Raw genomic sequence first — 71,030 nt, 5'->3', positions numbered from 1 at the left:
TCTCTCCAAAATCTCCTATAGGTGTTCAACTGGACTGAGATGTGGTGACTGCTAAGGCCACAGGATATGATTCACATTATTTTCACGCTCATCAAATCATTCAGTGAAACCCCATGTGCCCTATGATAGAGGCATTGTCTGTTTTCCCACTAATCTTTCAGGTTTTTCCTTGGATTTGTCATGTGTCTGCATTTGTCATATGAAGATGATATGACTCTAAAATGAATTCTCATGGTATCTTGGCTTCCTTAGGTTAATAGTTGAGTGTTACTGAGAAATTGTTTAAAAAAAATTGACTTAATTACATTTGAATTAAGTTAATTTAAATTTCATTCTGATGATCTTTCAGAGATGGGTCAGGTGACTCTTTGCTACAATATACTGTATGTTCTTCACTTCACCTTTCTGCCACTGCAGTACTCATGAGGTGAGCTGTCATGATATATGACTGCCTTATATGTTTCTATTTCCATAGGTTTCATTAGCTTCCATCTTGGACAGCATCTCTAAATGAAAAGGGGCCTGCCATCTAACAAGATTTTCTGATTAGATAAAGGTTTAATTCGGTCATATCATGAAAAATATGCTCAATCATACAATAGTAGCTCTGCAATACGAGCCTGATTTGAACCTGGCTGGGGGAGAGATCTAGAGCTCGTTCACATCTGTGACAAAAACCCCTTCTTTTAATGGTTTCAGGGAAACGGCATGTCATAAACTCTAAGTCTTAAACAGCAGCCACTCGTTTGTCCTTAGCCTTATTTTTGCAACTAAACGTTCATCTGGAGTAATCTGTCTGTGTGACTCCAATGAGTGTCAGTATGTGCTGTGGTTGACATTTACATGGCTGAGGAGGGAAAAATACTTAAAACAGAGTCATTAGTTAACAGTTTGCTGTGATTTATCGGGAATTAGATTTTCTGCTGCATCATGTCTGTTTAAATTTAGGACACTGGCACAAAAACAAAGCAACACAATTTGTGATTTTGTAGCATTTCGTATGTTCGACAACAACACACAGCATTTAAATATAGTTGGATAATTTAATAGTACAATGAATGAAGTAATGGGGATCATGTGAAGGGACGAGGTACAGTAGGGCTCCTGGTACTTCTCCTTATAAAACCCTTATATATATCTGCATATAGTATATTTATGTTGTTACATCACATTTATACAAACATACAGTAATACATATATTATAAATATTGATCTATTGTTTTTTTATCAATTGAATAATTCATTTCTATTTTATTGCAGTGTATTTCACTGCAGTATATTACTATATATTGTATCATATACAATTATATCTCTCACTATCTCACTTATGAAGACAATGCACTGTTGGTTACAATAAGTTTTCTGTACAAATATCACACAGATGCATAAAGCATCAAATGTTTATGTACACTGGCCTTTCTAATTTCACTTTATTAGATACTAGTACAGTTACTTACTGTCAAATACTCATTGTATCTGCATGTAGCTTTCTAAATGTGATTTATAATACTTTGGTTTTATTTTAAAATTAAATCAATATATTACTTTAAAAACTTTTAAAATGTGAAAAAATGCACAACAATTATTTAAGGAAATAATATAAAAGTTTAAGTACAAAGCAAAATAAGAATAATTTTAATAATTTTTGTTGTAACTATTTTCTTTATAATCATATCATTATATATTATATTACATATTATTTATATTATATTAGTATAAATATATCAATAAAAGTAAAACATTTTATCTAACCATAACTTCACTTTTGAATCTGGCAAATAAAGGGACCAGGTAATGACCTATCTTGTTGATAATGTTGAAGTCTCAGAAACTCATGTGAGGAATTTTAAAAAAGTGTTGGATAATGAAAAATAAAGCACCCTATTGCAGTGGCTCCAAACATAGGGGTCAGGGTCCCTAAAAGGGGTCACAAGATAAATCTCAGGAGTCGAGAAGATTCGCAAAATAAAGAGGCTTTCTTATTCTTTCACAACACAAAATAATGTTTTCTTCTTCAGATGATTCTTTAATCTTATCATTTTTGTGTGTGAATCACTGGATATTGTGTAGATCTTTTAAGGCCAGCTAAAGACTCAAGAAAAACACTGTATAAATATGAATAAAACAGTATAAAAAGCAAATGTCATAAGATAGACAATAATCAGGATTAGGTAACGAGATAAATTGTTTATCAAGGAATCCGGCTAATTGAAAGAGCAAATGTGTGTTCGTGGAAAACTGATGGAATTAAAAGAAACAAACAATTGGGGATCACACTGAGTTATACGCTTATCATCATATTTGATTTTCACAAGAAACTGACCGAGACTACACTAAATAAGTAATCTAAATATCACGTTCTTCCCAGTGAAAAAGAGAGCAGCAATTTAACTGCTAAAAAGACTAAATTTTTATTCAGCATAGTATTTAATGAGTGATCACTTCCTCATAGCAATCTCAAAAAGCAACTATACTTATATTATTATTGCTATATGCTATAAACACTAGGATACACTGATATTAATTATTATCAGGTTATTAAAAGTGTGAATAGTTGATTGATTAAAACTGGCTGATCACTGTCATCCAGTGGTGAAAGTGAGTAACTACAAAATTCTTCATCTATGTTGTAATTATCCTACAATGACAATTAATGATCATTTTTATCTGCCTTATACAGCTGGTACAGCCTTGTCCCAACTTTAACTGAATCATTATTATAATTTTGCCTCTAAAAACAATTAACTAGAAAAAATAATAGACAGCCAACAAAAGCAGGTTTCATGTTGGATTTAATATGTGGATTTTTATTCATATTTTTTCTGTAGGTTGTAACAAAAAAACTAATAAAATTATAACTGTGCAGTAGAACTAAAAATTAACCTGTAACTTCATTCTTTTTGCAATTTCTTTGTGACTATGGCTTTTGTTTGGAAAATGTTTATCAGGTTTTATTTTGAAAACGGAAACAGGAAATGCTAGTTTGTTACTGACAATAACTCAACCCGGAAGACTTAGTAAGCAAACGGTGTTTAAATTCAAAATAAGGAAACTGCAGATATTAACCCTCTGTCGTGAAGTAATGAGAAAGACAACGAAATATCTCACGTGAGGAACATGGACGACGAACAACGGCAACAACTTGGGGGGAACCCGGACTGGATGTCCTGTCTGCCTGAGGAGCTGCTGGACGTCCCGCTGTGGAACCTGGCTATACCAGGTAAAATAAACAGAGGGAACGTCGGGTAAACAGGGATATTCTGAACTGTCCAGATTATAAACACACAGATTCGTTTTAGTTTAGTTTTAACGTGTGTTCATATTTAATTTCCTTTAAATTTCCAAATACTTTTGTCCATGTACTTTTGGCCAAAAAGTATTTTATAAAGTATATGGACACTGATCTAACTGTCCCATGTTTCCAGGGAGCCATGATAGCATGTCTTTCTGTCTGGATGTGTCCTCTCCTGTGCTGAGATCACAGCCCTGCCTCCTCAGAGTCATTGACAGGCTGTTTCCCTGCTGGACTCGCCCTTGTATTTCCCGCTGGGCCACCACACAGGTAAAGGAGTCCAATTTGGGGGCCAGCAGAGGTGTAGCAGGCTCCTGAGCATACTCTCCAATGAGAGAATCTGGCATTTGCATCAGAACTGGAATTGCAATGAATTGAATTACATTTTTTGTGGAATAACTGTCAAGTTGTGCTTTCTTTCATCTTTCTGTATTAATAGTCTCTCACTTTCTCACTGTGCATGTGCAGCAATCAGTCCTCAGTGATCAGTGTGATCTCGGTATTCGGTTCTTGGACCTGCGGGTTGCCAGGAAGCCGGCTGGAGGCAGCAAATTGTTCTTCGCCCATGGCATCTACACTCTGATGACTGTCAAGGTGCATGAATTAAATCACGGGCCAGAAGCTGTGCTCTCATTTAAAGTGCAAACTTGATTTACAGCAGTTTTTAGTAACAACAATATTTGTCTGCATGCAGGAGGCTCTGGATGAACTGGCTATCTGGCTAGATGCTCATCCTAAAGAGATTGTAATCATTTCCTGCTCGCATTTTGAATTGCTGACTGACAGAGATCATGCCTGGCTTGTGGAGTACATCATCACGCTGTTCAGAAAAAAACTCTGCTCCTCACAGGTACAAAAAAATGAAGACAGAGAAAGGGAACTGATTTGTTAAGAATATTTTTGATTTAAGTCATCTCCAGTTTCTCAGATGAGGATGAGGATTTTGCTGTTTTTCTCAGTTTGTTTTATAAAGTTTAAAATTCTATTAATCAGAACTGATCTTAAACTAATACAGAGTTGATTTTAAAACTTTACTACTAGATTAAAAGACTCTGGATGGTTTAGCACCGTCATACTTCCATACTCTTATTTGTTACCTCAGATCGTCAAACACTACAGCATTAAATGTACCAAGTATGGAGAGGATGCCTTCCTTTAATATGGAAACAAACTGCGGAACAACCTGCCCATAAATATGTGAATGCAACTTACAGAAAGTGTAATTTTATTTCATTTTATCTCATTATTACCCTCTCTTATTGTATATTAATTTAATATTTTCATGCAACACACATGGAAAGTGCTATGCAAGTAAAGTTTATTATTATATTATTATTTCTAAAGTGTGCATGTATATGCAGGACACTCCCACTCTGCGTTCCTGTTGGTCCAGAAGTCAGCAGGTCATTGTTTCCTATGGAAACCAGCAGGTGGTGCTGCAGCACCCTGAGCTGTGGACTGGAGTACCTTACAGGTAAAATGTGCAGTGGTGCTGTTTAACCTGTGTAATGCTTCTAATTTAGAATTGCATATGATTCACACCATGTTTTTATTATTATGCGTCAAAATCAAGCAGAAGCCCAGTATTATCAAACATTATCACCATATTCCAGCTTCTGACATTGGCCCATTTAGGTGTATATATACTACCTTCCACAACAACACCTCATCTTTAAAGTTAAATCAAATAAAAATATAATTTAAATATTAACCTGACTGGCCTCATGCATGCACTCTGTCTCCAGCTATGCTGACAGCCCAGACCCAGAGAAGGTGATCGCTTACCTGGAGGAGCAGAAGAGCAGAGGAAGACCAGGTAAGGCAGCAGTAGAAGTAAAAGTAGCAGTTACACTATAACAGCACTTCATTACAAGTAAAAGTCCTGAATTCAAAATTTTATTTAGGTAGAAGTATTAAAGCCCTGTCAGTAATTTCACTCACTGGTGTACAGAGTTCTGGTTTTATGTTCATTAAACTGAACCTCTTCTCTCCCAGCTGGTTTTTACGTCAGCGGGCTGAACCTGACGGAGGACACTCCTTACGTCCTCCTCCATCCCCTCCAGACCATGAGGAAGATGACGCTGAAGGCTCTCTCGCTGCTGCTCAGCTGGACGAGTGAGCAGCGGCCAGGGCCTGAGGGTGGGGTCAACATCGTCTGCTGTGATTTTGTGGGCATCAGTCAGTTCTGCTCGCTTGTGATTGGCCTGAACTACAAACTGCTGGGCGGACCCAGGACACTCGCTACCCGTACTGTCTGCAGGACACTGGGAGATACCATTGACTGTTACCATAGCAACCGCTAGGGCTGTGACTGATATACCTACTTATTTTCCTCCTTTTCACTTGGAGATTTCATCCTGTTTACATTGGTGTGTCTGTGTCAAATTCAGTATTAAATATTAAATTTAAATATGATTAACTGTGAACACTGTCAGACATGACACACTAAATATGTCTCATCATGTGAATATTTTGTATTATTTTTGCATCCTCATACTTTTAACCTCACAATTTTTCTATTATTTCATTTCATGTTAATTAATATGTTGGCATTTGGAATATACACTTTCACACATGTAAATAAATACAAACAAATATTGTATGTTTGTATGTTTCATGATATTAATAATCATTCAGTGTCAGCAGTGAATAGAGAAAAGCTCTACTGTCTCAGAGGGACAGTCTGGCTTACAGATAGCAGTCAATAATAATAAATACAAAAAGAATGCAAATAATAAAAAGATCCATAAATACATACTGTAAGTGCAGTACAGAAGAGGAGTAGTTTTAGTTAAAAAATATAACAGGAAACTATCACAGAAAGCATGAAATTATTCTGCTGTGAAACTGATTTCACTTGCTTTACTAATTTTACTGTATTTAAATGAAATGTTGTATTATGTATGTATTAGATTTGGTTGGTAGATACTCAATATCAAATAGGAGCAAAAGAACATGATGAAGACATCCCTGATTTTAACTGAGCTCCCTGAGATATTAACATTTACCTTAAACAAAGGCTCTGATATTAAAATAAAAAAATATTGACAAACTATACACTTTAGGAGAGAACATGGATTTTCTTCATCATGTCTTGTGAGGGGAATTTTAGTGGGAGTTGATGGAGTTTTGAGAGTCTCCTGGTTGTGTTTCTTCCTCAAGGCAGAGTCCTTGATCTTGGGTTAGGGTTCTGAACTATTTGACACAACAGGGTTGATTCATGTAAATTAAGTTATTTTTCTGCCTTCAAATGAATTCAATGATGACATTGCTTTTCCCTGAGTCAAGACATTTTTGTCCATTTTCTCCATCTGTTTTTCTAACACAAGGACACTGATGACTCCAATGATAAGAACCCAAATCCAGGATAGAGAGGTTCAGTGAAAGCACAGTAGAAGGTGTAGAGGTGAACTGGTGAGTCAGATGAGACTCCATAGAAGGACAAAGTAGCAGGCCAGTCCAGAAACACCCCAACTCTGTTAGAGGCAGCTGAGTGTTTAGTGTGAAGAGCTGTCCTGATGTTATTGTGCCAGGCATAGTAACATTTATCCGTCAACTCCAAACTCCATGACTTCTCATTCCAACCGAGCCTGCTGCCGTCACGAGCCCCGCTCCGTCTGAGCCCTCTGTAAGTCACTCCGATATCAACCCCTCCTTCCCAGTCCACCTCCCAGTAACAGCGACCAGCCAGACCAGCTGTGCACAGCAGCTGGTAGCACCAGTCGAATCTGTCCGGGTGGTCGGGATACGGCTGCTTCTCTATCGCCAGCATCACTTTCCTGTTGTTCTCAGTCAGGAGGACGTTTTTGTGAGCTGTGTTTGGGTCCAATGTGAGTTCACAGACGTCTGAAGGTGGAAAGAAACAAAATATATGGAAGCAGGTTTTGACTGAAAGGATGTCACATTAGTGGATTACATATTCAGTTTACAGACTTACACTTTGCCAGACCAGATGTCAACCACTGAACACCATCATGATCCACACTGGATCAAAGAAAACAAAGTCAGATCAGCATGGAGACAATTATCCCTCAAAAATCCTTTCTTTTATTTTTCCCTCCATACCTGAGAATGTCCATCCTCCATTGTCGATCCTCCAGTGCAGCAGAAAGCAGCTTCACTCCTGAGTCTCCTGGATGATTGTAGCTCAGGTCCAGCTCTCTCAGATGGGAGGGGTTGGCCCTCAGAGCAGAGACCAAAGAGCTACAGCCTTCCTCTGTGATCAAGCAGCCTGACAACCTACACAAACACAAAACACAATGAAGGAGTTTTGTAAAAAATAATACGAGCTCTGATTAAAACGATTTTCTCTTTACATGTTGGTTTGAAAGTTGCTGCAGCTCAGGTGCTCCTGCAGGTTCTATAGACCTCACTCACCATCAACATTTTGATCTGTAACAGTAGGAAAAGCACAGGTGTGGATAACATTAACAACTGCTGCTTACCTGAATGTTTCCAGTCTACAGTGAGGACTCCTCAGTCCAGCTGAAAGCAGCTTCACTCCTGAGTCCTGCAGGTCGTTGTTACTCAGGTCTAGGTCTCTCAGACTGGACGACTTGGTGCTTAGAATTGATGAAACATCCTGACAGCATTTTTCTGTGAGCCTCGTCTGATTTAGCCTAAAAAATTAAAACATTTCCCTTTACATTTTCATTTTTTAGCTTCGAAGGGTTCAGAAAAACTACATTTTAGCGAGGATGAAAAAGTTCCAGAGCTCAAACATACTGTATGTTACGCTGGTTTGTCGTAATGCTAACTGCTAACTAGAGAGCTACTGCATTACAACTACTTTCAGCTTGCAGGTAAAAGTAAAAGCACAGCTTCTTTAACACATCACTTCACCAACTTAAACAATTACTAATACTACAAGCAATGAGCACATCATATATATATATATATATATATATAAATGTAAATATCCACAAAGATAAATCAAAAGTTTTACACTGTTTAACAGTAATTAAAGCAAGAAGAATAGAAAATTTTAACATATAAAATGGTGTCAATTGATGCAGAAAGCTCATGGTGTTACAATAAGATCTCACCTGAGTGTTTCCAGTGCACATTGCGCATTCCTCAGTGCAGCAGACAGCAGTTTGACTCCTGAGTCCTGCACATGGTTGTTATTCAGATCCAGCTCTCTCAAACTTGAGGACTGGGAGATGAGAACTGAGGCCAGAGCTTCACAGCTCCTCCCTGACAATTTACAGCCACTCAGCCTGAAGGATTTCAATCCGCAAACTTACAGATTGCATAAAAACTTGTAACAGAAAATACACCTTTTTTGGAGAAAATGCGAATATGCTTGCTTTTTTTTTGGCTGATTTGTTAGAAGCTGTTAGTAGTAATTTCAGAAGTATTCAGAGAAGTTGTTGTAGTGATGGTGTTAATGAGCAGCAGGAGTCAGGACGGCGCGGGAGGAGGTGATTGCGGAAAGTTTTGAAGACATCAATCTCAGAGTTTAGTGTGAGTTGTTGAAGCAAACAAAGTAAGTAAAATGTCCCTTTATAATTCATCCCCCATGCAGAATACCGTAGTTTGGTTTCAGCAAAGAGTGAAGAGTCAGGTGAGATAAAGACAACCCAAAAAAAATTATAAATCACACGAACCACTCTGTCAGAAACAATGGTAGATATTGTGTTTCTGCTTTGGGATAAGTGAGGGATATTAAGACCATATTTAATGAAGTCATGTCTACGATGTAACGAATAATACATTTGTGGATCCCCAGACAGAGAGAGACCAAGAAAGCAAATACATCAGGTCTACTGGTTTCATAAATAGGCCACAAATAGCTGTATCACACTTTACAAATTGCAAAATCCTGACCTGACACTCTCCAGTGAGCAGTGTGGACTTCGCAGTCCAGCGGAGAGCAGCATCACTCCTGAATCCTGCAGGTCGTTGTTACTGAGGTCTAGCTCCTTCAGACTGGAGGACTGGGAGCTGAGAACTGATGAGATCTCCTGGCAGCATTTCTCTGTGAGGTTGGTTTGATTTAACCTGACAAAGAAACATTTTTATACTATAACATTTAATAAGTTGCTCACTTGACAGTCACTGTTTCCAGCCAGGAAATACTCCAAAACCTTACGACATGTATCTAACCTGAGGGTTTGGAGTCCACAGTGTGGACTTGCCAGTCCAGCAAAAAGCAGTTTGACTCCTGAGTCCTGCAGGTCGTTGTTGCTCAGATCCAAGTCTCTCAGACTGGATGACTTGGAGCTGAAAACTGATGAGAACTCTTCACAGCATTTTTCTGTGAGCCTGGTTTGAATCAACCTGAAAAAACGACAAGATTTTTTCTTTATAGTTCAAGTATTTACAGATAATTACAGACAGAACCACTTCAGTCTCTATTTATGATGACCCACATGCACTATAATAGTAAGGATACCGTTTTAAACCAGAGTGTCAGAATGTGATCTTACCTTAGAGTTTCCAGTCTACAGGGCTGACCATCCTGTCCAGAGAAGAGCTTCACTCCTGAGTCCTGCAGGTCGTTGTTACTCAGGTCCAGCTCCCTCAGACTAGAGGAGCTGAGACTTGAAGCCAGAGTATCACGACTTCTCTCCGACAGATTACAGCCAATCAGCCTGATAAAGAATTTCAATCAGTCAAATCACACGTAAGTGTCACGCCACTGATTCATTAACAACCTGTGAAACATCCTTTATCCTGACCTGAGTTTTTCCAGTGCACAGTGTGGACTTTCCAATCCAACTGAGAGCAGCTCCACTCCAGAGTCCTGCAGGTCGTTATAACTCAAGTCCAGGTCTCTCAGACAAGAGGACTTGGTGCTGAGAACTGAAGATAACCCCTGACAGCATCTCTCAGTGAGGTTGCTTTGGTTCAGCCTGGCAACATGAAGAGACGATACACCATAATTTAACTAGATCAATGCATAAAACATGACCACAAATATTACACCACAGTATGATCGAACCTCAGCTTTTCTAGCCGACACTGTGGATCCTTCAGTCCCACAGAGAGCAACGTCATTCCCGAGTCCTTCAGATTGTTGTTAGTCAGGTCCAACTCTCTAAGACTAGAAGACTGGGAGCTGAGAACGGATGCCAGACCTTCCCCGCTTTTCTCCGACAGGTTACAGCCACCCAGCCTGAACAAACAACAAAAACATACTTATCATTTCATACTTCAATAATTTTAATCACCAGTAAATTCACAGGAACTAAATTACATTTGCATATGAAAGAAAAGAGCTTTCAGTGGTGAGTTTACATATGAAATATTTAACACATTTTAATGTATTAAATTTGTCTGATTTCCTCTTACAGAGACTTATTTGAAGCTTTGACCACTGGCAGCAGCCTCAGAAGACCCTCCTCTGAAGCAGAGTATTTCCTCAGGTCAAACACATCTAGTTCTTTCTCTGATGACAGCAAGATGAAGACCAGAGCTGACCACTGAGCAGGAGAGAGGCTGGCTGTGACGAGACTTCCTGAGCTTAGGTACTGCTGGATCTGCTCCACTAGAGAACGATCATTCAGCTCGTTCAGACAGTGGAACAGATTGATGCTTCTCTCTGCGGAGAGATTTTTCCTGATCATGCTCTTGATGTACTCCACTGTTCCCTGATTGGTGCGTGAGCTACATCCTGTCTGTGTCATCAGCCCTCCTAGAAGAGTCTGATTTGTCTGCAGTGACAGGCCCACGAGGAAGCGGAGGAACAGATCCAGGTGTCCATTTGGACTCTGTAAAGCCTTGTCCACAGCACTTTGGAAGAGATATGACAGTTTAGATTTGTCCCTTAAGAGATTAGACCACCAGGTTTTTGTTTGAGACAGCTGATTGATGCCGGAGTTAGTGAAAGTCAGAAAGACATAAAGAGCAGCCAGAAACTCTTGAATGCTTAGATGAACAAAACAGTACACCCTCTCCTCGTACAGCCCTCTCTCCTCTTTGAAGATCTGTGTGAACACTCCTGAGTACACTGAGGCTACTGTGATGTCGATGCCACACTCAGTCAGGTCTGATTCATAGAAGATCAGGTTTCCTTTCTGCAGCTGCTCAAAAGCCAGTTTTCCCAGAGACAAAACCATCTCCCTGCTCCCTGGGTTCCAGTGTGGATCTGCACCTGCTCCTACACGATACTTATTGCTCCACAATTTGGCTTGCACCACCAGGAAGTGGATGTACAGCTCAGTCAGGGTCTTGGGCAGCTCTCCTCCCTCTCTGGTCTTCAACACATCCTCCAGAACTGTAGCAGTGATCCAGCAGAAGACTGGGATGTGGCACATGATGTGGAGGCTTCGTGATGTCTTGATGTGGGAGATGATCCTGCTGGCCTGCTTCTCATCTCTGAACCTCTTCCTGAAGTACTCCTCCTTCTGTGGGTCAGTGAACCCTCTGACCTCTGTCACCATGTCAACACACTCAGGAGGGATCTGACTGGCTGCTGCAGGTCGTGTGGTTATCCAGAGGCGAGCAGAGGGAAGCAGTTTCCCCCTGATGAGGTTTGTCAGCAGCACGTCCACTGAGGTGGACTCTGTAACATTAGTCAGGATCTCAGTGTTGTGGAAGTCAAGAGGAAGTCGACACTCGTCCAGACCGTCAAAGATGAAGACGACCTGCAGCTGTTCAAACCTGCAGATGTTCAGACCTGCTTCTTTGGTTTCAGTAAAGAAGTGATGAAGAAGTTCCACCAAGCTGAACTTTTTCTCTTTCAGCACATTCAGCTCTCTGAAGGTGAATGGAAATGTGAACTGTATGTCCTGGTTGGCTTTGTCTTCAGCCCAGTCCAGAGTGAACTTCTGTGTTAAGACTGTTTTCCCAATGCCAGCCACTCCCTTTGTCATCACTGTCCTGCATGGTTGAGCTTTTCCTGGCAATGTTTGGAAGATTTCTTTACATCTGATGGTTGTTTCTGGTCTGGCTGGTTTCCTGGATGCTGTTTCAATCTGTCTGACCTCATGTTCATCATTGACCTCTCCGGTCCCTCCCTCTGTGATGTGAAGCTCTGTGTAGATCTGATTCAGAAGGGTTGGATTTCCTGTTTTACCAGTCCCCTCAAACACACACTGGAACTTCTCCTTTAAACTGGATTTGAGTCTACGCTGGCACGTGGCAGGAGATTCTGCATGAACAGAAAACATTAGTAAGTCGATGGTACAATAAATGTGAAGTGCATATAAAAGCATTTGCTAAAAACCATCCAAATTTTCCTCAAAATCAACAAAAGAAAATGTGAATTAATGCACTTTTCCATCCACTACAGTTATGCGAATATTAGGAGTTGAGTGCATCAACATGAAAAATTGGTGGCAGCGCCATTAAACTGACGAAGAGAAAAAGGGTGCAACAAGATGACCCTATTAAAAAGAACGCTTGTCAACAGTGAGTAGAAATTTACAGCCTCTATATCACCCCACACTGATGTGATGTTTTCATCTTTTCAGTGTCACTTCATGTACATCATGATTTATTCACCAAGACTGTTTCAATTGCAAAATGAAAATGCACATAAAAACAGGTTGTTGGAAATGCACTTTGTTCCATTTGGTTATAGCCTTAGCAGCATCTCCAGCTTCGGATCTGCAAACCACTTATTTCCCCTTTACATCATGTAACAGCTGTAACAATTCTCTTACTGCTCTGCAGAGAGTCAGCCAGTCTCTCCTCCTTCATTCTCCTCAGGAAGAACAGTGTGATTTTCAGGAACGCCTCCCTGCTGCTCCTCATAGCCTCCTCCTCATCACTCGTCATCACCTCGCCATCTAAACATGCTGAATTTAAAACCCTCTGCATCCTCTTCAGCTCGTTCTTCACAAAACTAACAATGTTCTGCTCAAGCAGCTAGAAAACAAGGAAATACAAATTCTCATTGCGTCATCTGTCACACAGTGAAAGCCTGATTGTCTATAGACATTGGAGAGCATTAGAACAAAAATGGTAGTTTATGATTGCTTCTAAATATGCTTGTACGTGTACACACCATAAATATGGAGTCCACATCTTTTTGATGTTGTAGGGCAGACTGACCACTGTGAACTTCTGATCTCTTCTGTTGTGGTCTGTGGAGGACAACCAACATACATAATATTACTTTTCATATTAGTTTACTTGTCATTTTATTGGAAAAAGAAATTATCAGTTACCGTGGATAGAGCACTGATCTATTTACTATTTACTGCATATTTACATGATAAAACACAAAAACACAACTAAGCTTTTTGTTGCATGCTCTGTCACTGAATTTGACCTATGCATTTTTCTTTCTAGAGTCTTTGGGCTGTAATTTTATTATTAATACATGTCTTGTTCTTTGCATTGTTGATACAGACTTGTTGACTTACTCTTTTTCAGAAGAGTGTCTTTGAAAAGCAAGTGGTGGCTCCATTGAATCTTTGCTCTTCATGGACACACAGCTGGGTACCGGAGAGTCTGGTCTCTTCTCCTGGATCCTAACAGAGACAAATAATTGACAAAGAAATGTAGATTCAACCTAAAAACTGCCCTGTTAATGCTAACATAGTATGCTGACTCACTCAGTTTCAGAAGAATGTCTTTGAAAAGCAAGAGGTGGCTCCATTGAACAGTTGCTCTTCATGGACACAGAGCTGGGGACAGGGGAGGGTGGTCTCTCCTGCTGCTGCTCTGGGCTTCAACAAAACACAGGGATTTTACTTTTAATAATCATTTCAGACAAGAAAAGAATCCAGGCCTTGAGATATCTGAAGATAATGTAAATGATATGGAAGATTACCAACTCAGGGTCCTGAAGAGAGTATTTTTTAACATTACTTTGTGACTCCAAAATCAAAATTTGTCTGAAAGAGGGGTATCAGGGACAGGATGAGTTCTTGAAGCAGTGTGCTAAAAAAAATGGCTGATCATTGTCATATTTTATGGGCTTGCCCTTTGAGCTTTTCACAATAAGAAGAGATTGCTAAATAGAAAAAGAAATTACTTGGAATAGAGGGTGGGTTGCTCTTTTGTCACATAATACCTGGGAAAAAAATCCAAGACAAACAAACCAACAAAAGACAACTGGATTGCAAGTGTCAACAAAATAAACTGTATGGAGAATTTGACCTTTACCTTAGATTAGGGTGGGATCCATGTAATGTAAAATACTGGAGAAAATGAACTGTACATACAGGTATGTGTAACTGCTGCTTACCTCTGAGCGTTGGTCCAGTCACATTCCCCATATGAAGAGGTTTTTGAGGGGAGGATCCCCTCATCTACCCCCCCAGGCAGATCCATAGTCAAGCTTACACCTTTAAGAACACACCAAAAACACTGGGTCAGTCAGACTCCTGTATCAAGTCTGCATAGTGGCAGAAAGAGACACACGCTTGCTTATTGTCTTATGTCTGTTTAAACTACAAACATGGCATATCTTGGACAAATCATGAGTAGTAATCATAAGAAAGTAGAAAGTACAACGGCAGCTAATTAAATCAAAATGACACATTAGTTACGCTGCTGCTGTGTTGTGTTGTGACAGGTGAAAAGTTTTTAATGTATTTAGTCTTTACTCTTTAGAATGGAACCTGACAACTGCTGATCCAGGATCAGTTTGAGATGCACCCCAGGGAAAATCTCATAGTAATCTAGATGGTGATTATCAATTTGAGATACATGGTACTTTAATTAAATGTATCTATTACCTACAACTTTATACTTCTCCACTACATTTCAGGATGACAGCTGTAGTTTAAATTAAAATTTTACACACAAACCTAATGATTATTTCATTTGTCTGTTTCATTATTTTATCATTTAAATGATGTACTCTCATCCATGAAACAACCAAGCTGTGAGTAAAGCAGTTTAGATTAACTTCATCATGATTAAGTACATTAAAGTGCTGCTAACATAGTTGAAAATAATCAACTTTTACTTTTTATAATTTAAGCATTTTGTTGGTAGAGGAGACCTGGGGATGGTTGTTACACTTTTGGCCTCTGCACATGTAAATAACTAAAATCATTTTTGTAATAGAGTCTACTACAAATTGCAATATTTTCAAATTCTCCAACTACATCACATAATTAATTAAAGCACTTTTAATGCACAAAAGACTCATCCGTTTTTGTTACCCACTGTCTTGGCATGCTGAGAAAAGGAGTAGTATAAATAACAGTTTTGAAAGGTGTAACCATCCCCACCCCTATCAGCCATTGTTTAGCTAGCTGTAGCAGCATGATGGTTTGAAATAAGCATATATGAAAGGCTTCATATTTTACCTAAGAGACTCTCTAATCTAATAGTTACATCATTCTAACATAAACAGTATTATTACTAATCAAAGTATAGACTTGGTCCATAAAAATACTTTCTTACCTGACAATCAATGTTTTGGATGGAAACTCTGTATAGTATACCCCTGATAGCTACTTATACTTAGCTGTTTTGAATACATGTAATGGATTATTTGTATATTGTAGAACTACAAGAGCACTTTAGCATCCTTTACCAGTACAACCACGTAATATATATGTAAAACATATATGTCTGACTGTTGCACCTCTAATAATAATGGGCAATAAAGCGCAAAAAAATAAATGAAAGTTACAGTACCTTTTCCATGGTCAAAAAACAACTGCGTCACACAGTGTTGTAACCAACTTCACTTCCCGAGACATTCAACAACAATAAATGACACAGAGCGAAGGCGCAACTGAACCACAGTTAGTTCCGCCCGAGTTTTGATTGATTGGACGACAGGCATTCCATGAGTGCTGGGACTTATAACTGCATATATCACTCCGCTTAACAGGTGTTCTATCAACCGTTAATTAGCGTTATATTAACGGTCATTGACGCCTGCTGATATTCAATACATCACTCCCTCTCGGTGCTATTGCATGAATACGGGTTGGAAATAACTTGTCAGGTCTTGTGTGATGCAGAGTCCAGTGATACACCCAACTGTTTCGACTTAAACTAGTTCTTGACGAAGGTGCCGCTGCCCTGATGTGACACTTGCAGGCAACTAGTCAGAATGTGTCCTGCCTTGACCCGAGGCTGAGGCGTCTTATTCCCCCTCATGGTAATTAAAACTGGTAAAAGATAAAGTAGAGCTTCTTTTTGGATGATTTCGGGATGTGTTAATCCTGCATGTGGTTAAAGCAAAGAGGGAGGTCTGCCTGAAAACAGAACTGAGGGCAACAAACTACACTTGTCTGCATTTTCAAAAGGAGGGGGAGCTGTGTATCAGAAAGGTAACTAGAAACCGTAATGTACAAATTACACTGATATTAATACTGTAAGCAGAGAAACCTGTAAAATATATAACTATAAAAAATTATTAGTTTTAATAGGGACATACTCAGAAGTGATTAGGCATTTTCTGTTTTAAGCATTTTCTCTTCTGTATTTTGAATTCCTTAAAATAACTAAACTAGCTTCCTCTTTCCATTCCTTCTTGCTGTCTCTTTCTTTTCTGCTATTTGCAAAATTAAAAAAACTGAACAGTGAGATGTGCAGTTTAGTTTTTCCACAGATTATTCTTCATGATTTTGGTGACCTCCTGACCTTTCCTCAAGTGTCATATCAGGTCAAAAATGTTCCTCCTTCCACTTTGGTTTGAGCAGACGGAGACCAGGATGGACAAGTGTTTAGTAGTTTAAGTGCATCTAAGTGAAATAAGTGTGGTTTGACTCATAACAGAGCTTTGCAAATTTCTATGCACTCACTGTCCTGCAGCTAATGATTGCTGAAAATAGGCTGCCGCTGCTAATACAACTCCATCTCTGCAATAATGAGGCACATCCGAGGAGGCAGGTGTCTAATGACGATAACAGTTGGAGGATCATCACAGAACAGGGCTGGAAAATAACACAAATCTCTCAAGAGACTCTGAGAGAGGGTAGACAGACAGTGAATTGCATTCCTCATATCATATTCAGTGAAATCTGAACAATCAGACATAATACAAACATTTTTAGATTTAGTGGTGACTTCCACTTCTTGAGGATATCATTTCTTCCACGGTCCATCTGGAATAAATATCTGTAAATCTTTTTTCTTTTTCTAATAATAAAGTAAGTAATTCATTGAAAGTTGAATGAATATCCATTGTTACAATTCAAACTGGAACTGCTAATAGAAAATTCGCAGTAAACACATTCGCAGTAAATACAGTAACTGACTCCATGGAGATTACACTTCCTGTTAAGACAAATAATAAAAACGTTACAAAATACATCTATATGAACTTTTGTCTGTTGAATATTGATATAGTTGTTCATTCCTGCAGCATTTGTCACTGTCTAATTCATAAAGGATACAGATATTTACACCGTGTTGAAACACATTTCTGGGAGGGTGGCTTGGTCGCTGTTATCTCAATTTTGCATCCTGCAGGGAATGACTTGTATTTCAGGAAGACAACTGTTGTTTTTGAGTTACATGACATGAACAATAGCAAGCTGGCTGCTGCCTCACACAGTGACATGTGGTCATGAGTCCTTATCCTTATCTGGACCATGGTAGTTAAGGAAGCTAAATGAAAACACTCCAGGAACAGACTACTAGGAAAACACTTCTGTAGGCACATGTCCAAAAAAGGCATCAGGATGTTGGACTTCTTCTAATGACCTCTGCGTGTCCTTGTCCTCTGAAATCTTTGCATTGCCCTGCACCGTCAAACATGTACAAAACTGTATTAGTTTGCCTTAAATTTGTGACATATGTATATTTTACATTTATATCTTTTATATTTCAAATCTTTCACTCTAGTTTCAGTTCAGCTGTAACAGCATGTCACATTGCATTTCACTACATATTGTTTATATATATGACAAACACGACCACTTGAAACTCCCTGTCAACTCAACTGGACTGAATATCAGCGACAGAAAAGGCTGTTTACATTGTAGAAAGTGACAGAATGAGTTTATGACCTGCTTAAAAGCCAACTGTGGCAATTCACTTTTTAATTAATAGGATAAATAATGCTGTAGTTATTTTATTGTCTACAGCAGGCAATAATACTCAAAACCATGTTACACTTACTGAGGTCAAATGAACTTAACGCCATTGTCCTCTTCACATGCAAATTAAGAATTCAAGGTGGTCATGTCAGTTTAATATTAATAAGTGTTCATCATGTGTTTAGTGTAGTAAATAAACTTGGTGAGTCATTACACAGTGGAATAACTTCCCTGTGGCAGTTAAAGATCATTAAGTGAGGTTAAAGGTCAGTGAGTTTTCTGTCTATCATGAGATCTGATATCCGCCAAACTCGTCCTCTACTGCCACCCTCAGGCAAGAAGAGAAGCCCCTCACAGTACAGTCAGTCTTAGTATCACGCTATGGAAATATTAAAGAGGAATCAAGCAGCATTTTATATGTGGTGTCAGCTTGACACCACGTTTCCCCACAACCATCAGCTGAGAACGTAACTGAAAATTTCCACACAGATTTATTCAATGAGCTGCAGCATTTGAGAAATGTTGCTCACATAACAAAATGGAGACAGATTACAATCTGCAGGGGTTAATACACATCTTACTGTATTAGTTATGACTCTGTTAGTACATGAAAATATCTTTCTAGCCTCCAGAAACTGACGAAGTGGAGACGCCAAGGAGCTAGCTGCAGTGCATTTACTGTACTGCTCTCATATAAGAAGCTAAATAATTAACAAGCTACAGTGCATAAACATTTATGGCTGAATCCTTTTCCGGATATCTGTACATTAATTTTATTTGTTTGCTTACTATGTGCACAAACTTTATATCAGTGGGAAACTTCTCCCTGATTTTTTTTCAGGATCACAACAACACATATTCAACATCTTTGTTTGTTTTTGCACATTTTCTGGATATATTTGGAAATGTTATTATCCTCTGTGAGAGCATTCACATCACACATTGTAGTTGAACTAGAAAAGAGCACAGTTTATAAAAAATAAATATCCCTTTGTTATTGCTAAAAATATCTTCCCATGTAAAACAAATGAAACGGTTATTACTCAAGTGCTGTGGGTTACAGAGAAAAGAAGTTAAGAACAACAACATACATTTCATATACAATGTTTATCTCACTGTTGGACGCTGAAATGTGTTGATGACTGCACTGTTTGAAGAGATAAACAATCGCTCCATAATCCCCTGCAGCAAATACTGAATATCAAAGTAAATGTCATATTTAAGCCACAGGAAACCTTGCTGAAATGATTTTTAACACTGATTTTCAGGTACTTGAGCTGTAAATTTCGCATGTTAATATTTTCATGACACAGTTTTTTGGTTAAATGCAGGCAGTAAACATGAAATGTGTATGTGTAGTTAAGACATCATTCAGTGGTGTATCCCCTCTCTGAGATATTACCATTATATTACACTCATAGTATAAACCTTTCTTAAAAATAAACACCCGGAGACCTTTAAGACACCCAGAAGGTCGTTTAGAAAAGAAAATGTCCAAAATCCTCAAAGACTCCTTTGCTTGTTCCATCTAGGAAGCTTTGCTCTTTTTGATCAATACAAAAATGTGTGTTTTTCTGTCTGAAAATGTAGAAATCAGTTGAGACAAATATAACTGATAATAAAACTAGTTACTTTTGTAATTTCAGGCTGCCATCTTTGTTTAGTTTCATCTTTGATTTGAAAGGAGTGGGAAATAGGTTAAAAATCCTTTTTATTGTGCATCAAACTGAACATTATTTCATCCAGATGGTGAGAAGAGTCTTTGAGGAGTCCAGAAATACCTTCAAATTAGATTAGTCTTGTTAAACCTTTTTAAAAAGCTCCTAGGTATTTATTTTTCAGAAACACTGAAGCTTAGTTCATGATTTGAATGTTTTGGTTATAAATAAGAGCTGTGTCCTTGTTATTTTGGATAATCGATCCACCACACTGTTGATGGGTTTGGAACTACTTTCTACCAGACAAATAGTCCCTATGAACCCTGTCAATTATCCAAATTAATCAGGACACTGTTTCTGAAAAAGAAAGTCGCTGTTAAATTCTATAAATTGAATTTTCAGTGCTGTGAAAACCACAGACAAGTCAATTCACCTCCACTGTTCTGGGGTCAAAGCAGGAATCAGAAATAAAAACATGGCTTCGCTAGCTAGCACCAAACATGCTAATTTCAATATACTAGCTGACACGTCACAAACACCAAAAAGTGTTGATGAAGCTGCACCTTTTGAAACACAGTCACCTTTTAAGGCTGCCAGAGTGTGTGTTACTGTAGGTCACCTGAGCTTAACTTAGGTTCAACATGTGGGATAATCCTGTATAGCACCATATAAGAGGGGCTAACAAACATAAACTAATTATTAATTAGAAAAAACTTATTTACAAAGCACCACGTACAGTGCAAAGACAGATAAGAGTGTGTGTGGACAAAAGCCTGGCTGAACGCTTTCAGATTTTCCTTTGTCCAGTGTGGTGTGTGTGTGTGTGTGTGTGTGTGTGTGTGTGTGTGTGTGTGTGTCTATCTCTTAGAGTGGCCGAGGCTGTTCTCGATGCACAGCACGGCGTAGGAGCTGGAGCAGCTGCTGGAGCTCTGCTGGAGCAGACTGCCGCTCTGCAGCGCCGACGCCATGCCGTTGAGCGCCCGGTCGCCCACACGCCACGTCTCGCAGAAGCCATCGACATGCTGCTGACCGGTGCTGGTCGACCCGTGCCACATCATCTTCTCTGGCCTGGGATGACACAGACACTTGATTACTTTGATTACAGCTTATTTCCAAAATATTAAAATACTGTCCTGGAATGAAGGTGTAATATTGTCTTATAGTCATTTACTGTATTTTGCTCACCATGTGCCGTCACTGAGAACATTCTTGCCATCAAAGGAGTAGATCGGCACGTTATCCTTCATTCTGCCATCATTGAAGATGGCGTCCCAGTTGTCAAACAGAACCTCATCCTGAGAGAGATGAGAAAACACAAGCAGCTCGAAAATCTGCTGACCAATAGATGTGCAATTAAGTTCCTTTCCTTCATTTAATGCTCTTCTGACTTGTGTGTTTTGAAATGAATAATCAAAACTACTGGAGTGTGACAGGTCCTTGTACATCCAAACAGGGATTCGAACTTGCATCGACAGCCTTTATTGGTACTCTACACTGTTCTCTTCAAGTGGAAGAGTCAAATAAAACCGGATTTCAGAACCTGATTTCCGAAAAAAATAAATTTCTCAAAATGTCAGACATTTCCTTTCAGTGGCTGGAAAGCCTCTGTTCAGTACCTTCAGGTTGAGTATTGGCAAATGGTCTCTGTCTGCCCTGCGGACGACGCTGTGGAGATCCTGGAGTCTGGCGGACAGGAAAGCCCGGAAAGTTCCCTTCATCCCGATGGCCTGAGCCTGGGTGAAGCACAGGAAGTCTGCACCGCGGATGCCTCTCATGGAGCCAGTCTGAGGGCTGTTCAGAGCGATCAGGTGGAGCTGTGGAAACACCAACATGCTCGGTAACATTATATACAGTACATCTGTGATTAAACCAAGTGCAGCTTCCATGTGAGTGTGATGGTTTAGAATTGGCCTCTCATACCCCTGGACCTGAAGTGTGATGGTGGACTGGAGTCTGGGGCACAGGAGGAGGTGGTCTTCGCTGAGGGGTGACTGGGTAGCGAGCAGCCGGGTATGTAGGGTGTTCCTGGGCCGTATCGACTGAATACCTACCGTCTGGTTGGTTTAGTCGGTCTGCATAACTTGGAAACCTTGGATCTGTTGGTGCTGGGTACCGTGGGTCCGGCTGATGCCGCGCGTCAGGGTGGTATCGTGGGTCAGGGTGGTATCGGGGATCCGGGTGGTATCGGGGATCCGGGTGGGTTGGGTATCTAGGATCAGGGTTTGACGGGTATCGGGGGTCTGCGTGTGTATGATGATGCATGTCAGGCTGTGACTCGGTGTCAGGTGGGCTTTGGGAGTCAGGGTTGGAGTGGTGGTCTGGAGTGAAGGGGATGACTGGTGGGGGCTCAACAGCTGCAACCTCATTACCCTGGAGATAATGTGCATGACATGGATTAAAACAATGTGAGCTGTGTGTTCTGGAGAAGAGAAAAAAAGTGCAACTACACTTACATCACCACTGGGCAAAGCAATGTAGCCCCCGAGCTGAAAGATAAAGAAGAGGCTGCATTAATACACAAAGAACTACACCAAGGCTGAGTTAGGATCATAATAAAGAAAAATGTTTACCTGGACCTGTCGAACTCCATCTCGGACCCGTAAGTAGAGATCTGTTTGGTCTAAAATGTAGACCAGAGAGCCCTCAGGTTGTCTTCTAGCGGTGGCTGTCATGGTATCATAAGACCTCAGCACTGTCACCTGCAAACACAAACACACAAGTTGATCGGGGGACGATATCTGTTTGATTCTGCTGATAACTGTGCAGCTTAAATGTGTAGACTGAAATATCTCAACAACTATTGGATAAATGGCCATTAAATGTTGTGCAGACATGTATGATCCCCAGAGGACGAATCCTAACGACTGTGGCGATCCCTTGACTTCTCCTCTAGCGCCACCAACAGGTTGACACTTGAGTAAAATATCTCAACATTCAACAGTCACATGGTCTACTGAAGGGTACCTGTATTTTTCCTTTGCTTCATTAGTCATGGGTATTTTTCCTTAGTGATTAATTATTAATTGATAATTGGTGTTGTTTATAATTAGACAGACGCTCATGAGTCAGCAAGTCCAGCAGATGTGTAGTAAGTCTTGGAGCTAATGAGGAAATAAAGCAGAAATATGACTGTGTCAAACGTCTTCTCACCCCAGAGGAGGATCCAGGTAGTCCAGGCACTCCAGGTGGTCCCGGTGGCCCAGGAATACTGATAGCTGTCATTTAAAGACAGGCACATGAGCTTGAATGAGACTAAACACAGACTTAATCTTGAGTATTTGGGCATGTTTATGATTAAGACTCACTCTGTGTGCCCCGGTGGGATCCAGTTATATAGGGTCCTGGAGGTCCAGGTGGCCCTGGTGGTCCAGGTTGCCCATCATAGCCTCTTCCTGGTGACCCAGGTGGCCCCTGAGGGCCTGGGGGTCCAACGATGGAGTCACCTTTAGGGCCCTGATGGGACAAGAACATTATAATTTAAGATGCAGCAAGTCAAATGGAGGCAATAAATCCTGATGTTGGATTATGCTTTTGATCTTACCGGGGGCCCAGGCACTCCTGGGGCTCCATGACTCCCTCCATAGCGGGGGTCATAATATCCTCCTCCCGGTTCTCCTTTCTCTCCTTTCAAGCCAGGACTTCCAACTTCACCCTTCAACTCATTCTGGACACAAATGTAAAAAGAGACCAACAAAAACCTTACTGACACTAATACTTTAACCATAAACTGTGATCCATACAATCAGAACTGTGTGGGAGGTCTAAAGTTGAGGATTACCTTTAAAGTGTAGATGTCATAGTTCGACCCAAGACCTGGATCAAAAAGGAAAGGCCTTGCTTTAAAATTGTCTCAATGCTGAAAATATAAAACTTTTACTTTAAGCTTTTTCAGCCTTTATGTGCAGGTTTTAGTGCTACCTGGAATCCCTGGTAGTCCACGGTCACCTTTCTCTCCTTTAACAGCTGTAAACGAAGGGAACAGCAGCAACAGATTAAGTTAAACACAAGCAGTTTTACCTTCACAGGAGAAGACATCTTTAAAAATATGTGCACTTGCTTTCCTGTTGAGGGTTAGAGAAGAAGTTTGATATCATTCTCATGTCTGTGTGTTGGATCTGCTGCTGGAGCCAGCAGCTGGTTAGCTTAGCTTAGCATAAAGAGTGGAAATAGGGGGAAACAGCTAGCCTGGTTGTGTCCAAAGGTACATCTGCCTAAAACTCATCAATTAACACATTATATCTTGTGTCTTTAATCCAAACAAAAAGTGTAAAAACTGATTCACCGTAACCCATCTCCTATCTTTATATGAGCTTAAAGAAGATGTTTCATCGATGGAGTCTGATCGCTAAACCTCTCTCTGTTGCTCTCCTTACTGAAACGAGAGTTGCATCAGTCTTGTCATCTAACTACTGGTAAGAAAGTGAGTAAGTATCATTCACAGTATGAGGGGATCTCACCGGGGTTATATCTGGAGTAATCGTCATATCCCTGAAAAGAAAACACATCCGTAAATAAATACCCCACCTCACTCCTCATCTCACAAGACACACAACTGCTGCAACACTACGGTAGAGATTTCATGTGTCGACTCACTCTGAGTCTGTCGATGGGAACAGGAGCTCCAGGAGGTCCAGGGGGGCCTGGTGGACCTGGGGGACCCTGGGACACAACAGATATTGATAGCTGTGAGTATATACTACACAAGCTGATTGAATTTAGGCTTTGATTACTTACTTAACATGGAAAAATAAACCAAAATCTGTGACACTCACAGGGTATCCATATTCGGATCCAGTGCCTGAATCTCCCTTCTCTCCTTTGACGCCGTTCAGCCCTGGCCGACCCTACAGCAAAACACACATTCACAACCATACTTACCATCTTAAACTGATTTGATATGAAGATGTAATTTGACATTTGCAGGAAACGTACTTACCGGTCGGCCCGGGAGCCCGATCTCTCCCTTCTGACCTTCAGGGCCATGTGAACCCTGGAGGGAATAAAAAAGGTTACACAGTTTTATTACACACATTATGTAATATCAGCAAAAACACTCAAAATATGGTATATATAAATCTGGTACGCACTGAGGGTCCCACAGGGCCGGGAGGTCCCATCTCACCCTGTAAACAAATACAAGCTGTAAACACTGATATTTTAGGCTTCAATCAGTAGAACTGTACTGTGGACGCTTCCATTCATGAAAAATAACAAGACAGAAAGAAAGAAATCATGTTAGATGTCATATAATTTGAGATGTGATTCAAAAAGGTTTTTACCGGCTGTCCTGCCAGGCCACCCAGGTACATGGGTCTGCCATCAGGCCCCATAATGACACCAGGCTCTCCTTTCTGTCCCTGAAGAAAAAAACATTTCAACATAAACATTTACAACCAACACTGGAAAAATATGATTGAAAAATGACTGCATCAAAGGAAAAAAGAATATGTGTGTTTGAACTACACTGTGCTGATTTTATTTTGAAAGGCCAAGATATCAACATTGTTTTCTGAGAAGCCAAACTTACATTAAATATGTCTAGCCTTAAAGTAAAGCCTTAAAGTTCTTACAATTTAATTTTTAACTGACAAAAAACTTATTTATATACTGTCTTGATAAATAAATAAGACTCGAAACCATACGATGTTTAACAAATTCATTGAGTTGAGATAATACGATATTTTTCATAGGAAAGATAAGAAAACATTAAAATCTTTATCTTGAAAAAAATATAAAATAAATAATATATATGTATATACAGTATATATATATAATATATCTTTACAGTATATAATGATGCAAAAATATGAATCTTTGATTGTGTAAAATGAGAAATTAATTGACTAAAATGTGGATTATCCTACTTTAGGTGCATATCCTGGAGGACCAGAATCTCCTTTGTCTCCTTTTGGTCCCACAGGCCCCTGGATCAAAATAAATAACACAAAACTGATTCCATTTTTGTGCATTAACTGGAACTTTCCTCGCTGAATATGTGATAATGACATCGATACGTACCGGGAATCCTGCCCGACCTGGAATACCTGGTCCCCCCTGCAGAAGAGCGAATAATAAGGCATTGAAGAAAAAAGATGAAATATTCTTTTCACGTGTTAAAAACTTCAGACTTTAGTTTAGTAAGGTCTGTAGTGAGATGGGTTAGAGGACCAAAGGGTGTGTCCACTCACCTGCCACCCTTCGCTCCAATATACGTCGTTATACTACAGCAAGACAAAGTTAGGTCAGTTAGTGTGGAGGTGAACAAACGATGACGCAAGCAGTGACTGTTAGTGAATATGAGCAACTCAAACACTAATTCAGCCTCAATCAGTGATTTAGTGAATCAGTAATTAAGTGGCAAGCTGTCGTGTGCAGGTTATTTTACTTCACATGGATCAGAGCGTCTTTCTCTCTGTGTTAATACCATGACCTCTGACTCACATCCCCTGTGTTCTGGTAGATGATCTGTCCTGGAGTTCCGGGAGGTCCTGGAGGTCCAGGTGGTCCACCGTCTCGCCCTGGAAGACCCTGCAACACAAACATAAAAAAAACATCCATAAGAAGAAATAAAAACCACAAACACATGGAGAATATTTCATATAAGTCTCTCAAGACAGGAAGAGATTTTCAATACAGCTTCAAAAATGAAAATATATTTGCATATTTATAACCTGTATGTATTGTATATTTTGTATAACTCACCATCTCTCCCTTCTCTCCTCTGTCTCCTTTTTGACCCTTGAAATTGAACATGACAGATTATGAGTGCCATGACAACAAACTATCAAAAAAGTTGAAAATACCTGAATTGTGTATTTCTATAAGAAGCAATTAAGCAACAAATCCCAGTTTATCCATCTACACACCGACTGTCCAGGGAATCCGTCAACGCCTGGGATCCCAGCTGGTCCTCTTGGTCCCTCCGCTCCCTTGTCTCCATGGCTACCTGGCAAACCAGGCTTACCCTGGGAATCATAATTGTGTGATATCACTACAGTCCCGTTCAGATTTTGACAGATAGATTTTCATCCTGGCAGCTTTTTACTTTGTTAAATTGACAAAATGAGACGTCAGACTTGTTTTTTGTGTTTTGTTTGTGCTGAGAAGAGGAGATGATGCCTGTGAGGTAAGGAGGTTTATCTTTTTCCTTTTGGTTTAATACATATATTTAAAATGGAAGTAGGCTTATTTAACTACTGTTATTCAAGTGCCGAACATAAGGAGATGGAGCGACAGTGAGACTAACAACACTAAGCCTTACAGACTCTGTAGTACTTACAGGTAGACCTGCGATACCAGCAGGACCCTGGAAGACACGACACAGGGAAACGTAGGTTAGTACATGTGCTGTGAAGACGAGGACAGGGAGGTCATGTATGGGTGAATGGCTACCTGTGGTCCAGGTGGGCCGCTGACTCCAGGCAAGCCATTGATCGACTCGTATCCATCATGGTCACCCTGTGAGGAGGACAGACATACAAATAGTCCAGGGTTTGTGTATCTTCATATGGTTTTTTTTCAATCAATTTGGTAAATATTTGGTATATTTTAAGGGTCATTTCCTTCCAGCCAAAAGCTACATTTTAAAGAATTTTGTGTCTTTATTTGGTGAAGCCAAAATTAATATTATTTTAACCATAAAATTCACATTACTTGTTTTAGGAAGATTTGTCACACACCTGATGATCCAGATTTTGAAGAAACCTCTACTCACATGTCCAACACGGTAAGGTGGTCCCGGTGGTCCTGGAGGTCCTGGAGGTCCAACTGGTCCCATGGGACCTGGAAGCCCTGCAAGCCCTGTCTGCCCTGGTTGACCCACCTGTCCTGGGTCACCCTGAGAACCCTGAGGTGGGCAGGAAAAGGTGTGGACGTTTTGAGTTAGAGAGAAATACCTGTGAGAATACCTGCAGCAGAAAGATGAAAAGGTGGCATGCGAGAGAGACACATGCAGAGAATACCGGAGGTTCAGCAGAGTTAAGAGATCTGTTCAAATTATTAGATACAGTGAGATGTTATACTTTGAAAAGCAAAAGCAAGCTGCTGGATATTTAATTCAACCATAGAAGAAAGGTCTTTGTCCTGTTAGGAACATGCAGTCTGAAGGATGCAGGTTAAATCAACAGGAACTGGAATCCCTCACAAGTCATTAGGTTGAAATAGAAACTGGTAAAAACTCAGGAAAGGGAAAGGAAACCACCAAAGCAGAGGCCCCCCAGTACCTGCGACCCGTTGGATGGAGTAAAGTAAGAGAACAGGCCGGTGAAAAAGTTGGAGCCTTGTGTGTCTCGCTAGAGGAGAGAGAGAATCTATCTGGATGCACCCGCCACAAATTCATCCTTGATTCATAACGTTCATGATTGTACAGACAAGTTTTAAAATTGAGACTGAACTCACCTTTTCTCCAGCTGCTCCTGGAAGCCCGAGCTCAGCGCAGTCACCCTGGAGCAAAAACAGATTCATACACTTAGTCACACGATATCTCAACAACAAGTAAATGGATTGAAAAGACGTTCATGGTTTCCAGAGGAATAATCCTGGTTAAACTGAAAGTGTAAAGTCAGGTCAACCTAAAGACGGGAAGCTTATACCTGCTCAAAAAAATAACACCACATGTTTTATTTGTAATCTGTGAGAAATATTCAGCAGGTTACATCCTCACCTTCTGTCCTCTGACTCCGGGTTGACCAGGTACACCAGGTGGACCTGGGGGGCCCTGAAACAGCAGACACAAAACGTAAACTCAAGTGTTTTTCACTTTTTCACAATCCTACGAAAATAAATAAGTAATAAGGAATATTTTAAGTCTGTAAGTAATCCACAGTCACACAAAATAAAAATACTCACTGGCAGACCAGGTACTCCATCTTGTCCAGGTGGTCCAGGGGGTCCAAAGGCTATGGGACCATTGGGACCCAGTGCCACTGAATTACCAGGGATCCCAGGAGGGCCCGGAGGACCTGGGACACCGGGAGGACCGCGGGGACCCTGGATAACAAATCAACCCAGTTAAATTTTAATGACATTAAATGTGGTTAAAAAAGCAGATTCAGATGCAGATCCAGATTCAGGATTCTCAGGCAGAAGTATTTATGGTAAACTTTGCACCAAGGAGAAAAAATGAGCAGCACAAAGGCAGCATGTTAATCAGTTCTTAACTAATTAATATTCATGTGTCTGGTGTCTCCCTCTAATTAACTCATCCTTGGCAAGAACTATGTTTGGGCAGTATTATCTAAGTTTATGCCTTTCTCTACATCCTTATCTGTAAGACCTTGGTTACCCCAGCAATGGAGGATAGAGGTGTCATAACAACAACCAAACAGTAACCCATTATCTAACACAGTGAAGGTCTCCACAAGCTGAACTGTGGGAAAGTGAGTGAGGCCTAGAAGAACCAGATGAACATTAAACATACCCGGATTTTGTCCAGGTCTGGGAATCCGGAGCCCTCCATGTCAACAAACGTCTATTGAAACAAACATTGAAGAAAACACAGTGAGAAACATATCTTGAAAACTGAAATAGTGAAAGAAAAGGAAGTGTGGACGTACTGGGCGATCACCAGTGCCAGGTCCGGGAGGTCCCGGTGGACCTGGGGGTCCTCTAGGTCCTGGTTGACCCTCTCCACGGTCGCCCTGCAAAGATCCAGAGGCCACACGTTATCACACTGAATGAAGCCTTGCGATATAATATATTACAATACTCCATCTTCATCCACTCTGTTATACACCTTTTGGCCTTTGGCACCAAGTGTTCCTGGATTTCCTGGGGGACCTTGTGGACCAGCTGGACCCTGAACATGGGAGTACAAGAACAAAATTATGTTTTTCAAATTATTCAGAAAGAAATATTTCACTTATTCAATAAAATACTTACAGCTTTTCCGTCCTCTCCTGGGTCACCCTGAAAGATAGACAGTCAGTGAGAAACATGAATCTAAAACACCATTCAACATGTCTGGAGATCAGGATTTATCTCTCCACTCACAGGCTCTCCATCAGCTCCTGGAGGTCCTTTGGCGCCGTCCAACCCTGGCGATCCTGGAGGTCCGGGGGGTCCAGCCACCTGCTGCACAACAGAGCCATCCCCGAGTCGGACCACCTCAGCTGCAGGGCCGGGAGGACCAGGGGGCCCGGGAGGCCCCTGAGCACCACTTTCTCCTTTATTTCCAGGGTATCCAAAGCCAGAACTTCCCTGGTGAAGACAGAGAAAAATAACTGTAACATTTACCAGCTCTATTGGAAAAGTTGTCTTTGTAGAATTTTTAGTTCGAGTTAAGATCAGGGTTTTAATCATTTTGATACAATGTCTGCTGGTCAGATTAGACACCTCCCCCTGTAACATGAACTACAGGCAAGTGCAGTTATTTCATTATACAATTTACTTATTTTAAAGGAAACAAATTACCCACAAACAGGAATATTATTCATACAACTCATTCACAAGTTCTTAAATTCCTGCACATGTGCTTTAACCAAGCAACCGTGGAAAAATAGGATTAATAAGCATCGTTAATACCTGCAGATCAGGCAGCATTCTCTGCTTTTACACCACAGATGTCTGTTAAAACACTTGGTTCAATTTATATGTTATAAGCATCACTCAGGGAACCCTGGAGGTTATGCAGACCAGATGATTTACCTCAGTCACATGTGGGATGTAGGTCTGGATAAATTGTTATTTGTTAAATTAACATAATGAACAATCATCGTTTAAGGACTGAATTCTTGTTTAATTGATGCAATTAAAAAAAATATACTAGTAACTACACAGCAGTGCAGCTTTATGCTCAGCTCAAGTAAGCTCGTGTTGGAAGTTGTCCCTACTTTTCTAGCCATTATAAAGCCATCAGTCATTAGTTTAGATTACATATGAAAGTCTCAAAATAATGAAACGCTTTTGCATTATATTACTGTATAAAAAGTCCCCTGTATTTTTTTTTATGTACTATTTAACTTATTTCCATTCTACTTTATTTTTTAATTTGCATTGCTCCTATACTAAGATAAGACTATTATTATTAAGACCAATCAAGTTCTAATAAAAACGTTTGAAAAATAATATTAGGATTTGTATTTCATTGAATTTTTAGAACAAACTATTTGCTTTAACTTCTTGTAAACACATGTAGAAAGATCTGAATCAGAGTGACAGTTTTGCTGTTTGTTTATTACGTCATACAGGCGATGAACAACACTGTAGTCCACAGGTTCAGACAGGCACAGTGAACATACCTTTGCACCTTTTTCACCCTGAAAAATACAAAAAGAAAAATTACTGTGTCAATCATACGTCACTCATGTGTGTAGCAGGTGATGTAGCTGAACGTCACAGTCATTTACCTTCTCTCCTCGTCCTCCGCCCTGAGAGGAGACACCAGAGCCAAAGCTGGACCCTGATTCTCCCTTTGGTCCTGCGGGGCCTTCGTCCCCCTTTGACCCTTTGTCTCCTCTGTCACCTTTCTCACCTTTAGCACCATTGGGACCTGAAGGACGTGTCACACGACGTGAGTGAGGAGCAACATCACTGAGCCAAGCTTCAGTTCACCATGCAGAGGTGCCACCACCATCACCATGACACTCAAACTCAAAACTATAAAATATAAAGAAGCACCTCTTCATGAAAGAGAATAAAGGGTCAAACAGCAACGATCACAATTAGACAGTGCAAAAGAAAACAAGTGCAAAAGCAAAACAAACACATCTGTAATGAAACAAACTGAGGAGATGGTGTTTTCTCATCAGACTCAGGTTGTACAGAAGGTTTGTCTTCCACCACCTGGTGGAGCTGATGATGTAGTGTGAAGCAGTGCAGCAGTGACCTCTGTCCAGCAGAGGGCGCTGCAGAATTTATAATTCATAATTCTCCATGTGACTGTGACTGGATCCACTCCATGTGTCCTATAGATGCAACGGAGGTGGACAACAATTCTATATGTATATTTCCATGTTCCTGTCAGTGATTTGTTTTGTTTTGTTTTCATAATTTGAATGTAGGAAGCTCCAAGTTCATAAAAATAAATAGACACTCCTATAAAGTATAACCCCCCTCTGTTTAAGTCTGTCAGTTCTTCTCTCTTCTCTCTAAACCATCACTGACAACTGAGACAACCTATAACATTTAACCCTTTGTGTTTGGTGGAGCCTTGCATTTACATTATATTCCTATGTTTAGTAAAGCCTGAAGAAGAGGAACCGGAGATTGTAGATTCATTAAGGAAAAGTGAGAATGATGAGTTATTTTATTAATTCATTGTTTGTTTGGTGTGAGTGTTCTGATAAGTATGTTGTATATAGTATATATTTACTGTATGTATATAGTGAACGTAGTTTTTCATTTCCAACTCTAGAAGGTAAGAGAACCCATCTTTGCTGTGATAATCTGATTAAACACATTTCATTTAGAAACATGCAACATATTAGCACAAAACTGAAACAATTAAAACTAGGAAACAAGGCAGGACCCACTTCATGGCCATCATCATGTCAGGTTTGTATTAAACAAAACAAATCTGCCATTTATCAAATTACCACAAACCAAATGCCAAAGGGGACAAAAACATACGGAGCAGGTTGCATTGAACTTTCTTGCAGGACAACTCATGTTCAATAGTTTTGATTAACCACAGACAAACCTCCACCAACATGCTCACAGCTCCATCAGCAGTGCTCATCCTACACTGCGATAGGATGGCCACATGTTGATTAATCCTAATCTCAATCTGCATCTCTGACAGCCATGATCAGAATCCTTTTGCCCCCCTGCGACCCACCTCTTGGGCCTGGTGATCCAGGCCGGCCGTAGTCCACCGATGGCTGCTGATACCTGACATCTGAAGTCAACACAAACACAACTTTATCTGCTGCTCAGTGGCTGCATGAGGCCTTCAAGTGTTGGCTCACAGAGCGGGGAATGTAGAGCCTCGTTAATGTCTGTCTGAATGATTTGTTAGAGGTGATGTAGGACTTTCTAATGTCTTAATCTACTCATGGGGGCTCTTTGAAGGAGATTTTTTTTTTAAGCCAAAATCCAGATTTCCTTTCACCTTGTGAGCAACTTCGACCTACTGGTCTACTTCTTTAATTTCCCCACTGGAGGGAGCTAAAGAGTTTCCAGTGGCACTCCTGAAACGCTGCAGCAAAACTCCCCCCACTCTCAGGTCCAGACAAGCACCTTTATGCACATACTTCTGGATAAAAGCAAAGATGTTTCCTTGGCTGCGGCTGCTGTATGATTAAAAACTTCCATTACAGCTTTCCGCACTGTGTTTACTGTGATCAACGTCTTGGCAGGCACACACTCAAGATTTACAGTTACAGGAGGTGATTCTAATGTTGTTAACAAAGACTTATTTTACCTGTTTCCTTCACTCTGGTTCCCTGTGAGGATGTGAGCGGGGGCTCAGGTACTGGACGGGAGGGGGCGGGGGTGGTCTGGAAAGTAGAATAGTAGAACAGCTGAAAACATCTGCAGGCACCGTCTCCTTGACTCATTTAGAAAAATCCAAACAATATTTTTTACACAGAAACTGCTTAATCTGCTTTATCTTTAGCTAATATTTGACATGCAACTAAATTGTATTTAACTGAAATTCATCAAAAAGCTGCATGTGACATTGCTGCAATGCATTGCTGTTTCAATTTTCTGAGCTGAGTGAAATAATAAGTCCTTTAGAGCTGCAGTAAAAAGTTTGTACATGTGCTTCTGATTAAGTTTAAAATGTTTAATGTGACAGTGAAGTTCTAAACCACACTGATTATTTCAAGGTCTAACAGCTGTAAAGGCAGATAATGCAGTTTATCAATTGTACAGTGACAAAAACTACACTGACTGGACAATTAATGAAGAAATAAAACATACAAATCCATTTTAATTCCACTTTTTGTGACAGGTTTTATATGAAACCCAGTCAAACTGTGATTAAAAATGTTTAACGTGATCCACACAAATACTACACAACATTATATCTGTGACTAAAGACCCTAGTATGGATCAAACTCCTAAAATCCTACAATTCCCAAAATGAAAATTCACCCATACCTCCTCCTAAATGCCACATCTGTCACACCCTAGCACCAGTTTTGGAGAGCTCCCTCCAGAGCCACAGAAGACATCATGTAACTGCAGCATTCCTCATGATGAGTAAACTGAGCTTCATGTGTGAAATCAGTGGAGTAACTCCGGTGAATCACCAACTCCAGTGAATCACCACAACAATTTTTTTTTTTCCAGTCACACTGCCCTTGGATTTCACTCCTGCACCATCATATCAAATGTTTGCAGGGGTCATGTGGAGGAGGTTTTAAATGTGAATGAAGTGAAGACAAACTGACCCTCACAGTGTGTCCCGTCTCTCTCCTCTCGCCGTCACCGCTACCAAAGTCTCCAGAGGCCTGAGAGACATGGAGAAAAAGGATGTTACACAAAAGTACTGCACACTTTGACAAAAATACTCAAACACTAACACTCACAGCGTCGGAGTCGTCTTCGTCATCACACAGGCGCTCAGCTGCCTGAGGGTCTCCCACCACTTTCAGCTCTGCCATCTCCCCCTAAAAAAACACACACACACACACACACACACACGCACGCACACACGCACGCACACACACACACACACACACACACACACGCACACGAAATGAATGCATTTTATTTCACTGTGATGACAATCAGTCATGAATTCAACTTCCTCTCAAACCTCCAAGGAGCTGGAAAATATGAGAGAAGTGACTCATGCAGAGGAGAGTATTGTCAGCTGCCTCTGCCACTCTGTCTTGAGATGAGCCTGGATTCTGGCTCTTAAACCTGATACAGGCAGTTTTGAGTCCAGGTGGACTTTATGAGGCTTGACAAGTGAATAGCTGATAACAGAGACCAGTTTGTGCCGATGGAAAACTTTTCTTTGGATGAATTAGTCAGAAAAAGTCAAAAGGATGCAGCTAAAAATGGGGCAGTTTAAACTTTGACATGAATTCAATCAATTTCTTGTCACATGTGGTCACCGAATGGGTGAAAGCTGAAGGTCAGAGGTCAAAGGTGAGAGAAGTCAAGTGATACATTTACAAGGAAGAGGAGGGTTAGGTCTGCCCTTCCTGCCGCCAGTGACCCAAAGACAAACCTGCCGTGAGATGCCACAGGGAGATATTAGAGAGAGATCCGATCACACCGAGAGGTCACGCTTCCATATAGAAGCACACACACACACGCACGCACACACGTACGCACGCACGCAACCACGCACGTATGCACGCACGCATGCACGCACGCTTGCACACAGACACACAGACACACCTGCTCTTTTAGCACACAGTGTATTATCCTGACATTTCCAGGTCCCGTGGGTGACATTCGGGGGAGGATTCATTGCTGTTTTTCATTCATTTCTGTCAGAAATGTGATGAACAAACATCTCTTCAGCACTTGAGCATTTCCTCTGCTGGTACCCTGGAGTTTATGGTCAGAAAATAAATTAACTTCTCTCCCAAAGTGCAGTGTCTAAAAACAAAGTACTGCAGTGTAAAAGTGATCGGTCATATTTAATGTAAGATCAGTGCAGTCTATCAGTTTGTATCAGACATGTTTCATTTAAAGTTTGACAGGTCTTGTTCCATTTCAAAGTATGTAGTTTAACTGGTGATCCATCACCAATATAAAACTAGACCAGAGGTTTTTAAAGTCTGACTGCGAGTTTTGCCCTGTTCTTACAGCTTACAGTTGTTTACATTTTGGCATTAAAAGTGTGGAGAATTATCTATTAGCAGTTCCTGTTTGCAGTGTTAATGTGGCTGTATGATCAGTTGTCACTGACTTATTTTATCAGTGAATTATTTTAATACTGAAGAAAACTTCAAAACCTGAAGATTCTCAAGCAAGTTCTGCAGTTGTAAAGACCATCTTTCTTTTTTTCTATGATTTCTAAGTAGGTTTACTTGCTGCTGTTGTAGTACAGGTATAAGTTTGAAAAATGTATTATCATCAAGGTAAAAACAACCCGTTGATATTTTTCAGGTGAATGTAAATCCACTTGTTTAGATTCAACACTTTATTTGTATATTTATCTTTAATTTCGACATTACCTGGAACTTGTCAGCATCGGCTCCTCCTGCCTGACCCACAAAGATCCCCGCCCCCGTGTCAAACTCCATGGGGTCCGGGGAGCGCTCAAACCGCACCACACGAGGCTCAGAGTCGCAGCCGAGGTAGAAGGTAACCTGCTCCTCAAACACAGACAGCGAGAACCGACTCCAGGTGTCCACCATGCTTGGCACGTCAAAGCTGACCGCCTCGTACGAAGCCTCAGAGTCGGGTTCGGTGTAGAAGAACTGCACCCTCTGACGGCCGGACTGCACCTCACTGAGCTTGACACCGATGTACATGAGCCTCTGCGGCCCGTCAGTGATGGAGAAGAGGACGGAGGCGGCGGGAGTGGAGGGCTTGATGTGAAAGAGGAGAGAGAAGTGGCGGTAGAAAGGGTTGGGGACGTGGACCAGAGCTGGCTGGCCCGACACCGCCGCAGGTGTGAAGACATAGGCGGTCTCCCCCCTCGGCCCGTAGGCCCTGGTGATGTCAGCTGGTGGAGGGTCTCCGATCAGCTGGAGCAAGGTGATGCCACTTTCCTCTGCAAGAGGAGACAGACAGGAAGTTAAGACTTAGAGTCTGAAGTGCAGATGTAAAAAAAAAAAAAAAAAAATATGGCAAATCCGACTAGGAAAGTCACTTTTTTCTAGATTTTGATTTTTTTTTTTTAGAATTTGATTTGTCACCAAAGCACAAAGAAGCAAAATCATTTTGATGTCTGTGTAAAAAAGGTTGTAGGAGCTGATGAGGAGCACTTGAAGGCAGCACAAGGTCCAAAGAGAGAGTCAGTCTGAAGCACAGAAATGATCAGCAAATCACAAGTTCTTTTGGTGTTACAGAGCACAACATCTGGATGGCCAGTCTATAGTAACACCCTGTACATCCCAGGAGGTACCGTATGTCTTTAATTGTGGTTAAATTAAGTTGTTTCTTTTGACTGAAGGACTGAAGCTTGAAGACAAAATACTGGTTAGGATTTGTTAATATTTAGTTAAAATGCAAATGTTTTGCAGATTGCTGCAGTTTGGGAATCTGCTTTAAATGAGTCATTGACTCAAACAGCTGAACCACGAGAAGTGGCTCTGGGACGACAACCAAACCACACTGATGATCCAGGCCAAATAGCAAACCACAGATTCAGTCAGTGACCGCTGCGTACGCTTACACTCTAACAGAAGTACTCGGTGCATTGTTGGAACCCCCTCCCTCCACACCTCTCAGTATTATACATGAAACTGTGTCAATTTCTGCATGTTTCTGAAGCAGAACATTCGACAGTGATGCCGCTTCATGCAGAGACCGGCCTGGTGTGAGAAAGGAAGCAGAGTTTCAACTTTTGTCTCTCGTTCTGTTTTTCATTCAACACCTTTTGTCACACTCCTCCTCAAACAGGAGCGGCATGGATGCCTTTGAGAGGAAAGAGTGCACTGTTACTGTTGTGTATTTGTGCATTTAGATGTGGTTGGAAACCACGTACAAACTGCATTTCTTCACTTTCCCTCAAATGACAAAAGAAAAAGAAAGTGCTCCACTGGAACAACTTCAACAGCATTCATGTTGTTTTATTTATGAAAATGACTTTTTAAATGCTGAAAGCACGAAAAAAATTCATCCAAACCCCATGCAAACATCCAATACCAGTGGTTTTCCAATTCTTGCTGTCCGCAGCATCTGTGCATAACTACAGTATAGTTAAGGTTAGGGAAAGATCGTGGTTATGGCAAATGAACTGTGATAAGAGGGGGTTGGAGTCAGACAACTTAAACATTTAGTCAATAATCAGGAAAGACTGTGGCTGTAGTTTAAAAGAAAAAGTCAGCAAATTCCTGCATGCATCCAATTACTGCACGTCGCTACATAAGGGGCACCCGGTAAATAGCAAGGTGCAGAATCATCCAATATGAACCTTAATTCCCATGATACTCTGGAGATATCTCAAAAGTATCTCGACAAGTAAAACCAAAACAACCTGCATGAATCAATGCCACTAGAGTTATGTAAGATCCGTTTTTGTTTGGTTGTGGGTGAACTGAGTCTTTAAATCAAACAACTGACTGATTGACTGGGTGGTTTAACTAATGCTGGACTCCAGTTATATAATGTTTCTACATTTATGCTACAGTGTGTGTGAAACTTGAGGATTCCGTCAAATTATTTCAGTTCCCATAGACTAAAATAACCCAGAGGGAAAAGGAGCAGCCGCCTCGAGACCCACGGTGATGTTCTCATAAATCGCCATCACAAGGGGGGGGGGGGGGGGGGGGAGTTTTGGCCTGGCGGACACTTCTGCACAGCGATCTCCTGAGGGCGGCCTGTCAACGCAGATTCATGAGAGGAGCTGACCACAACGCACAATCAGTGCATTAAAGGGTCACAGAGGTCCGTGGTCGCGGGGGTTTCCCCGAGTTTCTGAATGATGTGAAAGCATCAAACGCAGCTTGTTAAGTGTTCAGTCAAAGAGGGTAAAGGAAGGGGTAACTCAGAGAAAGCCAGCTTCACCGCAAGATAAAAAACTCATGACGGTGGCTTCATTATTGCCAAGTATCAAACAGCAAATAATTAGCTGCTAAACTCAATCTCATCTCTGGGTTAACACATTTTCCAGATTGAAACAAACACACTATGATATTAATAATATTTCCCAACCTTATACATGTTTTGTCTTTGGAGTGTGTTGTTCACCTTCTAGGAAAGTCACATTGTGTTGAGCAACACTCTGCCATGGAAAGTTATTTATGGGACAACCAGTTCATAACCAAGTGCACATCTGCGATCACCAGATCAACACTGGCAGGGAGTAATCCCCACACATGTTCTTACACACAAACACACAATCACACACACACACACACAGTCGCTGCTGCATGAATGGTGTGTGTTGTGTTGCCTCGACCTGCACGGCCACAGCTAAGCCTGGATCCTGAGGGATTTCGTCCAATTGGTGCTGGACCTGGGCGCGCCGGGTGGTCAACTTCCCACTGACAGCACCTGCTATTGGTTAATCTCACACTGACACAGCTGCTGCAGCTGTTGTACAGAATGGGTCAGATTATGTATGTGGAATTTATTTTTTTGATAATGATAAATGTTTCTAACTTTTATTCAAGGACGGCTTCTTGAACATTATTTTCTCAAGCCAAGTTCTGCTTTAATTTGACCCACATCTGGACGCCGTCCAGTCCGACCACTGGTCTCCCATTAAACAGCCATTCCGGCAGCAACAGTTGAGGCTCCCATGAACATGAGCAACGTCTGCCAACTATTCTTTCAGTCCAGTAACAGTGCGGTTACATTACAACCACACACACTTTTCTAATTTCTGTATCAGAGCTGCAATCTCTGTCTCAAAATTTAATCATGGTTTTCCTGTAAAACTAATTGCAAAGTAAAGCATGTACCAGAGGTTCCCAACCTGGGCGCTGCACACGGGGGGTCATAATACTAAACTTAGTGAGACCATTTATTTATTTTTAAGCTGTCCCGTAATCTTCATCATTTTATAACAAATCACTTGAACTCTTCAAATAAAATAAATAAACAGGTCACTTTTTGGCAAGTCGACGTGTCTCGGTTTTAAGAGTACTCCAACGATTCGACATGTTACTTCTATAGCATTATTGGACTCTCGATGAAATCGATGCAGCAGAACCAGAGATATCATCTCTCACTTCTGTCCAACTCAACACCCCCAGATTTCTTTTTATCACACAACTTATTTCACATGTGCAGCAGGACGGCAACACCTGTAAACAGACTTTGATGTGTAAAGTTTTATGGGGTCACAAGCTGAACAGGTTGGGGACCACTGCTGCTCTCAAAGAAAATCATGGTCTTCTAACTGTTATTATCTTTAGTTTATCATGTCATTTTCATCATCATTTTCTTTCCTTCCAAAAAAAGCAATATAATCACCACCTGCCGCCACTACAACATTAAAATGCTGCTTTGACATGAACGCCTCAGCAGTAATACGACTACATGGTTCGGGCTCCTTATTATACTTATACAGAATTGTGCATGAACGTGTTAAAAGAGTGTGATCATCATGTTTTTGGTGAACGCTGAACTGAATGTATCGGTGTGAGCGCGAAGAAGCAGCCAAGAAACATCAGAAGAAGAAGAACTGTGAGTTTAGGGCACCTAAAGTTTACATTGCATCTACAGTATCAGTTCCTTTACTGCACCTCTTCTCTTTCACTCATTGTAACAATACATGTATATAGAGCTGGATTCCATTTGTAATTCCTGCTTTATGACACACAGTTTAAGTGGTTTTTCTTGGCTTTAAAAGAAAATGTCTGTTATTCTATAGTAGTTTACAGTAATGATGGAGGTTAGGGATGGATGGATAGGAGGAGGAGGAACTTCTACTCGTTTTAAACGTCTGTATACCTTTGGTCACATTGTGCAATCTTACACTGACCATTAGAAGCTGCCTTCAAGTGCGTAATCAGCTGTTTCTTTAACTCCTGAGGACAAATGGAAGCTGGCACGATAGCCCAACATTGGAAACCATCATCATGTTCACCCAGATGTCTGCTGATGGCTTCCTGCCCTGCTTCTGTCTCCTCTCTGACTCCCTCTCTCCATTCTAACAGCAGCCATTGTATGGAGGAACAACATACAGCAATGTTTCACAGCCTTGACGACATGGGCAAGTAAAAATATGACCTCATGTATTCTGTTACAGAGGATTACTGCAGTGCCATGTCTGTATTTTCCAGCCCTGGAGAAGAAAAGATACTGCCAGTGAAGAGAGGCACAGACGGACAGATGGATGGACAGAGGCAGGGAGGAAGTGCGTGTCAGATGTCCATGGGAAAGTGGACCATGAGGGACTCTAGTAGGATGAAGGAAGACAGAGATTCAGTCCCAAAAGCCTGCACGGACTCAACATGCCAGTTAAAACAGGCTGAAATGTCATTGTGGAACTAATGGACTCCTACAGAGGTTTAGGGGGGTGAAGCGTCTCCCCTGGGGTAAGAGAAGCTGTTTCGCTGGAGGCTAAGCTAAACATTAAGACAAGAGGCCTAAAAAAAATGACAATTTCTTTTAAAATCTGCACTAGGGCAGATTTTATTTCAACAAGTACAAACACAACCATCTTATCGAGTTAAATCTGAACCCTTTAAGACCATGAGCACTGGCCCAAATCAAACTCTGAAAAAACATGGAAAATGCCTTTTTAATTTACCACAGCCCAAGGAAAGGTCTTGTTTTATTCAAGCTCAAAGATATTAAGAAGACTATCAGACACTATATGATGAATAAAAACAGCAAAATCTCACTGAGTTTGTTATAGTTCTACGTTTTCTACATGATTTTTAGGAGGAATATCAGTCTGACAGGAGATACATAACTCAATACAATAGATATAATACTAATACTAATAACACAATCTAAGTACTTGTATTTACAGTAAATTTATATCATATGTACAGTCTTCTTTAAGGATTTATTCATAACCTATTAAAACCCTGCTACTGACTGAGCAGTAAACGCTTTATTTCCTTGGTGTGGGAGCTTGAGCTTTTATTTAGAAGGAGGGTCGACTTTACTATCTGTCTCTGGCAGGTATGTTTTGTTGTATCCTAGTTTAAATCCTGAGCCAAATATTTTATTAAAAATGAATAAAATACATATAAAAGGACATCCCAATGTCACGGCATCTTTATGTTAATGTTTTAAAAGCATGCACAGGAACATAATCAGTTATGTAAGTGCCAAGGTCGCTGGTAACAGCTTTGTGAATATGAAGGAATCTACCTCTATACATTTTATATAATACATGTTTTACAGAGAAAAACAACACAAGAATCAGAAGTGACACAGGAACAAACAGTCTTCTCATAAAAAAGCCTGAAATTAAAGAAACTACAGTTATTTCAGTTGCACTGACCTGAAATGTCCCTCTGCACAAAATCAATGCCTACTCATTCCTCGTCTATAATTACACAAAAACACATGTGTGTTGTGTGAGCAATCTGAGTCTTTTTGTTTTGGTGCATGCAAAATGTTCAAGAACATTACACCATTATCAAAGTATGCCTCAACAAGAGCCTACTTTACCTCCATCTGAGAGCTGCAGCCCTTATTTGGAGAAGTAAGCGCTGTAATAACAAACCAATTAAAGTGTGAATCAGAAGTATTTAAACAGTTCAGACAGTCTGCACCTTAAAACAAGTTAAGAGCCTCTAAATCCTGAGTCTCTTTCATTCAACTATGAGCCCCAGTGGCTTCAACCATGACCCCCCCCCCCCCAGCTGTGGTTCTGCCCTCCTAGGATCTCACCAACTGGACTTCACACGTCTGAGAAGCAAAGTGGCATCAGTTAACACTTCAAACGGAGGCGACGCAGCTGCCACACACTCAGACTTTAATCCATGTTTAAATAAGCTGAGAGCTGAGAGCCAATTAATGCTGACTGATGGAGGATCAGTGACGAGCTCAGATCACATCAGATGGACTTCTTTCTTTTCTTAGAGCATCACTATCTGAAATTGTCTGGTTTCTTGGCTTCGGTCCAATTCAAATATCTCACCCAGAGAGCTGCAACAGGTACCACTGATTTTTCAGACACATCAGCAGCTTTGTTTTCCTTTTTAATACTTTATCTTCAACATCTTTTTTTCCAAACATGAAACCACCTCATAAAAATACTTTAAAGCTACAAACGTTTACCTTTGTGGACAGTTATCTTCTATATCTTCTGCTTTGCTGCAGCTTCACATATGAACTGCTGCAGTTCGTATGTTCAGGAGAAGATCACATAGAGACTTGACCCCATGAGCCAGTTTAACCAGTTTAACCCTGCAGAAACTGTTTATGCAAGTGAAGGACTTTGCATTAAAATAGTTGATTAAATTAGCTAAATATATTATATATACCTTTTGCATATTAATTCACATAACTGGGTAATTTACTGTAGAAATGAAAGCATTATACTGACAAATATGTTGCAGGTAAATTGCTGTAAAATCAAAAATAAATGCAGAATCTTCCTGTTTTTCCTAATTACAGAAAATATGAATTAATGTCATCAACAATAACTAGCTGGCAACCCAGCTGCCAGTGCTTTACTGCAACTTTTATATTTTTTTTATCCTGAATTTAAGTTTCTAGTCAAGCTGGACAAATACTGGATCCTACATTTACCATAATGCATTTCAATTCTCTTAGTGAAATGCTTCCTGTCTGGTATTAACGTGTTTGAGAATCTGCACCCTCTCTTTCTTTCTGTTATTAATGTGTGATTCAAAGCCCAAGCTGAGAAAACCCTGACGACATCACCAGGGTTATTTATTTCTCCACAGCCACAGAAGACATTAAGAAACTATTTTCACAAATGTATTAGTACAACTGATGTATAACAATCTGACCTTTTGTTTAAAATTGGTGGATTTTTGCTTTCTCTCATACTGTTTTCTACCATTGCTACTGTTGCTGCCAGAGCCACAACCAGCTCATCACCGACTGAAAAAAAACTTCATTTCAGGAAAACAGAGAGGACTCAGGGTCAATTTTAGACACTGGTTAATGATACATAATTGCTAATTGTGTTTTTGAGGAATACTGTGCACTGACTGTAAAGAGTGGGTAATTCCCCATTAGTATAAAAGTCTCTCTCACACTTTGTCCCACTCTCCATCTCTGCCCATCTTCTCATGCTCGGCCAAACACTCAATTACCACCCATCAAGTGTAGCTGGTTTTGGAGGGTGGAGACGAATGGCTGTGCCCTCTGACCCCTGGCAGAGACTTGAGCCGCCCCGTCTCATCCCGGTCACAAGGCTCTCTTGTTACCGAGAGCGACACCGTTGCCCTTTCTCCCAAACCGACCGCACAATCGCCACACTCTTTCTACGGAGCGGGCCATTTTCCCACCCACGGTCAATATCATAAATGCCATCCTTGGCCCTCCCTCCCAGCCACAGATGGCCCAATTGTTTCCCCTCGAGAATGCTAACACACCATTCGCCTCTAAATCCACACAGAATTCCACAACAGCTGATCAGAAATCGTGAAATATGATGACAAGGAAATAACCTAGGACAGAAGTGCATGACCGGCATGCAGGAGTAGGACGTTACGAGAGTAGCGGAGGGATTATTGGCCAACTGGACTGATGCTGTATGTGGGAAAGCACTGATTCTCTTGTCCAGCCAAGAGAACAGAGCGTAAAAGAAAGTGATAACTGGTAAATGCAACACATGGGACTAAAACATCTAACCTGGATTCCCTGAGAAGCTTACGGGACGTGAAACATCTCTTCCCTCCCTTTTCTTTTTTTTTCCTTTTTGTGTGGGTTAATGACTGAGGTAGCCTGCGCAGGTTTTTGGAAATTCACACCTAGTAAAAACGGCCTAATGACAAATGCAGTGACGTTTCACATCCTGTACTGCAGGTGCAGTGAATGTAAAAACTTAAAAAGCCAGTTTCACTACATCTGATAATAATAATAATAATAATAATAATAATAATAATAATAATAATAATAATAATAATAATAATAATAATAATAATTCATGGAAAAACAAAAAAAAAAAATCTTCACCACACTGCACTGTAGCTGTGAGACTCTATGGGGTAAAACATGACATATCTGTATGTTGGACTTTTCTACATTTTAGCTTTAAGTACAGTTTATGTCTGAGTTCAAAGGTTATCCAAACAACAACCCTACATGTGGCACATGTAAAGTAACAAACCTCTCTCCCACTTGAACCCAGAACATTTACATTAAATATTCCTGTGGGAAAAAGCATGATAAAGACGGTTTAATGCAGCAAAGTTTAAGCTGTTAACCCCCAAAAGACGACTCCATACTGTAAACTTTATGACGTCACTAAAAGGCTGGACAAGGGAGCACTTCCTGTCTTAAGGGAAATGTGGATACCATATGTATTTAATACACTTTTCTCAATATAAATGAGCCAGGAAGTGCTTGACAACATGTAGAGGCAATATAATATATCTAATATAATATATCATGTAAATGTTATGCATGATCAAAAGTAAGAAAAGGCTGCGACTGTTTCCACAGAACCTGTAACATTGCTGACCATTGCTGACTGAGCACAGAAAAACGATGCTTTTGCAGATGCAGTTTTGCACGAGCGCGACATGCACCCTGCGACAGGGACGTGAGCTTAGGTGTTGCGTCATGCACTGTCGTGCTGATGAACCTGCTTTGGACGTGCGGGGAACAGAGAGTGACACCACACAGCAGGGGCAGCAACAACTGCAATGACCATAACAAGTGTTTTTGCATGTTTTAACCCATTGAATGCTGATTGTTACTTTACGCTACTGGCAGATACCTGCTTGAGTTAAGGCTTTCATCACAGTGAACGTCATGTTTGCTTTTATTTTTTTGCTTTTATTATAACTTATTTCTGTGTGTGGCCTTCATTCTCCAATATGACTACTTTGACCTATGACTTATTTTTCTATATCTATTTAACATTTATAGTGCTGTAAGTATCACTGAAGTAAAGTATGTAAATGCTCAACCTGTTGTCTCTTTGTCTTCTCCTGCAGACGCTCGATTTACTGTGTTTACATCTTGTTTATAGATGCATTTCATATGAATTCTTAAAGCTTGTGGCAAGCAAGAAAAGAGACTTTTGTTCCCCGAGTTTGTCCTGAAGAGAGGACGAACTCACGGAAGGGGAGGAGGCACTGCCTTAAAGGCTTAAGTCAGGTATCGAAAGTCTCAGAAAACACGCTTGCAGTCTTGCTCAGCCAGATGTGCACTGATGTTGTTATTTTTGGTTGGGTATAAAGGTGAACACCTTGCCCGGAGGTGGATATATTTTGTATACCTCTGTATACACACCACTTAATCTCTGAATCTGCACTTACAAATGCAGCAACACACCAATAATGCCACTTTGACAACAATAAAAGCAGGTATGATGTTCACCATAATGGATAGAAGCCTTTCAATCATTTAAAACACTATAGTATGCTGTGAAAAATCATCAGCTGTAATGTCAATAATTTCTTTGCAAAGGGCAAAATCATGTTCAGAGTGAATCATGGGAAGGGAAAGATGATGTTAGATAGTGTTTTACCAAAGCACACACAAACACTGACACACACAGACCAACGCTGACAGGACATCGGATTCAAAATGTATCTCCACACAGGATACATTCTAACCCGCCGGGGTTACCTTTCTGGTTACTAAATGACACACATGCAGGATGCCCGTGCTCCTGCGCTCTCTCAGGCAGGAGGCGACACTCCACCGGGAGACGCCCGTTCTCCAGGGAAGCCCAGCAGCTGTCCCGCAGGACGTGGCAGAAGCTGCGACAGGGCAGGCGCAGGGGAGCAAGGGGCGAAGGGCACCCAGGCGCCAGCAGGAGGCAGAGGAACCACTCTGTGCCGTGGTGACACCCCACCCTAGTTAGCCACGCCCACTCCTTGAGGAACGCCCCCACCTCTTCCACAGATGTGTGGTTGAAAAAGTTGGGCAGCGTAAGAAACTTTGGCTGTTTGCCTGAGCAAATGGGCCAATCAGAGGGCGTGGGGAGACATGGCGGGTCAGACGCATTGATGTGAAGAGTCCCATTCATATTAAAAACATCGGAGGTTAAATTGATAGACAGGACTTTATCGCCTCTCAAGACCGTCACCAATTCTACATCTGACTCAAGATCAGCCATGGACCCTGATCCTGACCCAGATGCATTCTCTGCATTCACCCCAGACCCTTCCTCCACCCTCTCCCCTCTGAAACTGTCTGTATTACCCGTCTTGTTAGGGTTAGCGCTCTCCACCTTCTCTGTCAGGCCTCCATTAGTAGTCCCGGTGGTTGGGGTCGCGTCCCATGCCTCCACAAACTTACGGATTCCCGTGGCCATGTTGATGATTTCTTCCCCAACCCCGGACAAGTTGTCATCCTCCTCCTCATCCGTCTTCTTTGTGCCATTGGGTGTCGTGGTGGCACCTGTCGTTCCTGTTGCCGCTGTCTCTGTTGGGATTTCTGTGGTGGGTTCTGGATCTGAGAACCACAACCAGGCCTCCAAGCTCCCAGCGCAGAGAACCAAGAGAAGCACCCACGTCTGGATCTTCAACATGCTGCTGGCTCCTGCAACAGTCCTCAAAGTGTCTCAGGGTGCAGCAGCACTCCACACAGCCCTCTCACTGTTCCCCCAAAGCTCCACCTGTTAACCAGCCGCTCAACAGTCGGATCCAGGCTGCTCGAGGGTCACTGAGCATCCGCTGAGTGAAAGCAGAGACATAAGAACCCTACTCACACTCACAGACCCTCCCTCTAGAGCTCCCAGTGCATGGCTGCTACAAACTCCCCTCATAAAAAAAACAAAAAACACTTACACGCACAGGGGGGAGACCCAAGTGTGGGGGCAGGCTTGTTACACTGATGCTGGAAGTCATTGGTTACTCACAGTTGCCCCAACGCACACTTAAACTCCTCCCCTGTGTGAGTTGATGAGTGGCTCCCCTAAGAGCTTTTCTGCAGCATGGAGAAGGAGCCACAGTGACACACCCATCCTGCACAGAAATAACCTCAAGAAATATGGAGTTTTTAAATATGTTGTGACCATAATAAACAGGTTTTCTTCTCTTTTTGTTCAAAGTCTGAAATTCCAAGCTGCCATGCACATCGAAGTGGGCAGGAATCCCAAGAGTCCTTGAGCAAAACACTGAGCTGCAAAAAGCTCAGTCGACAGAAAGAGAAGCACAAAGTTCACAGCAGCGTTTTAGGCAAGAAATCCATAAAGAAGTGTCACAGTCTTTTCCTTTTCTGCAGGATGTTGTATCAACCCCTGACCATCCGGTGTAAGCACAGAAAAAACAAAATTCTCCAAACCCCTGTAGCACAGTCACTTAAAGGATTAGTCTGACAAAGTTGTTTTCTTGCTTTCCTTCTTGTTTTCTTTTCATGAGTTGATAAGAAGATCGATACCACGCTCGGTAGCTGCGTTACACATGGAGGTTTCTGTTCCAGTCTTTATGCAAGTCCATCACTGACAGAAAACTTTAGTTTACTTTAGTTTACTTCATTTCCCATTTCTCTGCTGTCATCCAGCAGCAGTGCCATCACTTCCCTCATGTACCAAACATCTTGTGATCACTGTTTCTTTCCATAGTAAATGACAAAACATTTATGTAATCTACAGTAGACCTTAGTTTACAATTACAAATATTACCATAAAGCTTTTTCTTGTTCCATATCTGAACATTTTTACAGAAGCATTATAAAAAAAATTGGAAAAACAACTTTTAATAACAGTTAAAGTCAATTTCAGCTGCTGATTAGTTGATAAAAAAGAATCATTTTGGTCACTTTCTAAGCAAAAATATAAAATATTTGTTTTTTTTTCCAGCTTCTCAAACGTAGGGTTTGATACTTATACTAATAATCAGCAGATGAATCAATAGTTGTAGCCCTATGGTTGTTCAGAGTGTGGGGGTTGGCGCAACACGAGTGTGCAAGATGAATCTAACAGCAAAATAAATAGAGAGAGAAAACACAGACTTATAATGTGTAGTTTTATCTCTCCAGGCAACTAAAAACTAACAACATGCACCTGAGCTGAGGGGTCACAAGCACACCTGCATTTGTATTAAAGGCTCACAATCAACAAAGGTTGGAAACCACTGGACTAATGGACACAGCAGCTGACAGGTCACCATGACACGGAGAGGATATCTGGTTAAAACTGACACTCGCATCAAGAAATGAGTTGTTTCAGAAAAGCACAAAAGGAAGTGGTGCTCAGTTACACAACGCTGCTGACACGTACGTCTGATTTATTGTTTCAAAGAGAGGAAAAACCAAAACAGCCACAAGTGATATTGTAGTGCTACAGACTCAACTTTCTGCTTCTCTTTGATGTGTTCTGTGGTGATTAATAGCTTAGTGCTAAAAGACAAAAGTAACACAAGTGTGAAAAGATGAAGTTGAGACGGAAGAAGAAGAGTGAGGGATGAATGAAAGACAGCAGCTGAGGACGAGAGGCAGCCAGGGAGGGCGGATCTGACTGGATCGATGTCTTATTAAGCTGTTCCCCCGCGGGAACCACTCCATTGCCTCATTGTATTAAATCCTCGGAAGATGTACCACATCCAGGTTCTCACAGATGGGCGATAAGGGGAGAAGGGATCTGGGCACACCCCTCTTCTCCCAGGCTGCTTCCTCCACATGGCCCTGAGTGCCCCCATCATCCAGCTACCCGCCTCATCTGCCAAGCTAGGACGTCCAGCTGTTACACATTCCAGTCCTCAGACCTCCCACACCCACGCTGCATGACATGTGGAGGATTGGAAACTGCCACTTCTTGATCATTTCTGCATTCGTACAACAACACTACTGCTGTCAGCGTATCTGCCTGGCTCACTGGGGAGTGTGTGAAAGTCAGCTGTCACAGATACAGCAAATGAGATTAAGAGTTTTGGCTCAGAGGTCAGAAATGACAAAACAGAGCTTTTCTTCTGAGCTTGATTCAGGCAAACTTTTTACATTTACCCCAAAACAAAGTCCCCTCTCAACAATTACATTTTCAGTTCAAGTAGAATCACCAAAACTGGACATTAATGAGTTTCAACTGGTATATATTGCAGTTCCACCTGCTCTATATTATATCGTACAGGTATTATAGGCAGATATGTTTAACTCTATTATATACTTAAATGATACATCCTCATTTAGTTATATATTTCGTACTAACAATATGAACCAAAATAACTGCAGGTGTCAAATACATTAAAAAGTAGAACATTTCTTTATGAAATGTGGTGGAGCAGAAGGAAATACAGTGGAACACACTGTAACAAATAACAAAAAAAAAAGCTCATGTGCCTCAGTCTTGCAGTAATTACCAAAAGCAATTAGAGAGCCTGTGTTTAGTGGGTAAAAAGCTAGATTTCCTGTGCAGGAGTGTTTCTTTTTTTGGTGAAGCTGATCCTGCCAAGAGATTTCTTTGTTTCCTCTATCACAATAGAAGAATAAAGTGGTGTAAATGTCAGAAACTGGTAGTTTATAAAGTTTATGTTGATATTTATGACATAAAAAAGCATTTTCTTACCAATATATACTAATATAGAGCAAAAATATAAAAGAAAACATCTTTTGTTTTTACAGATCTGGACAGACTTTTTCCTTCACACATGATCTTCCTATATGTTGTGCTCATGTTCAACACACTAGTCAATACATCTGCACAAATGCCCTGCAGACTCTCCCACATGCATGTCCACCCTCCCTCCATGTTTCCAGCACTTTTCATCACTATTAGCTGTCAGCTACTCTGACCTGCACAGGGCCACGAGCAGGGTAAGTAAACACACCACAGCATTATGCTTCAGTGAGTCACTGAATGTCAGTTTATGAAGCCACCTGGTGCTTTCCATGTGGAGTACTATGCACTCACATATACGCATACACATGCAATTATATACAGTACATTCCAGCGGCATCTCGCGTACTACAGCTGTATATAAAAGCTCTAGTGGGGACGTGTCTGCTTACAGAAAATAGTTCCTCCTGAAGCAGTTAGATGCCAGCAGTTTGTGACTTTTACTGCATTTTTCACTTTCTCTCAACCTGCTTCTGCCCCAATAAGTGAGTGTTTAAATTTCTCAGAATGCCTTTCAATAACCCCTGGAAAATGTGTATGGCCTGAACATGTTGATTTTATTTTGGAAGGAAACCCTCGGGACGTTTTCTGTTCCTTTTTGAAATTATTATTATTTCCAGAAAAAGCCTCTACCGACAGCATGCACTACATTTAAATGAACAATTAAAGGTTTTGGGGAACACTGGCTTTCTAATGTAACATGGTGGTCCTCGAACGGGGATTTTGTACCTTCAGGCAGAAGATAAGATAAACTAACCGCCTCCTGGCTGCAGCTTAATATTTACTCTACAGACATATTAAACTTCTCATTTAACTCTCAGCGAAGATGTGAATAAACTTATTTTCCAAAAACTTTTTCTTCATTTTTTCCCTTAACTGGAGCTAAAGGGGTCTTGTCCAAACCATAAAAAACAGCCCTACTTACAGGGATGTCCAAATACTTTTGGCCGTGCATAGATGGAGAAATTGATAGATTTTGGAAGAGGTTTAAGTCTTAACACTGAGGGAGAGAAAAAAAAGAGGTACATTTAGAGGAGTGTATAAATTACAGCTGTGCTAAATTACCAGACTAAATCCCCCCAACCTCAACTAATCGCCATGGCAACAAGATCCCTCCTGACCTGTGAGACTGTCAGGAGACTCGTGTTAGAGAGATTAGTTGAGTATTTCTTGTGTTTGAAAAGATTAAATGTCCATGTTTGGGATTGTGTCTCCGTCTGACACATAGACTGTAAATAAAAAGGTCTGACAGTGAGGAGGAAGCACAGAGTTCATACCTGTCACCAGCACATACTCACACTGTGATTAGTTGCATTTACATCTGTACAACTGCATCACGGTGACAGTAACTGCACAGACCACCAACTTAAAGGTGAACATACTTTTATAGCTGTAGTTGTTGGTAACAAGACCAAAACACACCGAAATGCTCAATAAATTGGCTGTGAGACAAAGTGTCCAAATAGTTTTGGCCATGTAGTAACTTGCAGTACCTCCATGAACCAGCAGATGGCAGCAGCACAGAGGCCACAGGGGTCAGATCTACTGTAAGTGACTGTATTTATCACTGGTTTCAATTGTGAATACAGGAAAGCTGATGTTTAGTTTTCAAGTTTTAATTATTTCTTATTCTCTCACCAGGAATTCAAAAGTTAATAAAATCTGCATGCATTTTCCTACCATCAACTCTTTGATTTCATTGCCTCTGTATACTGTAAGCTATGGTTATCCGTGTTTTCTTGCAGCTGGAAACAACATGTGGATGTGCAGAGGCAAAATGTGACTGAAAATCAGCGTAAACTGACGCACTCTTTATTTTAAATGTGAAATTCTACAAGAACCGAAAACCATGAATTGCTTTAATCTAATCCTGACACCACAAGTGAAGTATTTTCATACACAAACACAGAATGGAAATGAAAATTCATCAACAAGCACACAAAATGTGCAAAAACCTTTTTGGAAAAATCCTTCTAACTCCTGTTTTAGTCATTGTGTTTATGCAATGAGTCAAAAAAGTGCCAATAATGTATGCACTTTACAAACTAAAAACCTCACTGTCGACTGAGCTAAAACCTGCACTTCCTGGTTCCTGCTGCGCTGACACAGTGGATAGAAGAAGTTTGTGGTGCAGTGAAGATGCCACAATAAATAAACAAACACATAAATAAAGATAAAATGCTGCCACCTGTGTTTAAATGTGATGTCACAGTTGATGTCTCACAGTATTACAACCTAGAGATCTTCCTGTCAGCTCTGTAAATCACTGACTGCTCCAGTTATCAAATTACTCAAATTCTTCAAAGCGAAGAAGCAAGAAAAAAAAAAAAGAAAGAAAAAAAAAAAAGAAAGAAAAAAAAAAAAGAAAGAAAAAAAAGTTCCCCGTGGGGCATCTTGGCAGAAGCTCTGCAGAAATCAACACCCATGACACTCCACTCTCCACCCTCCTCCTCCTACTCAGTCCTTACACCCTGTGGTATGTCGAAGTGGGATTCTGGCATGGACAAAAGCGGGGCATTTCCAGACAAGAGGGTGTGAGACGGTTCACGTCTGTCCCTTATCAAGCGTCAATGCTCAATTCATTGAGCAACACGGGAGCTTGAAGACAAGACAGTCGGCTCCTTGTGTGGAGAATCCTTATCGCTGAATGAGGACGTTTGTTGCTGTAGTAAAAAAGAAGTAATGGGGTGTGTTGCGGTGAATCTGGTGGCTTCTTTTCAATGTGAGAAAAAGTTGTTCCAGCAAGAGATGAACAGACGCCTCCTCAAATTAAATGATTGACAGGAGACAATTAAAAGCAATTATGGAGGTTTTTAAGTGATTATAGGTAATTTTAGTTCTGTGTTGACAAAATCAAAATGGTTTAACAGACGCGATCCTGACACAGCCATCTTTTCTCAGCCCCTCAGTTGATCTCACCTGTCAGAGGTGCATGTTTTCAGCATAAGCCTGAAGAAACGTGACATTCAAGTCAAGTGCAAAGGCTTCGTAACTTGAGGCCACGGTGCTGCGGGAAAGGTTGAATTCCTGCAGCCCAGATTCTGTACTCGAGGGCAAGTACTGTTAATAACCCCAGTAATGCTCACAGTGAGTCATGAAAGGGCAAACCGCACAGTCTTGCCCAAAACCCACAGAGACTCATACAGAGCGTCTACTGCAAGGGCGAACAAAAGAAAGTTAACAGCTCGACATTTCGCAAAAACCTGACGAAAGCTGCATCAGGCCATAATATCACATTTCAAGCATCCTGCAAAAGACAAGAGATTTACTATTCCAAATGAGTAAAACGCTTCAGATCTTCTTATGGATCAACACTTCAAAATAAAACACAGGAGAAGTAGAAAATATGGAGCTTTAAAGGACATGTCTGTCTAAAAGCAATAGCCATGTGCCCACATGTCTCCTGCTGTAATCATTCTGTTACTGTTCCAGTGTCAGTGATGGGAGACAAAGCAGTGTTAAGCTGCAGTGAAGGGATAGTACCAAAAAGTGGAAATTTTTCCTATGAAAACATCTGACTCAAACTGCTGAGGCTTCAGAGAAAAATCTCTGAAATACATTTTTGCCCTCACGAACAGGAGGAACAATTGCAATGTGCAAAATTATGCTCGTCGTACGAAACATGTTCAAGATCAACAGCTCTCATCACCTTCCCTTGCATCCCTGATCCAACCTGAACCTGGAATGCAGAGCACAACAAAACAACCACAAACCAACTTCATGCTCAAGTGAAGCTCAGTCATCGACCTCTGCCTGGTGAATCTGCATGTCCGTAAAGCTTAAACAACAACGTGAGGACCGGCCTCTGAGCGCTGTCTTTGTCCATGCCACTTCTTGGCTGATTCACAGCAGCGTGAATCAGTCTGGAGAGGTTCGTGGCCTCTGTCTTGGCAGCCAGCCCCACCCCTCTGGATGATATGGGCACGGAGCCCGTTTGGCCTCCATGATTAAAAGCCCTTCCTCCTCATGTCACTCTCTCCATGCTTTTCGAGACTGATGGGACGTGCCGTGCAAAACATGTCCTGGCCTAAATGGAAAAGATGACAATGGAGCTCCATGAGAGTCACCCCTGGTTCGGGTTGAGGGCAGTTCAGCCGGCACTCAGTCAGGACTCACTGTGAGGTAGCTAGAGATTAGAGCGCCACTAAAAACAAGCTGCTGATTAATGTCTTTTCTTTTGATATCGTGGCCTGTGCTTGTGCATTCAGATACTTAAGGTCTTTTATATGAAACTAGCTTCAGACTGACACTTTGACTTAAGCTGCTAACAATCAGCTCTTTGGCCTGCACAGACCTGTGGTGTTATATCACATATTTTTACTGTGACAGTTGGACATAGTTGCCAACAACTCCTCTCTGTTTTTTACATTTAAAGTAGCCTGCAACATTAAAATCTTACTCTTTAAATGTTCATTAAAACTCCTGCACACTGTACTGGTTTGTTAATTATTTCTGTCTCAGCTATTTTGTCAACCAATGAATCATGAATTCAAGCAAAATTTTGATGGTTCTAGCTTCTCAAGTGTGATAAGTTGCTGCTTTTCCTGACTTACATTGTATTAAATTGAAAATCTTTTGGTTTTGGACCATTGTTCAGACAGAACAAGATACTTGATGATGATGTATTGATGGCTAGACAAATGGGATTTGCTGTTTTTTGATGTTTAAGAGACCTAAAGATGAATGAAAACAATCTGGAGTTGCTACACTTGAAATAACCAGAACAACTTCTTTGTTTCTTGCATTAAAAATAACCACCAACATTACAGATTTACTGTTTAGTTCTCACTGGGGTAAATCTCTTTGGCACAGGAAGGCATTTGTTGTAGGTTTTGTAAACAGACGCAGTTTGTTAGGATTAAATATATGAATATTTGTAAAAGGAAAACATGGCCCTCTTATCACCAAAGGAGTCATTACCTTCAGGAAGAACAACAGTCTTGGGTTTCTGTGTATGTTTCTAGTATGTCATTATCCACAGAGGCTGACAATGAGTGAGGAGGAGTTAAATATCTCACCTCACAAGACATGTAGCAGGTTTAATCTGAATCTGTGGTCTTACGGTTACAGGAGCTCCAACCAGAAGTCTGATCCTGATTCCTGATTTAGAAATGAAAGCAGAAATCAAGCTGAATCTATAGATGCTATTTGTGGAAACCAGCAGATTAGATCTTAAAGAGGCGAGCAGGTGCGAGAATCAAACCACAGCCGCCGTCATCACCACCTGAAAGCCAGCAGCTCCGCAGCTGGGAAAACAAAGAGCAGAGAGCACCTTCTGACCGGCCACTTTAGATTCACATCAGATAGGCTGCATAGAAAGATGGAAGATGGAAAGCAAAACATCCTCTCACCCTTCAGCATGAGATCACTCCTACACCTCCACACTTCCGCTGTCACCTTCAAATAGGTGGCAGCAGGTGGAAAACACCCACAGCTGTCTTTATGGGGCTTTTAAAGTCCTCTATAGGACGGCTTCATTATCAACATGCTTTGATGTTTCATTTGTTACAGTCTGCAGGTCTGGTCAGTCTGAAGGGGCTCAGCTGAGGCAGGGATGCTGACTCTGCGTCGCTCACAGGATAAAAGCTGTAATCACAGATAAAAGTGGGAGTGAACCGCATCCTCGAGGCCATGTCGGAAACAGGGAGAAGTTTGTGTTAATAAGCCAAGTCTGTGGGAGGCAGACTGCTGCTGTTTATTCAACCTGAGGATACCTTAGTCTCTGCTGAGTAAATATGGTTCTTTGAGGAATGACAAAATCAAGGTTAATGTAGCAGACACAATGCAGGGTTCATTTTACCCAATTTCATCCCCTTTTTGGGCTCAATAATCCCCCCTACAAGGGAAGACTAGAGAAAAATCCATCAAGTGCATTTACATTTGTGCAACAGAGCTGTATTATTTCTTATCTCCAACCCCATGAATCATCTAATAAACCCCCAGATTTACCTCGAGTACAGTATATTTTGCTGATAACATTTCTATACTTTTACTTAAGTCAGATTTTTTTTAATGCAGGATTTTGAATTGTAATGGAGTATTTAACTGTGTTGTATTGTAAAGGATCTGAATACTGCCTCAACTTCTAGTTTAGTTGCCTTCAAATAATGTAAAGTAACAGTACAGTGAAAAGGATATATCCTAAGATTGATTTAATAATACTAATACTAACTGACTGTTTGGGGTCTACCATGTGTGTTCCTTAAAAAATGTGTGTGATTAGTTTCCAATATTTCTTTGGACAGACATTAAATACTTTTTACAATCTATAAAAGGTTGGTTGACTGTCAAAACCCCAAACGACAAAGTTTGAAAACAAAAGCCTAATAATTTACCCATTCTGTCAGCAACTAAGTCATTTTACTATATTTTGAACCAGAAACTACCCAAAATCTAATCAAGCAGGTGTCTTTTGCAACATATCAGTTATGTGATGGTCATAATTTTGTGTAAAATTACAAAAATAAGGTCCTAAGGCAGAAAATTGGTAAAAAAGAAACAAGTGTTGTAATAAGAACAGGGCTGGGAACTAACTAAAACACCACCTACTTCCTGTCCGGAAAAAATCTCTTTGATGCTTCTATGGCGGTGACAAAAGTGTCCAGTCTCCATTCATTTCACCCGCCCATCCTTCTCTAGACTTGCAATTTAAAACCTTTCATCTGAAGGAGTGATGCTCCAGAGGAGTCCATTTTCTGTCTGGGTCAGGTCACGTTATAAACAATGAGTAATAAAAGAAGTATAAAAAATTATATATATATATATATATATGGTCAAGATAAGTTAAAATATCTTTAGATAATCAAGCAATCAACATAAGTCGAGATAAGAAGCAATTAAATAAAATCAAGTCAAGATAAGATCAATGAAGATAAACCAATTTACGATAAATGAAGATAAGATTAGATAAGATTTTAATGACCCATGAGAGAAGAATTAAATAACATGGAGCATGTTCAATGTCTTTCTTATTACAAGAGATAGCCTACACTATGGGTATAGTTGGATGTATGTCACATATGTGTCATGTTATATCCAAAGCAGCTGATCCAGACATGTTTTCTAGCCAAACCCAAACAATGAGTCATCATCACGTCTTAACTACAACATGCAGATTTAAACCGTAATTAGTGGTTTAGCTGAGAAGAAACCACCGTGTGATGTTTTCATAAATTACATTCCAAGTCACCACAGTGACTTAAAGTAATCGTCTGCTTTGTTTTTACCTAAATAAATGTCTGCTTTGCTTCTCTCTCAACCCCAATTGATAACAATCAAACAGTGGTTTAAACCTTGATCCATCTTGTGGAAAACTGCTGTATTTGATGTTCTCTGCAGCTGTTTGTGGATAAAAATTTACAGCCGTACAGGAAATAAGGTGTGCCATATAGGACTGCAACTAATGATTATTTCATTATCAATTCATCTGTAACCTTATAGTCTATTAAATGGCAGCAATAGTGCAAAATACCCATTATTATGTCTTCAAATTGTTTGTTTTGTGAGACTAACAGCCTAAAACCCAAAGATAACCAATTTTAAATGATATAAAACCGAGAAGACTCACATATGTGAAGCTTTTTGCTTGTTAAATTACTTCCTTAAATCCTTGTTGGGATAACATTAACTTCATTGATCTTAAGAAGGGAAATTATGAGATTAAGAGATTAATTTTCAGTTTGGCTTGCAGCTACAATACATTTATATACACAGGTTAAATTTCCACACTGAAACAGACTATAGCATTAGACACATGGTTACATTAAATAGGCTTGTGGCATCAACAGCTGAAAATAAGAGCCAACAGATTTCCCCATAAAACGCAGCGTAGACATTATTGATGGCAGAAATGTGCCTCGTGTTCAGACAGGCTCAACCAGCTGTGCGTTCAGGAAAGAAAGTGTAAAATCATGTGAAACAAACAGCCTGAAATTCTCCCTCTGGTCTAATTACGCCATGAGATCCCCTGTGTTACATTCCCCTTACATCCTGCATGTACACCATGCAGTCATGTGTAATGCTATTACAGCACATAGGTTTTATTTTCCCCATTCGTTGTCTGCTTTGATGAAATATAGGACCATATATTATGGAAACAGGGATGTTTGGCCACCCAGGAGGAACGTCTGCTGCTTGTGTTGCAGCGTCATGTCAGAAAGGACTTAACACATAAACACACAGTAAATCTGAACGGTGTTACATCTGTTCAACGTAGAGAGAGAAAACAAAGAGGAAGTAAATTCTGAAGAGGAAAAATCCACCCTCACATCCTCCGACACTGTTAGACAGTAAATTATAAATGTATGATGCTCAATGTTTGACAGCAGTTTTGCAGTTTCCTTATTTGGAGGATTCAGTTAGCTGTTAGCTTAGACATGGAGTCTATTAACCAGCTCTGAGCCCAAGAAAAGTCCAACACAAACACCGATGAAGGACAAAAACAGAAAAAAGTTTTATCTCTTGAAGCACGTCTGACCAAATGTGACCTACGTTTGGAGACAAACCAGGGTCAACATCAGCAGGACATTCTCTGCCAGCTGGAGAGTCACATATCATCTATATAGTCTCAAATATAGATATAGTTAAACATCTATCGACATGATCAGTCTTGAGCATGTCATGTCACTGTTTTGGCTGACGCCCACGTAGCTTGCACGTACCTACGGAGTGAGAGAGCATGCACTGCACAAGGGTTTTCTGAACGTGACATACAGAACCTTTAAAAAGGTAAAAATTTAACCAGTCAATGACACTTTTACAAAACTGACTGAAAGCAATCAAAAAATATTTGTAGAGTGACAGCTGCGTCGATTTTAGTGTTGCTGTTTTACAGACTTGTGAAGCTACTGTGGGTGTAAACTGGGGATCACTGGTATCACTTTTATGGCATGACTGTTGAACATCAGTGAAACATGACGAATGCAGATATAAATCTTCATTCTACAGATCTGAGACACTGAAGCTAAAATCTGATGTTCATGTGGATTGACTGCAAGAAAAAGTTTCTTCTTCTGCACTGCAATTTTTTTCCAGTCAACAGAAACAAGAAAAATCTAAAGGAAAAGGAGTTTTATACACATAATGTACAAGACTAAATACTTTGTCGGAGCATTTCTGCATTTGTGTAGACATGCCTGAATGTCAGCATATTGTTTGTGTATTTTGTGTAGAGTGTGTGAGTGTGTCTGTGTGTGTCTGCAGCCAGAAGAGGAGGGAAAGCACAGCCAGGTAAAGTTAGGCGTGTGTCTGTTTCTCTGGGAGGCACAGACGAGCCCTGAAGGGAAAATCTGAGCAAAACGCAAATCACTACCCTCAACACACACACACACACACACACACACACAACACACAACACACAACACACAACACACTCACACTCACACTCACACACGCAGACACTCAACATGCTGTGATGCACTGCTAAATGTAATAATTATGATAAAACACCAGCGTACACACGTGTACAAAATCATGGATTATGATATCAGGCACGCGGTCAGGGGGCCCCTGGAGTCAATCAGACGTCAAAAAAGAGACCCAATATGACCACAAAGAGACAAAATGAATTGTAAGAGACACAAATTGACCACAAAGAGACACAAGACGACTACAAAGAAAGGCAAAATGTCTCTAGAGTGAGACAAAGTAACCACAAATGACTAAAAAAAACACTTTTTGCATTTCTGTTGGTTTTTCTGCATCTTGTTCACTGTGGTGCTCCTATGTTTATGCGGGGGGGGGCGGGATTGTCTCCATCCATGTACAAAATGAAGCTCAGCCACAACACAACACCACTAAAAGGCAGCAAATACAAGAAATGCAAAATAATCTAATTAAAAAAAACAAAAAACATCTGTGATCATTATTTCATCTTCCCCCAGTGGATGAAGAACAGGTCTGTGCATGACAGCATGAATACAGATGCTACACCCTCCTGTTTTAAACGGACTTCTGCAAACCCAACAAAAGCTGAATCAGACAGTAAAGTACAGTACAGCCTCTGACAGTGGAGGAGATGCTGCTATGAAGCTATTCATAACTCCCAATAGACAAGCCCAGACATTCATGCCAACCACAACCTCATTCCAGCCAGAAAAACCAAGCTTTGAGATCATGTGTCAGCACATAACCAGCTCATTATTCAGAGAAATTCAACAGAAGTGGAGGAAAATGTCAGAATTTACATTTCAAATTAAAGTACAGGGGTTTCCCTAGGGTGAAGTAAGCTGTGGAGCCAATCAAAAAAAATCAGCTGCAGGTGTTTTACAGCATTTTAGAACATGTTTACAGCAGTTTTACAATATTTTCAGCACTTTTCTGGTAATATTTCTGTAGGAACTGAAGGTGTTGTTGGGATAATTTATTTAAGACACAACTCTATATAAACATGACATATAGTATAAATTAAGCATGTAGCATTCATTTACCTCTTCGTTGTGATTTTATCTGTGCGACTACCAACAGCAGGATGACGCAGGTCCGCAAACTCATCATGGACCACCTGTCACGTCGACGCATCCTCGAAAGTGGTTGTTATTTAAGTTTTTGAGCGAAGAAAAAAGGAAATAAAATCCCGTCAAAGGGTCTAAGGAGGAGCTTTCATGTCCAGCAGCTTCCGGTGAAAAAATAAACCAAAGTGAGGACAGTTTCACCGGCCTCCTGCCTACCTGAGGAGGATGTGTGCACCTTCACGCACAGCAGCGTACAGAGGCGACCTGAGTCGCGGGAGAGAGTCACACAACGACTTCCTGCATGAGTTTTTCAAAGTAAAAGCTCCGCCGGTAAACATTTTCTTCACTAAATTCAAATGGACCTTGCTGAGGCAAATATTTCACTTTTTACTCCGCTATATTTATCTGATAACTGTAGTTACTAGTTACGTTGCAGATTCAGATTAAAAATATAAAATGTAAACTGATAAATGATGATTATAAATTAAGGAACAATTTTGATTATCCCAATAACAAAGAATATACTTTTATTTTGAAAGCAGCTACTTCTCCTATTACTTGCATCGTCCTTCGATTAACTTAAAGTGCAGCCTTAAGGCTTGAAGACCACATTTCATGTTTTTGAGGTCTGAACCTTCTCTACTCTTCCCCTCAGGCTGAAAAAAGATGTTAAATTGACTAGGTCTATAACTAATCAATATTTAGTAGCTGACAAAACTACAAAAGAAAAGTGTGCTTGCTAATAGCTGGAAAATTACATTTCAGTACATTTCAAAAGGGACTAAAAGGCTTCAAATCAACCAAAAGCTTTTTATCATGCAGCAGGAAAGTGGCCCATACTGGGAACCAAACCAGGAACTGTCTGATTACAGTGTAAATTATACATCATGGGAAATGACGGCCTTTATTCAGACAATTAAAGTCCAAGAAGTGAAACCTGTAGCTGTTAGATTTTACACTAGAAGACACAGCAGGAGCAATTGGACCTGAGTGATATTCAATAAGTGTAAACAGTGTTTAAATTAAAGGAGAGTCTGAAAGTTAAAAAAGGAAAATGGTTTCAGCCCAGTTTCAAAACATTACCTCCTGTGGATTTTTACATTTGGGCAGCAAATGTAGGCAGGCCCTGCAGAGAGTTTTGATACTGGAAACCTAAAGTCTTAACCGTCCTCTAACAGTAAAACTGTAAAAATTTCAGGATCTGGATGAAATAAGTTTTCCTTGTGTCTGACTGAGTCTCTGCTCAGACATGTTGGCTCCAGTGTGCCACCTGTCTGTGGTCCTGACTGAAAACTGCATTCCTTAAAGAGAGAAAGGCTTCACATAATGACAGATGCTCTGTAACTACCTACAAATAACACACACACTGAGAGGTCGCACATCCATGTTTTCCCTTTTATTGAAAGCTGCACAATCTTTCTGCATCAAAACAAGACAAAGTCGGAGCTTTAATCATGAGGATTTCAACCTTCAGTGAAGGCGAGAAGCTGCTGCTGCTCATCGCTCAGTGGGCAGGAGGAAAGTTAGTGTCAGTGCAGTGTGATAGGGTTTGTCAGAACATGTCCTCCCCGAGTCCTGAACCATACAACTGGATAGAAGAATCCCTCTGACACTTCTCTCGCTCATTTCAGCGTCGATCCTGTCTGCACATGTAAAGCTAAGTCCACTTTTCACTGTGATTTCACCACCGCTGCTCTGTCATCTCTGCGCCATCGGCTGTATTCTCTCTCAGGGCATGTGTTGTTGTAACGACCCCACCACCTTCCTCCTCCTCCTTTTTCACACACTTCAAATTTAAATTCCATCCATCTTCTCTCATGCCCTCAGCTGTCAAAGCTCAGGAAGAGTCATCCTGAAGGTAGCACTTATGTTGTGACCTCTAAATGAGTGCAACACTCGCAAATGTCTGTCATTTTACTCTGAACACACAATATGAGCTTGTTCCTCTCGCTAACCTGCACGGAGAAGACTATGAGGCTGTGTGTCTCTTTCACGCTTGCTCCTAATAAATCACTCTGTAGTCAGCTACCTGGACAGAGGTGGAAGAAGTCTTCATATTCTTATTAGAAGTTCAGACGTTTTTGCCGAAAGTATCAAAATAAAAGGCCTTATTACGCAGAAAACAGTCCCTGCGTTGCCTCATCCACCCACTCCCAAACCATATACATTCATTTAATTTCCAAGAAGGTGCTGGAAGCCAAAAAACAGCTATGAAATGATGATATCAAGATATAAATTATTTACTAAATCTATGAAATGTCAGGAGATGATGAAGCACACCTTTCCAGTGCAAGGTGACAACTTCATATTACTTGTTCTGTTCAGCCAGCAATCCAAAATATATTTTATATATATATATAAAACAAATATATATAAAACAATATATACACAATTTACATCTCACAGCACGTGAAGCATAGCAGCTGATTTCACAGTGCAAACACACACGACAGCCGCCATGGGCGAATCCTGTCAGTGAGAAGCAACTTGTTATATGATAGACTCCTGAGTGATGCTGTGACAATGAACCATGGGACACGTGTTCTGTAGCTGTGGTGTCACTTTTGTCATGTTATAAGCTGAGATACATTTGAACAGCCTCTTATTGTCCTTGTAACTAAATCCAAAACCACAGTCGAGTCATCAAGCCTCAAAAACATGAGATAATATTTCAAATATAGCTGTGAGCGCTGATGTGGAAGTGGTTCAGACATACACAATTAATCAAAGAATTCAAAATTGAATAAAATCTAAGGTACATACTGTTTAGAATGAGTATGTAGTGTGAATTTGGGGCACAGCTTGAGTGATTGTCAAAGTCTGGCCTCTTTTCAAACAGGAAGTTGGAAACAGGTCAACAATTCAAATAAAAACTATTTATTCTATCTATTACATATAAGTTATATAAATATATAAAACAAGCTTTATGAGCGCATCACCTCAGGATGTGAGAAATTGTTCACACTGAGTGAAGACCTGACCTCTGGTGGACTGATAGGGAATGGTCGGGCACAGGCAGTACAGGAAAGCAAAGACAAACAAAACATCAAAAACACAATCTAAAACTTAATGCACTTCAAAAGCAGATTTCATAAACAAAAGCTTAAGTTATTCTCTTCCACTGACCCATACAGCCTCCCTTGAGACAGTTTAAACAGTGTTCCTTCCTTTTGGAATGTTAGCAGCTTAAAATGCTGTAAAGTTCTGAGTATTTGGCAAATATTGCTAAAACTAATTCAGTCCACAACAGTTTCCATTTGAAAATCATTTCCTTCCTTTGTGCTACTTGTAGGAACATGAGCTAAGTATGAAACACAAGGATGCATGCCAATACAGTAACAAAGGCTGTGCTGATAAATACTCATTTTAGTTTGGCACATCTTGAAGCACCTGTCGCATCTTTTGCATGGAGTTCACCTGCCTACAGCAGTTGGTGCTGTGATGAAACCCCTGAGAGTCTTTGGTGTACTCATGTAGGGAGTACTTCAGCTTTGGTCCTCATCCTGTGGCCCTGTTGTCTGCTCATCCACCGGTCGGTCCTGGTTTGATGTTTCTTGGTCCCTTGACACTGACATCGCTGACGTCTCTGCCAAATGACAGAATAAAAGTCACATCCAAACAATCAGTGATAATCATAATCCTATTATATTCGATTATATTACATTAGTACAGTGGTAAAAGTCCAAATAGTCTTTTTGTTACGTAAGTTTAACTCACCAGTGTCCGGGGGCGTAACAGATGTTGGGTCCTGGGCAGATTCTTGGACTTCTGAAATCAGAGTCAAATGATACAGTAAAAGAATAGTCACCATCACAATGCATCTTCTATGGTGATGATTATTTTTAATATTGACTAATTGTTTTGTCTCTAAAATGTGTGAAAAATGTCCCAGTGATGTCTGCAAATGTCTCCTTTTGTCCAACCAACAGCCCAAAGATATTTAGTTTACTATGATGTACGACAAAGACAAGCATCAAATTCTCACATATGAGAAGCTGCAACCTGTAAATGTTTGGTATTCTTTGCTTAAAAAATAACTAAAAGAATTATTTGATTATTAAAAATACACGCAGATTAATTTTCTGCATAATCTGCCGCTAACAGCTCAGTTCACAGTAAAGTTTACATGCTGTAAACGGGCCTCATGTTGTACCATCATAGTATCTTTCCTGTTGGATATAATATTCCACTCACCAGTTTCAGTGCTGGTTTCTTGGGACACAACAGATGCTGGGTCCTGGTTGGATGTGTCTTGGACCGCTGGAACAGTTGTTGACCTCTCTGTCAAATGTTACAAGAATCATCAGGACCACAATGCTTCTGTCACAGGTCCTTATAACGTCTCTGGATTTACTGTCATGGCTCTGTTTGGTATTAATCATATTTAACTCACCTGTTACATTGTTGGCATCTTGAGACACAGCAGGTGTCAGATGCTGGTTTGGTGTTTGCTGGTTATCTTGTGGATCCACCAGTCGGTCCTGGTTTGATGTTTCTTGGTCACTTGACACTGACTTCGCTGATGTCTCTGCCAAATGATAAAATAATCAGTGAGAAAAACACACATGGTTCTTGTTCAGATGCTGAGTACAAACAACTTGGAACTGTGAATTCTGTCTCTATTAACAATCCCTTTAAAATTCCTATTATATTCCATTATATTATATTAGTACAGAGTTTAAAATTCAAATTGCCTTTTCATCATGTAAGGACCTATCTGGGTTTTAATATTGTACTTTTGGCAACATGTCCTATTTTGTATGATCAAGTTGAACTCACCAGTGTCCTGAGCGGTTTCTGGGGACATAACAGATGTTGGGTCCTGGGCAGATGTTTCTTGGACCTCTGAAAAGGTTGTTGGTGATAAAAGAATTGTTACAGTCACAAAACATCTGCCACATGGTGAGAGGTATATCTTAAAGGTTGTAGATGAAATTATCTCAAGTAGTACAGTTTACATGATGTAAATTTGGTGAAACAGGCCTCATGTTGTACCATCATAGTATTTTTCCTCTTGGATATATTAACATTTCACTCACCGGTTTCATTGCTGGTTTCTGGGGACACAACAGATGCTGGGTCCTGGTTGGATGTGTCTTGGACCGCTGGAACCGTTGTTGACCTCTCTGTCAAATGTTGAAAGAGTAATCAGGACCACAATGCTTCTATCACACTCTAAAAATCTCATTTTATAATCTGGGTTTATTTAGGACCACAGTCCTTCTTATAACGTCTCTGATTTTCACTGTCATGATTCTGACCATCATTTCATATTGGTATTAATAATGTTTTACTCACCTGTTATATTGTTGGTATCTTGCTGGTTATCTTGTGGATCTGCTGCCTGATCACCCACCAGTTGGTCCTGGTTGGCTGTTACTTGGCCATTTGTTATCATTGTCACTCTCTCTGTTCAAGAACAAAGAAATGCCACGACCATAATACATCTGACACAGTCTAAACTCCTGTTTACTGCTGTTAAAGCAGTGCATGAAAAACTTCTTAAAATTAAATCAAATTTAAAAAAGAACAATTTCATCAATTTATTAAAAACAGAAAAACAGAAAATGATTTTATAATCGCCATATTTTAAACAGATTTAAGATTAGAAATCTGTAAAATTATCTTCAGTGATTACAAAGGAAGCAGTTTCTTACCTTCACACGTCCATTCAACATCTCTTCCTGTATCAAAAATGAAAAAGTGTCTGTTACCTCAGTGAAATACATCATTAATAACAATGCTTTGTTTTGTTATTCTGGTATATTTGGTAGTAAATGGAAGGTTATGAACACACCCTGTTGTGAATGTACATGGAACATGCCTCGTCTTGATCCTGTCATTGTTTCAGTATTTACAGTTTCAAGATGGTGGCAGATAAAAAAAAAAAACAGGAAGACAGGAAATGTTGAGTCACATTTCAAAACTTGTGTAACATTTGTATGAGTAATAAGTCAAGTGTTGTGTCCTCGGCTGAAACTGCTCTTTTGCTCTTTTTTAAAATGTATTTTTAAAAATGTTTAATATCCCTGTTTCTCGCTTCTGTCTTGTCTTTTCTATTTGTATGAAGTGTGCTGTATAGATAAAGTTTTTAGATTATTATTTTTAATTATTACATTTCCCACAATGCTTTGGAGGATGTAAACAAAGTATGATGTTGTCGTGGATTCAGTGAGTTAGCTGTTGACTAACTTCATCAGCTGTGCTACTGCAAGCTGCTAGGTGCATTTTTTCAGCTGCTGACACCTACATGCGTATTAAGCTTCAGCTGATAATGACTGGCATCCTTTCTCTACCTTTGCTTGCGTGAACTCATTGATCAACTGTTATTAAACATTAGTAAATATGTTTATGATGATAATGCCGCAATACATATTTAATGCAGTGATATAAAGACAATTCTTCATGGTTTCTAACCTCTTATTCTGTAAATGACAAACACGATACACAGAATCAAAGCAGCTATTGGGAGCAAGATGAATATCCAATTCCGACTGCCTGCAAAGAAACAAAGAAACAAAACAAAGAAACAAATAAAACAACCAGTGTCAGCTGATCTGTATGTGATAATGCAATCTGAGGTGTCCCAGTGAGCTGCTCATATTATATCAACTATGAAAGAAAACATTAAGATGCACTGTGATATTTAATGAGCTGTTAAAGTAGATGTTTGCTGGTGTGACAACTCACTGGAGTTGATGGGTTTGAATGGGTTTGGGGCTTGATCACTGCTTCTAGAGCTGACAGGGTTTTTCAGCATACAGCTGAACCAAGGCTCCTTCTCCTCCTAGACATTGAGTGAAAACCACACCAGACATAAACATTCAATCTTAACTAGGTTACCTGGTGCCTTTGTCTTGGTTCAGTATGTCCACATTATTATTATCACTAGGATGCAAAGACAGTTATATGAACAAATGTGAAATAAGGCATGTTTCCATCCACCACACCATTATCCAGTTTATACCTTTGTTATAATATACTCTTTATGTGTGGTTGAGTTCCGTGTCACATCGCCTGACTTCCACGAATAGGTGATTGGTTCAGCGTGTGTGGTGATGCCTTCACAGATGAGTGTACAGGAGGTCATCTCTTGGTCACAGTGTGTGGAGACAGTGGGTTTAGGGACAGGAGCTCAAAGAAAAAGGAACAAACAGAGAGAGATGTAATTTGAACTCAGAGGGAAAATATATAATATAATAATATAATATGTCGTGGCCAGACTTCTAGGAGAACTCCTCCACTTACAGATAACCAGGAGCTGAGTCGTCCTGGTGGTGACTTTGTCGTTGATCTCTGATGTGTAGCTGCCACTTTCCATTTGAGTCACTCCTGTGATTGTCAGCGCTCCAGTTGAAATATTTAGGTGAGTGCGATCTAAGGATATGCACAGAGACGGTCAGATTTATCTTAACTTTAGTTGTCTTTTGTTTTCCAGGGGAGCAACTGACTCCCAATGTTTGTCACTAAACACCTGGCAGCTGAGAAATCTGCACTTTGAAACAGTGAAAGTGTACTCGAAGAATCACATCAACATTTTGACACAAGGTAGACATTTCTAATGATCTATAACAATAAAAGTGCCGTTTTGAATTCCCTTAAATTAAAACATAATGAAAGACATACACAGTTTCATTAATTTTACTGATTAATTATCATGTAATTAGGGTTTTCAATATTTGGGGATTATATGCAGTTTAAGTAAAATTTATTTACGTACCTTTAAACTGTCGGTAAGGGTAAATTTGGTTATCAATCAACTCGACTGCGATGTCATATCCATGTTTCCATGTCATGGTCTTGATGGAATCCTTCACAGGACCCGGTGAGAGGACAGTTGTGTTACCTACTTCCACATATATAATATCTGCAAAATAACATAAAGACAAGGGGCCATTTAGTCAATTAATTGATCACTAGAAAATGAATCAGGAATATTTTTGTTAATGGATTAAGTTTTTTAGCAAATCCTCAAACAACATTCTCTTATTCCAGCTTTCAAACTTGGGAAGATTTGCAGCTTTTCTCTGTTTTACATCATTATAAACTGAACATCTCCATGGGTTTTGGACTGCTGGTGACTCTAGCAGGCATTTTATAAGCAAAACAATTCACTGAGGAAATAATCAGAAGATTAATCGATAATGAAATAAAGCAGTAGTTGCAGCCCTAAATGTAAAATCACACATTTAGTTCTTTAAATGTACTTTTTTTCCCTCTTACCTGACAATTTTACTTAAGTACAGTAGCCAGGTTAATGTAGGAATGAATTATAAACCTTTTCTGAAAGGATTCAAATAGTTTATTCATATTAATAATTATAGTATCTTCACAGTTAATCTCTATGAATGTATGTATGAATAGTAGGCCAGGGTGTGGTCACGAGTTAAAAAATGGGAAAAAAAAAACTGTAACAAAAATATATATATTTATATATAGTGTAAAAACATATAAAACATAAAAACATGCACAGATAGGCCACATCTTTTACAACTTTCTAGACATATATGCCTAGATAAAGCAAAATTAGCATTGCGCTAAACTTACCTGAGTTAGCTTCCACTGTATTCAGTAGCTGAATGGCAATGAATAAACTGCATCTTCTAAATAAATACATCCTCCTCTAAATAAATACAAACCACAAAGCGATGTGCAAAACAATAATTATTATTGTTGTTGACCCCTAGAAACTTTGCAAAGTCGATTGAGACCGACGATAAACCGAAAGCAAAAGTAAATAAACGGAAACGGAAGAAACTGAGGGAAGTACGAAATACGCTGCGTCACACAATGCGTCACACACGCATTTAGGTTGATATAAGAGAAGTGCAGTGCGTACGGGTGTTACATTGTTGTTACATGTTCCATTTAATGGACACAAAAGTGGAATCTTCTCACCAAACTCTTGTAAGGAAAGGTATAAAGTAAAAAAAACACAATAAAATGCTTCTTAGACTCAGTATCAATAATCTAATGATCAACTGTAATAATATTTCACTGACTGGTAATTTTTTGCTTTATTATTTTAGAGCAATGGTTCCCAGCCTTAGTGGAAACGTCACAAACAAGTTAACAAGAACATATTCCTGCTGCACAAATTCTGTTTAATTTTAAATTATAAATCTTGAATCTTTGCCTTTTCAGTGCCAACACCTGGAGAGTTACACCACTGAAGCAACTAATATTCCCCAATAATTTATACATTTCTTAAATACATAAAAACAAGAACCAAGACATAACTACACCATAAATCTTAATAATTTTATTGTCTTTGTTCTCATGATATTACAAATATGATACTTCTGCAATTCAACTTTAACTGTGCAACACAATGGCATTATGGACTGTTAAACTTGACATCCAGAGGGACGTCTGTGACTCCAGGGGCTGTGAATCCTGCAGAACAAGGGCCTTGTTTGGGATTTTTTTTTTTTTTTTTTTTTTTTTGTCAGTGTCATCCTATGAGTGTTATAAAACAAGAGTCAAGCTTTGCAATTCATCTTTAGTGTTAACATTTATCATCATTCATTCATCTCCCTCCCGCCTGTCGGGTTTCTTTGTCCGCAGGATTCACTAGCAGCTTACAAACAGGATTTTTCACCATTGATGCAATGAATCAAGGGGGGGGGGGGGGGGAGAGAGAGAGAGAGAGAGAGAGAGAGAGAGAGAGCCGGGTCCCTCCCCTCCATCCTCCCCCACAGGTCAGAGAGCGACTCCTCGGACGCGGGCTTGAAGTAAAGTTGTACAGTCTCTTTGGATGAGGCTGGTGGTACCTGGTCAGAGCTGCAGGGCTGCTTGTCTTTTAAAGAATGGGTGATCTCACCACGTAGGTTTTTGGGACACCAGTACAGATAAGAACAATGGCATGCAAGACTCACATACAGACCCACTTGTTATTATTTCTTTTTTTCTTTTTCTTTTTTAATAGAAAATAAAGATTCTGACATAAGTACAAGCACTGAGCCCTCGCAAACACCAGACAGCCAAGCGTATTGGAAACGGTACGGAGGACGAACGATGCCTAAACTGACGCCGTTAAGAAGTATCGGGGGCTTGCGACGGTTAAAACCATTTCAACACAACAGCTGGCTTCTTTTCATATTCATAAGTCCTGTTTTGAGGACATAATACATCTCACATTTATATTATTTCTTCTTCTACACCTTTTTACTACAAATGTATGTGCTTTTGATTTAAAATAACTTGGGAAAATTTGATGAAAAAGAAAAGAAAAGATAGATTTGTAGTTCAAGGACAGTCCACCCCACTCTGGCCAATTTATTGCAAATGAAGTGATAACCTCTGAACAGCAACACACACTTCAATATGGCACAAGCATCTTAGAAATGACCTAAATGCATCGTTGTCGCTGTGGGTGAATATCAAAAACCAAACCACACCATATCTAAAAATATTAAGACAGTAATCATCAGTAGAGCAGAAAAGAAAGGTTTTTTTTTTTTCCTCGTTGAAACATGCAGTCTGCCGCTCTGCAAGCAAAACTCAATTCTGGACCCCTTGGTAAAATGCCAA

The 71,030-nt window shown here is 40.3% G+C and overlaps 5 protein-coding genes across 16 annotated transcripts in view; 1 reads left to right on the top strand and 4 right to left on the bottom strand.

Moving 5' to 3' along the window:
• The first annotated feature begins 3,011 nt into the window (after positions 1-3,011).
• Positions 3,012-5,619, top strand: LOC111232439 (PI-PLC X domain-containing protein 1-like). The gene is made up of 7 exons (XM_022759964.1): positions 3,012-3,220; positions 3,426-3,562; positions 3,761-3,886; positions 3,987-4,142; positions 4,654-4,766; positions 5,038-5,108; positions 5,288-5,619. The coding sequence occupies exons 1-7, from the start codon at positions 3,118-3,120 to the stop codon at positions 5,593-5,595; spliced, it is 1,014 nt and encodes a 337-aa protein (XP_022615685.1). The 5' UTR covers positions 3,012-3,117; the 3' UTR covers positions 5,596-5,619.
• A 975-nt stretch (positions 5,620-6,594) lies between these two features.
• LOC111232435 (NACHT, LRR and PYD domains-containing protein 3-like) lies at positions 6,595-15,900 on the bottom strand. The gene is made up of 17 exons (XM_022759954.1): positions 15,842-15,900; positions 14,436-14,535; positions 13,801-13,914; positions 13,609-13,716; positions 13,248-13,326; positions 12,904-13,108; positions 10,589-12,389; positions 10,239-10,412; positions 9,976-10,149; positions 9,724-9,888; positions 9,401-9,574; positions 9,122-9,295; positions 8,338-8,511; positions 7,738-7,911; positions 7,358-7,531; positions 7,230-7,276; positions 6,595-7,138 (listed from the first exon to the last, which is right to left on the bottom strand). The coding sequence occupies exons 2-17, from the start codon at positions 14,519-14,521 to the stop codon at positions 6,612-6,614; spliced, it is 4,350 nt and encodes a 1,449-aa protein (XP_022615675.1). The 5' UTR covers positions 14,522-14,535; positions 15,842-15,900; the 3' UTR covers positions 6,595-6,611.
• Positions 15,901-18,683: 2,783 nt separating this feature from the next.
• On the bottom strand, positions 18,684-47,128 carry LOC111233102 (collagen alpha-1(XVIII) chain-like). The gene is made up of 41 exons (XM_022760869.1): positions 46,695-47,128; positions 35,939-36,480; positions 34,331-34,411; positions 34,193-34,252; positions 33,217-33,292; positions 31,202-31,344; positions 31,094-31,111; positions 29,847-30,053; positions 29,736-29,762; positions 29,590-29,652; positions 29,411-29,494; positions 29,275-29,325; positions 28,704-28,844; positions 28,519-28,572; positions 28,254-28,298; positions 27,571-27,702; positions 27,249-27,314; positions 27,136-27,162; positions 26,723-26,821; positions 26,559-26,594; positions 26,298-26,384; positions 26,045-26,077; positions 25,875-25,910; positions 25,721-25,780; positions 25,136-25,213; positions 24,944-24,979; positions 24,793-24,846; positions 24,629-24,700; positions 24,450-24,515; positions 24,314-24,344; positions 23,775-23,819; positions 23,635-23,669; positions 23,398-23,520; positions 23,162-23,309; positions 23,007-23,071; positions 22,427-22,555; positions 22,310-22,342; positions 21,777-22,226; positions 21,473-21,670; positions 21,042-21,151; positions 18,684-20,924 (listed from the first exon to the last, which is right to left on the bottom strand). Exons 1-41 carry the CDS (start codon positions 47,020-47,022, stop codon positions 20,714-20,716), a joined length of 4,380 nt encoding a protein of 1,459 aa, XP_022616590.1. The 5' UTR covers positions 47,023-47,128; the 3' UTR covers positions 18,684-20,713.
• A 14,756-nt stretch (positions 47,129-61,884) lies between these two features.
• Positions 61,885-69,234, bottom strand: LOC111232125. The gene is made up of 15 exons (XM_022759489.1): positions 69,045-69,234; positions 68,218-68,364; positions 67,746-67,874; positions 67,465-67,631; positions 67,188-67,284; positions 66,915-66,995; positions 66,295-66,333; positions 66,155-66,181; positions 65,796-65,906; positions 65,537-65,623; positions 65,277-65,342; positions 64,891-65,025; positions 64,692-64,778; positions 64,215-64,265; positions 61,885-64,083 (listed from the first exon to the last, which is right to left on the bottom strand). The coding sequence occupies exons 1-15, from the start codon at positions 69,112-69,114 to the stop codon at positions 63,983-63,985; spliced, it is 1,395 nt and encodes a 464-aa protein (XP_022615210.1). The 5' UTR covers positions 69,115-69,234; the 3' UTR covers positions 61,885-63,982.
• Positions 69,235-69,919: 685 nt separating this feature from the next.
• abi2 (abl interactor 2) overlaps positions 69,920-71,030 on the bottom strand; it is a 20,374-nt gene continuing 19,263 nt past the window's right edge. For all 12 annotated transcript variants that reach the window (XM_022760073.1, XM_022760091.1, XM_022760127.1 and 9 more), the window contains one exon: positions 69,920-71,030. This exon is cut by the window's right edge and continues 1,309 nt beyond it. The gene's annotated coding sequence lies outside the window, so the exon portion shown is untranslated.

The sequence above is a fragment of the Seriola dumerili genome, unplaced genomic scaffold, assembly GCF_002260705.1.
Source record: "Seriola dumerili isolate Sdu_G_001 unplaced genomic scaffold, Sdu_1.0 BDQW01000018.1, whole genome shotgun sequence".
Classification (NCBI taxonomy): domain Eukaryota; kingdom Metazoa; phylum Chordata; class Actinopteri; order Carangiformes; family Carangidae; genus Seriola; species Seriola dumerili.
Note: the sequence above shows the minus strand (reverse complement) of the source record. Positions and strands in the feature narration are given on the sequence as shown.

Coding starts and splice junctions, on each gene's coding strand:
- LOC111232439 (XM_022759964.1), top strand. CDS start 3,118: ATGGACGACGAACAACGGCAACAACTTGGGGGGAACCCGGACTGGATG. Junction 4,767..5,037: donor TGGACTGGAGTACCTTACAG/GTAAAATGTGCA, acceptor CTCTGTCTCCAG/CTATGCTGACAGCCCAGACC. Junction 5,109..5,287: donor GAAGAGCAGAGGAAGACCAG/GTAAGGCAGCAG, acceptor CTTCTCTCCCAG/CTGGTTTTTACGTCAGCGGG.
- LOC111232435 (XM_022759954.1), bottom strand. CDS start 14,521: ATGGATCTGCCTGGGGGGGTAGATGAGGGGATCCTCCCCTCAAAAACC. Junction 7,277..7,357: donor TGGAGGATGGACATTCTCAG/GTATGGAGGGAA, acceptor TCTTTGATCCAG/TGTGGATCATGATGGTGTTC. Junction 7,139..7,229: donor GACATCTGGTCTGGCAAAGT/GTAAGTCTGTAA, acceptor TTCCACCTTCAG/ACGTCTGTGAACTCACATTG.
- LOC111233102 (XM_022760869.1), bottom strand. CDS start 47,022: ATGTTGAAGATCCAGACGTGGGTGCTTCTCTTGGTTCTCTGCGCTGGG. Junction 34,412..35,938: donor CCGATGCTGACAAGTTCCAG/GTAATGTCGAAA, acceptor GTGTTTTTTTAG/GGGGAGATGGCAGAGCTGAA. Junction 23,670..23,774: donor TGGACTACCAGGGATTCCAG/GTAGCACTAAAA, acceptor TTTTTGATCCAG/GTCTTGGGTCGAACTATGAC.
- LOC111232125 (XM_022759489.1), bottom strand. CDS start 69,114: ATGTATTTATTTAGAAGATGCAGTTTATTCATTGCCATTCAGCTACTG. Junction 67,875..68,217: donor CCCTTACCGACAGTTTAAAG/GTACGTAAATAA, acceptor GCATATCCTTAG/ATCGCACTCACCTAAATATT. Junction 65,026..65,276: donor AGAAACCGCTCAGGACACTG/GTGAGTTCAACT, acceptor ATCATTTGGCAG/AGACATCAGCGAAGTCAGTG.